The 72,089-nt window shown below is 35.4% G+C and overlaps 3 protein-coding genes across 5 annotated transcripts; all 3 read right to left on the reverse strand.

The window, feature by feature from the left end:
- Positions 1-24,582: 24,582 nt before the first annotated feature.
- On the reverse strand, positions 24,583-29,198 carry LOC108985046 (haloacid dehalogenase-like hydrolase domain-containing protein 3). 2 transcript variants are annotated; one of them, XM_035689796.1, is made up of 5 exons: positions 29,074-29,189; positions 28,530-28,647; positions 26,051-26,454; positions 25,520-25,726; positions 24,583-25,172 (listed from the first exon to the last, which is right to left on the reverse strand). In XM_035689796.1, the coding sequence occupies exons 3-5, from the start codon at positions 26,306-26,308 to the stop codon at positions 24,876-24,878; spliced, it is 762 nt and encodes a 253-aa protein (XP_035545689.1). In that variant the 5' UTR covers positions 26,309-26,454; positions 28,530-28,647; positions 29,074-29,189; the 3' UTR covers positions 24,583-24,875. The 2 variants fall into 2 exon arrangements, with proteins under 2 accessions (XP_035545689.1, XP_018812734.2); XM_018957189.2 differs by lacking the exon at positions 28,530-28,647 and having other exon boundaries at positions 29,074-29,198.
- A 1,782-nt stretch (positions 29,199-30,980) lies between these two features.
- On the reverse strand, positions 30,981-38,726 carry LOC108985045 (DNA polymerase eta). 2 transcript variants are annotated; one of them, XM_018957188.2, is made up of 16 exons: positions 38,554-38,726; positions 37,362-37,482; positions 37,165-37,276; positions 36,891-37,061; positions 36,041-36,205; positions 35,852-35,955; positions 35,507-35,626; positions 35,059-35,182; positions 34,317-34,430; positions 34,017-34,232; positions 33,453-33,561; positions 33,232-33,371; positions 32,648-32,720; positions 32,450-32,580; positions 31,730-31,838; positions 30,981-31,615 (listed from the first exon to the last, which is right to left on the reverse strand). In XM_018957188.2, exons 1-16 carry the CDS (start codon positions 38,627-38,629, stop codon positions 31,323-31,325), a joined length of 2,178 nt encoding a protein of 725 aa, XP_018812733.2. In that variant the 5' UTR covers positions 38,630-38,726; the 3' UTR covers positions 30,981-31,322. The 2 variants fall into 2 exon arrangements, with proteins under 2 accessions (XP_018812733.2, XP_035545620.1); XM_035689727.1 differs by having other exon boundaries at positions 37,362-37,429; positions 38,554-38,656.
- Positions 38,727-43,306: 4,580 nt separating this feature from the next.
- On the reverse strand, positions 43,307-45,150 carry LOC108985048 (UDP-glycosyltransferase 43-like). Its single transcript, XM_018957194.2, has one exon. It carries the CDS (start codon positions 45,090-45,092, stop codon positions 43,596-43,598), a length of 1,497 nt encoding a protein of 498 aa, XP_018812739.2. The 5' UTR covers positions 45,093-45,150; the 3' UTR covers positions 43,307-43,595.
- Positions 45,151-72,089: the final 26,939 nt, after the last annotated feature.

The following is a 72,089-nucleotide window of genomic DNA, read 5'->3' on the forward strand; positions in this document are numbered from 1 at the left end:
TCTCAAGGTGACCAACCCATACCCGATCTCTATAGTAAAGTTCGCATGCTTGTAGACACTCTAGCCTCAACTAGAAACCCAATCTCTGACAAAGAATTCGTCACTTACCTTCTCAATGGACTTGGCCCCTCATATGAATCATTCATCACGTCTATAACAACCAGAGCTGACCCCATCACTTCACAAGAATTATACCATCTCCTTCTCCTTCTCATTCACAAGAATTATACCATCTCCAGCCCTTCTAATAACCCATTCGAACCTGCTACCAATATTACCTCTGGCACTCCTCGAGACCAAAAAGGAAGGCCTCCATATCATGGAAGTCGTTTCAACAGAAGAAGAGATCGTTTTCCATCAAACAGAGGTCGATTCTCCACCCATCCAAACCCACAAAATTACAACTCGAATCGACCTACATGCCAGGTATGCAACAAACCTGGTCATGTTGCCCTTCAATGTCACTACCGTTTTGATCATGCCTACCAATTTGAGCCTCCACGTTCCTTCTCTGTGAACTACACCACTCCCTCAACCTTCTCTGACTCCTCATGGTACCCCGACTCCGCAACCACTCATCATATTACACATGACCTGTCTAACCTCAACATCTCATCGAAACCTTATGGTGGATCTAAACAAATTCGAGTGGGGAATGGAAATGGGTTACCCATCAGTAATATTGGTGATTCTTCCTTTCAAACCTCTGTCTCTCATTTTCATCTTCATAACTTACTGCATGTCCCTTCAATTACAAAAAAATTGATTTCTGTTTCTCAATTTTGCATTGATAACTCCTGTTTCTTTGAATTTCACTCTGATTTTTTTCTGGTGAAGGACAAAGTGACCAAAATGCTCCTCATCAGCGGTCCTCTTCGTGATGGACTTTATCAATTTCCTTCAGCATCATCATCTTCCGCTCCTTCCACTCACATAGGCGAAAAAGTCTCTCTTAGTCAATGGCACAAACGCATGGGACATCCTTCACTCGACCTCGTCTCAAGCATTGTGTGCAACAACCGTTTACCTTTTTTCCCAAGTGACTCCACCTTCTCTTGCCCAGATTGTCCCTTAGCCAAAGGTCGACAACTCCCCTTCCCCACAAGCACAACTCGAACAACTGGACCTTTACAATTACTATGGGCTGATGTATGGGGTCCAGCCCCTTTACTTTCAAGAAATGGCTTTTCATATTACTTATCCATTGTAGATCATTTCTCCCGATTTACTTGGTGCTTTCCTATTAAACTCAAATATGATGTGTTGCATACTTTCTCTAATTTCATTAAATTTTCCAAGAGATTTTTTAACTCTAAAATTATTTCTGTTCAAACCGAGCTGGGGGGGGGAGAATTTCGCCCCCTCACTAAACTATGCAAAACAATTGGCATTTCTCATCGCTTCTCATGTCCTCACACTTATCAACAAAATGGACTCGTAGAACGCAAACACAGGCATATCGTTGAAACTGGTCTCACACTCCTTGCTCAAGCATCACTCCCATTATCTTTTTGGAGTGACACTTTTGAAATTGAAACCTATCTCATTAACCTTCTCCCTTCACCCATCCTCAAAATAAATCTCCATATTTTATGGTCTATCACAAACCACCTGACTATAAATTTATGAAAATCTTTGGATGTCTGTGTTGGCCAAACCTTCGACCCTACAACCATCATAAATTGAGTTTTCGTTCCACTCCTTGTTTATTCCTTGGTTATAGCCCATCCTACAAATGATACAAATGTCTTGACATCAAAAACCATCGGCTATACATCTCACGAGATGTCACTTTTTCAGAAAAAAAATTTTCCTTTTTCACCTTCACCCTCAGTCACTCTGCCCACTCCATCTACTACATCTCTTCCACTGTTTTCCCAGTCAATCCTTGGCCCAGGCCCAACTCTCAATCCACCTATGATTCCAATCCCTCCATTTTGGGTCAAAGCCCACAAACTTCCTTTAGCCCCGCTCCTATCACACTACCCTTTCCAACTCATTCCCTTAGCCCAACTCACACTCTCAGCCCAACTCATTCCTAACGCCCAATCCATACTCTCAGCCCTACTCAAGTAATTTCCCCTGAACCAGAGGCATTGTCTTCCCCAAACCATACCCTCACTCAAATCCCAAATCCTCCCCTCATCCCCCCTCATTCTCAAATCATAACAAGAACCCACACAAATTCCTCTAAACCTCATCATTTCACTGATGGAACAGTTGCTTATCCTACTCAGTAATGCCTCATCTCCACCACCACCACTCCCGATGAACCTTCCACCTTCTCTTCAGCTCAAAATTTACTGAATGGTGTGAAGCCATGTCCCGTGAATTCCAGGCTCTCGTTCAGACCCATACATGGACTCTGGTTCCATCATCTAGTGCTACTAATGTTGTTGGATGCAGGTGGGTCTACAGAATAAAGTTACGCGCTAATGGCTCAATCAAACGGAGAAACGCACATCTCGTAACCAAGGGGTTCCACCAACAACCCGGAATCGACTACACCGAAACATTCAGTCTCGTTGTCAAGCTGTCAACAATCCGACTTGTGCTTTCCATCGCAATCTCACAGGCATGGCCCCTTCGGTAAATCGATATCCAAAAAGCCTTCCTTCATGGCGATCTGACTGAAACGGTGTTCATGCAACAGCCTCCCGGATTCATTGATTCTCAAAGATCTGATTACATTTGCAAGCTCAACAAAGCAATCTATGGGCTAAAGCAGTCACCCCGTGCCTGGTTCGCTAGATTGAATTCATGGCTCTTCCATTATGGCTTCTCTTCTTCACCTGGTGATCCTTTTTTGTTCATCCTCAACAAAAATTATCTGTGCATTTTCATCCTCGTCTATGTAGACGACATGGTAATCACCTCTTTCTCCCTCTCTGCCATTGATAGTCTTATAATTGCACTTCAAACTGCCTTTCCAGTTTCTGACTTAGGTCGATTAGTATATTTTTTGGGTCTGGAACTCAACTACTTGTCAAGTGGAATTTATCTCTCTCAAAAGAAATACATCATTGATATTTAAAAAAAAAACTCACATGCTTGAGGCAAATCCCATTTCGTCTCCTATGTTAGCATCTTCAAAATTGTCCAAATTTGATTCCCCCTCCTTTGATGATGTTACCTTATTCCGAAGTGTAGTAGGAAGTCTGCAATACCTTTCCTTAACCAGACCAAACATATCTTACTTTGTAAATAGAGTCTGTCAATTCATGCATGATCCTAAACTCAGCCACTGGACATCAGTAAAATGCATCCTTAGGTACCTCAAACCATGGTCTGTTCTTCCCTTACAAATCAAATTTCTCCCTTCATGCCTACTCTGATGCAGACTGGGATGGATGCCTAGATGACAAAAGATCTACGGGAGGGTTCTGCATCTTCCTAGGAACTCACCTCATCTCATGGAGCTTAAGGAAACAACAGATAGTGGCTTGATCGAGCACTGAGGCAGAGTATAAAGCCTTGGCTAATACTGCTGCTAAATTGATCTGGTTACAAACTCTTATAAAAAAACCTGGCTTTTCTCTTTCTCAAGCTCCTTTTTTATGGTACGATAACTTAGGAGCCACATACTTAACTACGAATCAGGTTTATCATTCTCGGACCAAACATATGGATATTGATTTCCATTTTGTAAGGGACAGAGTTGCTGCCAATCACTTCAGGTTTCTTTTTGTGGCAGTAAGGACCAATTGACAGACATATTTACCAAGCCTTTAGTAGCAAACATGTTCAATACATTGCGAATGAGTCTCACTGTGGTTGCACCCCCAGTAGACTCGAGGGGGCATATCAACCTGACCCACACATATTCTCTTCGCAAGCACAATGGCTCAATTGGTGAACTAGAACACTCCACCATTGGAATAGAAGATTCAAGAATACCACATTCTGTTAGTGATTGCTAGTGCTTTTTGTTATTAACAGATTGTGTAATAATGTTTTTTATTCTCTGCATTTTCTTCTCGAGTGTATATACACATCTGCCTGTGTCTATAAAAGCAAGGCCAATACAATGTAATTGACGCACTGAAGAAATTCAATGGAATTCATAATGTCTCCTTCTTCCTATTCATTTATTCTAGCAATTCGAAAGTTGGCCTTGTTTATTTAATTTTGTTTGCAAACTTCCTTTACTCCAATGGCACCTTTCTTAAGTGAGATTAAAGGTGCCTAAGTGAGATTATGCAACGTGCTTCTGCCAATGTGAATCAGGTGGCTTTATTTTTTTTTTTACTTGTGTAGGATAGGCAACTTCACTAAAAATAAAACATAATCAGTAACAATGAGTTTTTTGTTGTAACAATTAATGAGCTGCTATGTTTTGTCCAACTTTCTCTTTATACGTAAATAGTATAAAACTTAACAATTAATAAAAGAGGGACTTTCTCATTTTTCTCATAACTTCAAAACTCAAAATAAGATGTTTGTCAAAATATAAGATTGTCCCACTAGTTACACATTAAAAACCATAACTATTTACATAGTACGAATACCTATCATCTTTACAAAATGCTTGTTTTTTCAAAATACATAAGCCGAAGTTCATCATTTTCAACAAACAGTTTCACAAAACCAACCAAGACCTAAAACTCCATTAACAAGACCCAACCCAAGGTTACTAAGCATATGTCTCTCCTTTATGAGTAATGTCTTGCTCTGCAACTTCATTTTCATCATTATCTGGACATTTAAAACATTAAATACAAAAGTAAGTCCAATACTTAGTAAGCAGTTACACCATACAATTAAAATATCATACATCAATTATTCATTTTTTTTTCTTAAAGTCATACAACTCTAAAACATTTCATGAATTAGACATTCTGATTCAATTTTTACTTTTCATTGATCGATATTCACTATTACGTCCCATGTGTTAGCGTTAGCAATCTTATGGACCCGATTTCACCTGTGGCCGCGGGTTGGAAATCCCTCAGCCAGGATGGCGCCACTGGATGCACTACCAATGGAACCGATCGAGCATTTCAATCTGCCTGTCTTTGATACCATCATCATTCAGTCTTTGGCTATTACATATTTTCATACATTAAACTTTTATTTCATTTTTCCTTCCTTTTTCATTTCATAACATTTTTATTATATTTCTTAGTCCAATGAAGTATGCATTTTCTTTCATTAAAAGAATGCATTTCATGCTATAACTTTACATTAAGAAAGTTACTAATTTTTAAGAAAACATGTATGTGATAAATTGCATGATCTCAACATTGAATGTGAATGCTTTACATCATACTTTTAAACATATTTATAACTAATAGGATGTTTAATGGGCTACCAAGAAAAGGCTTATACATTATATACATTTATTTTTTTATTACAAAGAAGTATTTTAAGAAAAAGAGAGCATTTTAGTAGAAAAACATGGTGTAAGAAACATGGTCATAGCTGCTTAACTCCAAGCTTAACCTTTAGTTCCTCTTGCATTTCAACAAATCCTATTCAATGAAATGGAGTAAATATATCAAGGATAATGATAGACTTACTACCCTCCTACCACTTATTTACTACTCCTTTTATATTTTTTACTTAATAGTTAACGAAGTAATTATTATTGAAGTCTTTTTTTTTAAGAAGAGGACAGTACCCAAATTTTATTGATAGCCCTCACTTATGGCGGAGGAAAAAGCGTGGTTACAACCATAGATACCTGGGGTACAAATAATCAAAGAAAACCAAACTCAGACAAAAAAAAAACCTAAAACTCCTAACCAGAATACAATATACCCAAAAGGAAAGTACTTTACCAATTATATATATATATATTTCAAAAAAAAAAAAAACCAATCTAAAACCCTGTAAGAAAACAAAACAAAGAAACCGCAAGCATATAAAGTTAATAAACAAATAAACCAAATGCAACTTATTAGGAAAACACTACAAGAAACGCAAATAAGGAAGACCAAGTTTATCCATGCGAATAATGCCTCTTAAATTTCTAGGCAATCTATCTCTTTCACATGTCCAATCTAAATCTAAACCCTCGGCTCCACTCTGGGCAAGAGAATCAGCCAACGCATTTCCTTCCCGAAAAATATGTTTCATGCAGTACTCCATAGACTCAAAATTAACATGTAGTTCATCCTAGAAATCCTCTAAATATCATATATTACAATCACCCCTGGTGATCCAATTCACAAGAAGTTGAGAGTCAGTCTCAATTTCTACCCTATGAAATCCAAGTTGATAGCACCGCCGAACACCTTCCAACAAACTCTGCATTTTAGCAAAATTATTAGAGCTCTGACCCAAGAAAACAGAATAAGCCACACACTATATTCTTACATTATTTATTAGTGAAGTTGCATATTTTTTTAATTTTTTCTTAATGATTAAGGATGTTAAAAAAAACTTAAAACAAAATAATAAAAAACAAAAATTTCAAATACACTATAGAGTACTATGTTTTCCTAACTATACTTTTAGCTAGTTCTTTATTTTGATTCCAAAAAAGGAAGTTAACAATTTCCCTCCTCTTCACTTAGACAAAGTCAACTACACCACAGTAGGAGAGGCGCCTCTCTCCTGTGGTTCACGCATATATACATGGCCAATTCATAGAATCAAAGCTAGACTCATTTCCTTGTGATGGACCATAATCAATACTGGACTGATACATACAAAATTAGATGTTGAAGCAAAGTATGCAAAGCAAGCATGATTACCTGCCTCCCACAAGTGGCACCATTTTCTTCTTCTCTATTGTGTAATTTGAGATTTCACAGTGTTGATAGCCCGATTAGGCAGATTGTCAGATAGACTAATGGTAGATTTGTTTTTGCCAACGTAACTTATCTTTATCACCTTTTGGCATCAACTAAAGAACCCTTTTTAGCCATTCTAATCTTTTTTTATATTCTCATACAAAGAATAGAAAATCTTTGTATCACAAATTTTCTAACAATGAAACAATGGTATGAGATTCTAACTTAAATCATATCATATGAAATATAGAAAGTACCATAAACATTTTATTTTAAATGTTTTATTTCAAGTACTATTAGGTAGCCGATTCTAAAAATCAAGCAATATTGGTTGCCTTTTGAAATATTAGATTTACAAGCAATTCTGCCATAACCATGGATTCTCTTATCTTTGCCATTGGAGTTTTTTATAATCCAGTAATTTTATCTTCTTTCTCGTCATAACTAAATCCAATTACAAGGATTGTACATAAAAAAATTTCATTTTTCATAGGAATTAATTACTTGTTATTGGTTGTTCTTTCACTCTCATAAGAAACCCATCTTCATCTTCATACATTAATGACATAATTTTCACAGTAAGAGCTTTTTAGAGAAAAATAATAAGATAAGAATAATTGTGTATATATGTATATATGAAGGGGAAATTTAAGTTTATATAACCTTTTTTTTTTTAATTTTATGTACAAGGTTATTTAAATGTTTTGAATCAATATTCATCCTCCTTCATAATCACATAACAATCCAACAACTCTTAGGAACAAAGTTCGAAAAGGTCTTTATGTTGATTTTTAGCTTTAAGATTGCAATAGCTTTTGAAGCTACAGTTACACAACGCATGTATAAATCAAAAAATGTATACTTAATTTTTTTTACAATAATAAAATTAAAATGTTGAATTTTATTGTTTATAAAAGTTGGTTTTACTTGCTAAGTTAAATGATATTGTTATATTCAGATAAGTATAACAATTTTATTCCCAATGAGTACTATGTATAACAAGCAATGGTCTAATCGAAAAGATTATTAGTGAGGGGACAACTGTACAAACAACAAAGTAACAAGAAGAATGTGAATTGATTGCAATGCCTAAAGTGCACCAATAAGCCTAAAACAACAATACGATGCATGCCAATGCTACCAAGATATACCAATACATTCAAACACTAGATAGTGCGTGATCTATTCAGAGAGTATTTTTTTTTTTCTCTTTCCCCGTTAATTAAGCTCAAACAAGCAACTATGGTAAATATATGCAAGAGCATGGAGCAACTCGCATTTCCACATCAATAAATTCACTACAAGAAAACTATTTATTTGCGACCAACTAATTCCAGTGAAATGACTGTTTACAACTAAAATTGGTTGTAAATAATCTTTTCGTTGCAATAAATTGGTCACAAAAGCCTGTTTTTCTTGTAATGAAAAAAAATATATAAAAGTAAACCAATGACCAATTTTAATATTGCGAATACATTACATAGCAATCTGTAGCAAAAACCATACATTTAAATATGCCAAAGTCATGAGGATATGATACAAAATGGATATAGTGGTAAATGCTCTAAGATAAAAAAATAAAAAAAACTATGCACCAACTAAAATCAATCAACAATTTTTTTTAGCTACTTGATGCTTTTCATTTCCACTTTGAATTGCCACACATCAAGAGTGTCGTACCATTTAGATGTTTTGTACATACCTTCCAAAACTTTTATTTTATTTTAACCAATCAAATTTCTTTAGCATCAATTCCAAACATGAAACTATGGTAAATATATACAGGAGCATAAAGCACCAAACATGAAACTATGGTAAATATATGCAGTAAAGCAGCCCCTTGCATCCACATCAACAAAAACATACTAGAAGTAATTCAGTGACCAACATTAATATTGCAAAATAAAATTTCATACACTACAAATCAATCAATAGGAAGAAAACTTGCATTTAAAGATGCCAAGGTCCTAAGGACTTGATACAAAATGAATATAGCGGTAATTGTTATATGATCAAAAAAATTTGCATCACTTACTACATTTATCTTGATTTTAAACTAGATTCAAAGCTTTCAATTTAATGATTTTATACCAACAAATTCTCTCTAGCTAGCTTCTGTCTTTTATTTACACATGAAGATGAAGAGTAAGCATAAAGAGAAAGATGAAGCATAAAGCGACTAGAGATTGACTATAAGAGAGGAAAAATAAGCACAAGAAATAGATGAAAAAAGCAAGAGAAATTGTTTCTTTTCTCTACGGTGGGTGTGCGCATATATACATGCTTGATTCATAGAATCAAAGCTGGCCTCATTTTTTTAAGATGGATCATAACCAATATCGAACTGAAACATACATAATTAGTTGCTGGAGCGACTTATGCAAAGATGTGCAATTTCCTACTTCCCATTAGAGGCACCATTTTCTTATTCTCTACTGTGTAATTTGAGATTTCATAATGTTGATAGTCCTCCTAGGCAAATTGTCAAAAAGATTAAAGGTAGATTTTACTTTCGGTAACCATAACTTATTTTTATTACATTCATACATCAAGTATAGAACTTTTTTTAGCTATTCTAATCTTTACGATATTCTCATACCAAGAACATTAAGTCTTTGTATCTTAAATTTGTCAACATTGAAACAATAGTATGAAATTCTAATTTAAATTATCTCATATGCAAAATACATAGAAAGTAGCATAAACATATTATTTTAAATACTTCATTTCAAGTACTATTGGGTAGTATTACAAGCAATTCTATCATATCTATGGATTTTCCAATAATTTTCATGGAAGTTTTTTATAATCCAATAATTTTTTTCTACTTTCTCGTCCTAACCAATTTCAATTTTAATGTTTGCATATAGAAAATTTTCATTTATCATAGGATTCATCTGAAAGGATATTCATTATTTTTCCTAATCTCATAGTTCTTATCTATTTGAAAAATTTTATGATAGAAGATGTCAAGGTCTTGAGGACATGATACAAAATGGAAATATTCTTTAATGCTCTATTAAATTAAAAAAAAAAATCCACTACATCCATTACAACATTTCTCCTCATTTTTAACAAGATTCAAAGCTTCTAAATTCATGATTTTACATTAACAAAAATAGTCAACAAATTCTCTCTAGCTAGTAGTTTGATGCCAGACAAAATTTAGATTAATTCTGACAGCTAGTTCCAACAGATGATCAACACAAAGAAGACAAGAGATTGACCCAAAACACAGAGAAAATAACTTTTGAATAATATTACTTAATAGTAAAATTCAAAATTATTTTATGAAGCCCACAAGCTAGACTTAAATAGCTGCAAAATTCAAAATTGTGAAGATTTTTTTAAAAATGGAAAAATCTAAATTATTTTATAAGAAATAAATACATAATAAATAAGAATCCTATCAAAACTTTAGTCAAAATCAAAATCAGAATCACTTCCAAACTTGAAACGAAATATTTAAAGCAAGACAAGCATAAATATATGATTTAAGGGAAAGTAACTAATATCGCAAGTATATATGATTTGGGGGAAAATAACTGATATTATTCTGAAGTGATTTGGGAGAAAATAACTTATACACAATATCAATTTGGGTTTGCACCATTCTCACCAAGTTGGAGTTCGCCCTTGAATTCTAAACTTTCTTGCCTCGATCTTTTGGATGTCTAACTAGAGCAATCTTTCTTTTCTTTTGTTGTATTGTCCCGATGATCTTGAAAAAAGTAAAATTGATTTGATCAGCTTGAAATAAAATAATATTGAACATCTTATACTCTAAAATTAAGTTTCTTTTCCACATCTCAAATCCAAAAAAAAATATTTTGCATAGGAAAATTTGAAAAAAAAAATCATCAACTCCAAGAAAATCAACATATTTAATTGTCTCAAAAGTTGTTTCATGATTTTCAAACTTCAAAACTTCACCACCATTTTCTTCTTCCAAATTTTCTACGTTTTCAATCAAAGTAGTTACATCATCCACTAGGTTATCTTCATCATGATAGGTATCGTAGATTAGTTTAGAGTTCCACTCTATAGAAGAACTTCCATCCAGAAACTCTTCTTCCTCAAAATAGTAAATCCACTCAACCTCATGCTATAAATCAATGAAACCTTCAGCTTGAAAAGTACCAGGAAATTCTGGTAAACGAACTTTGAAACTGAGGTCTCCATGACGCTCCTCCCTACCACGGTACTTCTAAAATAGAGCAAGTTTGCAATACGGGTTCTCAAAACTAGAATCGGAGTCGTGATAATCCATCTCACAATCACCGATATCCTGCGTCGTTAAACACCGAGTTAACTCTACAATATGTCTTAGCAAATCCTCAATCATCACATCTTGAACACTACGATCACAATGCGGGACTTCCTCGTTCGAAACCTGACCACTAGCCATGAAAACTAATGAGATATAACTCTAGGAAAGATGCTTAAGCTCTGATGCCAACTGACGCCGAACCAGAATTTAGATTACTTCCAATGGCTAGTTTAAACAACGAAAGCTAGAGATTGATATTGAGAAAAATTGCAAATAGAGATAAACTCTTAGATTAGGGTTTTAGTATAAAAAATCAAAATCCCTTCTGGAGCCCACAAGTCGGGTTTAAAAAGCTAAAGAAAAATAACAAAACTGTAATTAAGGCCAAACAATAGAATACAGAATAAGAAAACTATAACTAAAATGCAGCCTAAGAATCCGGAGTAAAATCGTTACTAAAGATAAAATACTGATGTCGCCACTTCTCCTCACCAAACCGAGAAATAAGTCGTCCATTGCCCAAATTTGAGGAATACCACTTGTTGCCCAAATTCGAAGAATACTGCTTCTCGCCCATATTAGTTGAGTCTCATCATTGGGTCTCGATCCTCCTGCATCAGTCTCTCCGGGTTGAAAAGAACTCACCCTCGAGTTCATGTAAGCATCTATGAAGCATGCATGGACTGAGGTGGTCATCTGGAAGGCGCAACCAACGTAGACTCTACCCGAGTTTTTCTTTTTTCTTTTTTCTTTTTTAAGTATGAATTTTTATTTTTATTTTTCATATAAATTTGGACTCACATACTTACATCATTCTCACCGGGTTGAAGAGAATTCATCCTCAAATTCTAAATCTTCTTGCCTTGGTCTATTGGATGTCCAGTTAAACCCATATTTCTCTTGTTTTGGAGCCTCGTCTCGACGATCATGGCAAAATTGACATAGATTGATCAACTCAGAATAAAATAGTATTGAGTATCTCATAGTCTAAAATCAAGTCTTCATCCCACATTTTGAATCCAAAAACAATATTTTTCCTCGGAGAACTTGAAAAAAAACTCCTCATTTCCCAGAAAATCAACATATATAACTAGCTCAAAAGTTGTTTTTTCTTCAATCTTGAAACTTTCACCACCATGTTCCTTTTCAGAATTTTCTATATTTTTAGAAAAACATTTATCTCCTCCATGGCTTCATCTTCGTCGAGATAGGTATCATAAATTGGTGTAGGGCTCCATACTTTGGAAGAATGTTCCTCAACGAAGGCATTATTAAGGAAGGTGACACAAAGCAAGAATCAAATTCAAATTCACAAGAAATCTGGAAGTGATCTGTAGTAACAATCAAGCCAAGAATCATGCCTTGTAAATTGATGCATTTAAGTAAATAGATTATGTAACCGATATGCATATCAGTTTTGATAGCTATATATTTCCTTAGATAGAATTGTAAGGTCTATATAAAAAACATCTGAATGATCAATACAATGTGTGTTGAAATTTTCATTGATGAGCTCTTGAAATATTTACTTTCCTATATGGTATCAGGAAACCATCTCTCCAACGAGAATTTGATCCTCAATTCACAAATTTCTTCCTCAAATCGGCCTATATCTTCCTCAGAAATCCCTCTTGTCGTTTTTAACATCACAGTTCAGATCAATGAGAAACTCACACCCTCATCTTTTCCCCAATGGCGAGCTCAATTTGAGACACTCCTAATTGGCTATGATCTAATGGATTATGTCAATGGAGAATCGCATTATCCCTCTTCCAATGGGACCCCACCATCTATAGCCAAGAAAAACCACTGGGTTAGGCAAGATAAGCTAATTCTTAGCGCTATTCTGGCATTTACCTCACCCACAATCATGCCCCTCATTGCCACAGCCAAAACCTCGTATGAGGCATGGAAAAAATTATCAACTTTGTATGCAAGCAAATCGCGTATAAGGGCAATGCAACTCAAGGAACAACTGACCTTGATTCAACGTGGAACTCGACCAATCTCAGCGTACCTTCATGCAGTTAAATGATTGGTTGATGAGATAGCTCTCATTGATCACCCAATCTCCGACAACGACTTAACCCTATATGTCCTCAATGGGTTAAGTCCCAATTTTCGTGAGATTGATGCACCTATTCGGGCAAGAGAAAAATCACTTGCTTTTGAAGAGCTCCATGATCTACCTGTTGGGCATGAGAGCTACTTAAGGAGGATAGAGGCTACAACACAGCAACTCGTGGCTACTGTGAACTTCACAAGTCATCGTTTTGGTTCTCCTTCAACCCAGCAACAGAAAGGAAGTAACAAGAGCAATGGGCGTTCGCGTTAACAAGGCCAGCACCGTTTTTCTAATGGCCCACCTTGAGACCAACGGCGCAACAATAATTCGGGCCGTCCCAACTCGAACTAAAGAAGCTTCCAGCCTAAGTGTCAATATTGTGACCAAGTGGGCCACACAGCTAAGGCTTGCCCGCAATTACAACCCTTTGAAATGACTGTTAACTGTGTAGGAACAGCTGATGGTCAAGAAAATAAATGGTTAATTGACTCTGCAGCTTCTCACAATATCACGAGTGATATACAAAATTTATTCATTCACTCCGAGTATGATGGCACTGACGAAGTCATTCTTGGTGATGGTACAGGTTTGGCGGTTACACATATTGGTTCTTTTGCCTTACCCACGCCTAAAAAAAAACTTTCATTTACATGATACTTTATGTGTTCCACATATTCACAAGAATCTCATTTTTGTCCATCACTTCACCAAACAAAATGGTGTTTTTCTTGAATTTCACCCACTTTATTTTCTTGTGAAAGAACAATCCACGAGGGCGATACTTCTAAGAGGTGCGTGTGAGAATGGCATTTACATGTTTCCAAATTCAATGGTGGCCTCTTCCACTCTCAAAATGGTTGCTTATGCGCATGAATGGACTTGAATCGACGGGTGGCACAAGCGTCTTGGACACCCATCGATTAAAGTTGTTCAAAATCTTGTCAATCTTTTTTCTCTTCCTCTTACCACAAATAAGTTACCATCTACATGTACTTCTTCTTCAATAAATAAAACACATCAACAATCATTTGGCTCTACAAGTTCAAAGTCATTTTGAAATTATATACACTGATGTTTGGGGCCGCTCACATCATCGGGTTAAATGGTGCACGCTATTATCTCATTTTCGTGGATCATTATATCAAATACATGTGGTTTTATCCAATGCCTACAAAATCCCTTATTTCTAGCATTTTTACACAATTTAAAATACTTGTTGAAACAAGGTTTCAGTCCACCATCAAAAGTTTGTACTCGGACAATGGTGGAGAATTCCTAAGTTTACAAAAATATTTGTCCGATCATGGTATAAGCCACTACACCATTGCCCCTACACCCCACAACAAAATGATGTTTCTGAAAGGCGTTGTCGTCATCTTGTAGAAACGGGTCTTACTTTGTTTCATGATGCTTCCTTACCACTCTCTTATTGGCCTCATGCATTCCAAACTGCCACTTATCTCATAAATCAACAACCAACACCTCTCCTCCAAAATAAGTCACCGTTTGAGGTCCTTTTTGGGCAACAACCAAATTATCTTAAATTGCAAAAATTTGCATATTTATGTTATTCCCTCATAAGGCCATACAATACCCACAAATTACAACTAAAATCAATTCCATGTGTTTTCATTGGATATTCACAAACACAGAATGCATATAAATGCATGGATCCATCAATGGATCGAATCTATCTATCCAGACATGTGACCTTTGATGAAACGCAAAGCCCAATTTCCACAAACATCACGCACAGCCCAATATCCAGAGCAAGTCCACCTGCTAACACCCTTTTCTTCCTTCCGCAGAACTCTTGCCCTAACATTTCCCCTTCTTCTCCTCCAGTTCCTGCGCAATCCCCTCTCTTCGATCGACCATTGCTGCCACCAATGAGCTTGGAAAATTTTGTTGTCATCTCTACGCCACCTCCAGGTATTCCCTCATCTCTCTCTACTCCTATTTGTGAATCACATGAAACCCTAAGTGCTGAGAACTTAAATTCGGATTTGAATTCTGGTTTACATGTTATTGTATCGCATGATTCATTCTCACATCATCTTGCATCTACTTCTATCTCAGATTCACAATGTCTTGCTCAAAATGAAACTTCCTCAACCCGAACCCATTCCATGACTACTCGATCCATGAACAATATTTTCAAACCCAAGCAATTGCAGACTGTCTCTAAGCATTCTCTCTCATTACCTCTAGATTCAACATGTGTGGATCAAGCCGTATCTCAACTTGAGTGGCGTGAAGCCATGTCCAGTGAATTAATAACCCTCATGCGACATGGTGATGTCGACTAGGCTGGAAACATTGATGATAGAACCTCTACATCAACTTACATCACATTCGTAGGCTGCAATCCAATCTCATGGAGTTCAAAAAACCAAAGAGCTGTTACTTGGTCCACTACAAAAGCAGAATACCAAGCCCTTGCAAATGGAGAATCATAAACAATGTGGCTACTTGCACTTCTTCAAGAACTTGGATTTCCATTAAAGGTCCCACCTTCTCTTCTATGTGATAACCTTGGAGCAACCCATCTCAACTTTAATCCAGTTCAACATTCAAGAATGAAGCATATCCAAATTGATCTTCACTTTGTGCGTGATCAAGTTCAGAAAGGTACACTTAAAGTGAGTCATGTACACACTCAAGATCAACTAGCTAATTTACTAACCAAGCCACTCTCCAAGGAATGCACAGAATTTTTAAGAGCCAAAATTGGTCTTACCGATGGAAGCTCAATTTTGCTTGGGCGTATTAAAGAAGGTGACTCAAAGGAAGAATCAAATTCAAATTAGAAATCTGGAAGTGATCTGCAGCAACAATCAAGCTGAGAATCATGCCTTGTAAATTGATGCATTTAAGTAAATAAATTATGTAACCGGTATACATATCAGTTTTTATAGTTGTATATTTCCTTAGATAGAATTGTAAGGTTTATATAAAAAACATCCGAATGATCAATACAATATGTTGAAATTTCCATTGTTGAGCTCTTGAAACATTTACTTTTCTATAGCCATCTTCTTATGTTGACATTTAGCTAGCTCTAAAACCTGTTGTAACACTCTCTGCAACTACAATTGCCAAACACATGTCTAGAAAGAACATTGTATACTTAGTTTTTTGACAATAATGAAATTAAAATGCTAAATCTTATTGTTAACAAAATTTTAAATATTATTATTTTTAAATTTCTTTACGTAATAAGTTAAATAATATACTTATATTTAGATAAGTAAAACTATCTTATTCCCTAACTGTCACTATATAAAAGAATCAATGATCTAATCAATAACACTATTAATAAGGGGACAACCAATCCTGTACAAAGAACAAGGCAACATGAAGAAGGTGAATTGATTACAATACCTAAAGAACGCTAATAAGCTTGAGACAACAATACAAGGCTGATCCAATGCTACTCAAAGTACACCAATACATTCAAACAATAGGCAAGAAATAACACATTTATTGAGAGGTTTTGTTTCTTCCTCATCAACCTCAAATAAGCAACTATGGTAAATACATGCAGCAGCATAGAGTAATCCCACATCTACATCAATAAAAAAATATTAGCACTAAATTAATGACAACTTTAATATTGCAAATACAATTTCATACATTACATGTCCATCCGTAACAAAAAGAAAAAACATGCATTTAAATATGACAAAGTTCTAAGGACATCTTACAAATTGGATATGGTGGTAAATTCTATATGACCAAAGAACTTTAAATCATTTACAACATTTTTCTTGATTTTAAACTAGTTTCAAGGGCTTCCAATCTAATAATTTTATATCAACAAAAATCAATCAACAAATTTCTTCTAGCTAAATGCTAACTTTTATTTACACTTTGAATAGCCATACATAAAGAGTGTTGTACCATTTAGACAACTTTTACCTAGCTTCCGAAATTTCTATCTTGTTTTAACCAATCTTATTTCTGTTTCTTTAGGAATAATCATCTTCAAATACTCATATATTTTTAATATATATCATAATTATATATACATGAGATATATGCATACTAATAATAGAAGCAAAAAATCTCTTGAAAACATGCACTCACAAAGCTTAGACATATCTATAACAAAGTTCTTGGTCCCAAAATAATAAAACCATAGAGCTATAGCAATACATTTGGAAACTCGTAAATAACAACTGAACATAAACAAACTTGATAAAAAAGTAATGTATTTAAACATGAAAAGTGCCAAGAGCCTAATGACATATAGCTCGGTTCTCCAAATAGAAAACTTGGGTTCGAACCCCCCACCCCTATCAACAAAAAAAAAAAAAAAACATGAAGGGTAAGTATAGAGGGAAAGATGAAGCATAGAGTTGAAACTGGCTATAAGAGAGGAAAAATAAGAACAATAAATGGATGGAAAAAAAATATGAGAAATTGCTTCTTTTCTCTGCTGTGGTCGTGTACTTAAATACATGGCCAATATATAGAACTAAAGTTGGTCTTCTTTTAGTAAGATGGAACACAACCAGTATCGGACTAACACATAGAATTAGATGGTGGAGCGACTCATGCATAGCAAGCACAATTGCCGACCTCCCACTAGTGGCAACATTTTTTCTTCTCTATTATGTAATTTGAGATATCACAATGTTGATGCCCCACTTAGGCAAATTGTCAAATAGACTAATAGTAGATTTTGTTTTCGGAAACCATAACTTACTTTTATCACCTTCAAGCATTTGGTAAAAAAACTTCTTTAGCGTGTATGATATTTTTTATATTTTCGTATTATTTACTGTCAAAATAGGTCTTTTTGTCTCAAATAGTTGTTATCATCGCAAATAATCTGTCACAAATGCTCGTTTTTTCTTATAGTGTATAATTTGTCAACAATGAAACAATGGTATGAAATTCTGACTTAAATTATCTCATATACAAAATATATACATACAAAGTAATATAAATATTATATTTTAGATACCATATTTCAGGTACTTTTGGGTAGTAGGATCTGGAAATCAAGCTATGGCTGTCTTTTGGAAGATGAGATTTACAAGCAATTCTGTCATATCCATGGATTTTTCAATTTTTGTCCTATGAGTTTTTTTTATAATCCAGTAGTTTTTGTTTTCTTTTTGGTCATACCCAATTCTAATTAGAAGGGTTGATTGTGGGGAAAATCTCATTTCTCATAGGAATTCATCAGCCTGTACTTCACTACATGCTATTGGTTGTTCTTTCACTCTGGTAAGAAACGCTTCTTCATCCTCATTACGTTTATGACATCAATAATATTCATTACAAGAGCTTTCTAGAGGAAGAGACAAAATAAGAATAAGTTGTATATATATACACGTATATATAATAAGGAGAATTTTGAGTTTATATAATATTTTTTCAGTCTTGCATCAACAAGGATATTTAGATGCATTTATCTCCCAATTAGCATTATATACTAGAATTAATTATAGGCTAATCAATAACACAAATAGTATGGGGAAAACCAACCATATGCATTTACAGACAACAAAGCAGTACCAAGAAGATGAACCGATTGCATATAGACATACCAATACCACCCAAGATGCACCAATACATTCAACAAACAACGATGGTAAATACATGCAAGAGCATGAATAACCCTCACATGCACATCAACAAAAAAAAGTACTAGTAGTAATTAATCAGTTACCAAATATTAATATTGCAAATACAAATACAATTTCGTCCATTACATTTCAAATTGTAGCAAAAAGCATGCGTTTAAAGATGCCAAAATCCTAAGTACATGATACAAAATGTATATAGTGTTAAATGTTATATATATTATCAAAGACCATTGCATCACTTACTACAATTCTCTTGAATTTTAACTAGATTTAAGGTTTCACCATCGCAAATAAGCTCTATTTTTCTTGGAAGTTTGGAATCAATGGAAGGAGTTCGTTTGAATTTTAAGTCTTTGCCAAAATAAGCTCTACTTTATTTCACTCCAAAATGAAGAAACAAACAAAGTAGTGATTTAAATTTGCATTCCCTCATCAGTCATCATCCATTGAAGGATTGACTTCCAATCTCTTACAATGCATTATTACAATTGATTTTATATCAACAAAAATCAATCAACAAATTCTCTCTAACTGTGCATTTCATTTACACTTCGAATGACCTCTAATAAAGAGTGTTGCCCCATTTAAACAATCGTCACCATGTCTAGAAATGATTTGAAGTATGTATGAATTATAACACTACTTTCCTTCCAAAATTTATGCCTTGTTTTACAAATCATATTTCTCTTTCTTTAGAAATTATCGTTTTGAAATACACATATCTTTCTAATGTATATCATAATAATTTATATAAGAAATATATACATACTCATAATATAAGCAAAACAATGCTTGAAAATATGATGTACTCACTAAGCAGGGCTAGAGTTATAATAAAAGTCTTGGTCCTAGCTTAGAAATACGTAATAATAAAACAACAAAACTATAACAATACTCTCGAAAACACGTAAATAAGAACTAAACATAAAAGAACTTGGATAACAAAGTAATGTGTTTAAACATGAGAATGAAGAGCATGCGTAGAAAGGAAGATGAAGCATAAATAAAATAAAGACTGATCATAAGAGAGGAAGGATAAGCACGAGAAGTGGATGAAAAAAAACATTTGAAATGGATTATTTTCTCTATTGTGGTCACACACATATATACATGACCAGTTCATAGAATTGGAGCTGGCCTTCTTTCATAAGATGGACCACAACTAGTACCAGACTGACACATAATCAGATGATGGAGCAAATCAAGCAGAGCAAGGACTATTGCTTGCCTTAGACTAGAGGTATCATTTTCTTCTTCTCTATTTTGGGTTACTACATATCAGCATTGTTGTTTCTCACCCATGTTTGTTCAGATTTGTATAGTCTTATTATTTTGACTTTATTTTGAGTAAGTACGTGCTATAAAGGCTGAAAATGCATAAAAACTGAGAATTATTTTGCATTTTTTTGGTAATATTGGTTCGGATTGGTTGTAGTGAATTTGACAATATTAGTATGGACTGCAGTGAAAATGGGAAAGCTCAAGGCACACACGTGGTGAGCATAATAAGTATGACAAGAACTGCATCCAAGGTGCTTGTCCACAATACTTAACTTTCCTAAAAGTTCCTTTCGACAAAATTCTGGAGGAAGTCTGGAGGCTCTTCTAGGGACTCTATGGAGTCAAGTTATGTGCCTGATGTGGGGGTTGTGAAATCCTCCTTTATTTCTATAGTAGGGAATATTGTGGAAGATGTTGTTGTTGACAGTGAGGGAGAAATAAGGCCTGAGCAAACAGTTTCACTAGTTCCTTGTTCTAAGAATTTTAATTATAATATGCAATTGGTGATAAGTGGAGGGGAAGGTTCTGTATCAGGTGAATCTGGTGAATTTTCTGAATCTGATGAAGACCTTGACCCTGTTCCTTTATGCTCTTTTAACCCAGGTATTGACTGGCCTAATAATTCTTCTGATTGGGTTTTGAGGAAGGTGGAAGAACTTAGTAGTTGTCTTGGTATCTCTTGTGAGGGTTATGAAGAGTAATTTAGAGCTCTACTTACTGCTATTAAGGTTGGGCATCCAGCTATGGCTAGATCTACTACTAAAAAGGAGAGGGAGCTCAAAAGATCGGAATGCATGATTAATTATAATTCCAAGGGTGGGAGTGTCTTTAGAGAAAAAGGCAAAGAGAGGGCTGTCAATGGTATCTCATGAAACCTAAAATTATTTCTTGGAATGTTCGAGAGCTAAATGACTATAAAAAAACGTCTTCGTGTGAAATTTACTGTTTCCAAGAAACTAAATTGAAGGTTGTTAGCCATTCGGTGCTTCATAATTTATGGAATTGTAAATATGCGGGCTAGGTCGAGTTAGTCTCTAATGGAGTTTCAAGAGGCATCATTGTTATGTAGGATAGGAGGGTTGTGGAAGTAGTAGAGCACTATGTGGGAGAATACTTGGTGGCTTTTCATTTCAAGAATGTTGTTGATGGTGTTGAATAGGCTTTTGCTAGTGTTTACAGGCCAAATTCATATTCTAGTAGGAGTTTATTGTGCGAAGAAATCACGAGACTTTGTAGTTGGTGGGATCTTTCATAGTGTTTTTTAGGGGATTTTAACATTACTCGTTTTCCTTTTGAGCAAGTTGGAGACTCGGTTATTTCTAAAGCTATGTTTGAATTTTCAGAACTTATTTCTGAGTTGTAGATGATTGATTTACCTATGGCAAAAGGTGATTGCACATGGTCAAATTGGAGAGGTTGGTCCCATATTGACAGATCTCTGGTCTCAGCATCTTGGGAAGCTCTTTTCCAGAATTAAATTAGAAAATGTTACATCGAGTAGTTTCTCACCACTATCCTATTCTGTTGGACTGTGGGGGCATTGTTAGGGAAAAAATACACTTTAAATTTGAAAATGTATGGTTGAAGGAGGAAAGTTTCGTTGAAAGAGTAAGAAGGTGGTGGGGCTCTTATCACTTTAATGACACTCCCAGCTTTATCTTGGCAAGAAAATTTGAGTTCAAAAAAGATTTGAAGAAATGAAATGTAGAGACTTTTGACAATGTTAAAAACAATAGACTATCCCTTATGGAACAGTGGAACAGTTTGGAGGATAAGGAGTTGAGGGGTACAATTTCTAGTGAGGAAAATGAGTTGAAGAAAAGGGTGCTGGCATATATTGACAAATTTATGCTTATGGAAGAAATTTCATGGAGATAAAAATTCAGAATTTTATGGCTTAAGGAATGAGACAAATGTACAAAATTCTTCCATAAAATGGCTAACTCTCATCGTAAAAATAACGACATTGATGTCCTTCATATTGGTGACAATGTGATTTGTGACAAGGCGGGAGATTGAAGATCATATTGTGAATTTCTATGAGAAACCTTTTCAGGAAGAATTTTCATGGAGGCCTAAGTTAGATGGGCTGGTTTTTTACTCCATTGATCATCTTACTGAAATTAGGTTAGATAGGCCTTTTAAGGAAGATGAAGTACTTGATGTAGTTAGGGGCATGTCCAAGGATAAGGCTCTGAGTCCCGACGGTTTTTCCATGGCTTTTTTCCAAGCTTGCTGGGATATTGTGAAGAATGACACTTTGAAAGCTTTTGAAGAATTTCATTCATTCAGGAAATTTGAAAAAAGTTTTAATACAACTTTTATACTTATTCCTAAAAAGGCGGGTGCTGTTGAAATGAGGGATTTTCGCCCTATTAGCTTGGTTAATGGAGTTTATAAGATCATCTCTAAGGTGTTAACTAACCGCATTTGCCTGTTTTTGTATAAGGTTATAACAAAGCCTCAAAATGTATTTGTGAATGGAAGACAAATCCTTGACTCGATATTAATTGCTCATGAGTGTTTGGAAAGTAGAAAAAGGATGGGATAATCTGGAATTTTAGTCAAATTGGACATGGAAAATACTTTTGATCATGTCAATTGGGATTTCCTTCTTTACTTGCTTGGGAGATTTGGATTTGGGGAGAAATGGTGCTCATGGATAAGACATTGCATTTCGACGACCAAGTTCTCTATTTTGGTGAATGGTTCTCCTGGTGGCTTTTTCAGCAGCAGATGCCTTGAGTCGTATGATTGATGTGGTAGTTGAAAGAGATTTTGTGTCGAGCTTCAAGGTGGGAGATGTTTTTAGGGGCTGCATCACAGTTTCTCACCTTCTCCTCGCGGATGATACTTTAATTTTCAGTGATGCTAACAAGGATCATCTTCATGCTTTAAGAGCTTTTTTGTTATGTTTTGAAGCTATCTCCGGGCTTAGAATCAATTTAACTAAGTCTGAAATTGTTCCAGTGGATTCAGTCAACAATATTTATGATTTGGCTAATATTCTGGACTGTAAAGCATCTTCTCTTCCCATGAAATATCTTGGGTTACCTTTGGGGGCTCCTCATATATCTGTGTCTATTTAGGATGAAGTGATTGATAAGATCAAAAGGAGACTAGCTAGTTGGAAAAAGCTATATTTGTCCAAAGGGGAAGAGTTACATTAAATAGAAATACCTTGTCTAATTTACCCACTTATTACCTCTCTCTTTTCCCTATTCCAGCAGGGGTGGTTAAAAAATTTGAGAGGCTTTTTAGAAAATTCTTATGGGATGGTATTGGGGAGGAACGTAAGTCTCACTTGGTGAGTTGGAATAAAGTTTGTACTCCAGTGTCTTGTGGAGGTTTAGGTGTGCAGAATTTAAAAATTTTTAATAAAGCTCTCCTTGGGAAATGGTTTTGTAGGCACAACAATGAGAGAAATGCATTGTGGAGACATAATGTAGATGCTAAATATGGAAGGATGTGGGAGAATTGGTGTTATAATGAAATAAAAGGGGTATTTGGGGTGGGATTATGGAAGTCCATTCGGTTGGGATGGGGGGATTTTGTCAAAAACATTAATTTCAAAATGGGGATCGGGACTAATATTTTCTTTTGGGACGATGTTTGGTGTGGTGATTTTACCTATTAAATTAGCATTTCCTAGTCTTTTCAGAATTGCTAAAATCAAAGAGGCTGTTGTGGCTGATTCATGTTTGTTTTCTAACAACATGCTGAATTGGAACGTGGAATTTACTAGAGATTTACAGGACTGAGAAGTGAGTGAAGCTGCTTCTTTGTAAAACTTTATGATTCGAAAATTGATCTAATCAGGGAGGACAGGATGCAGTGGGTTCATGATAATAAGTCCAAATTCTTTATGAATTCCTATTATAAAGTGTTAAAAAGACATGATAATAAAATATAACCCTGGAAATTCATTTGGAAAGCTAAAGTGCCCAGTATAGTTGCATTTTTTTGTTGGTTGGTGTCGCTGGAAAAAATTTTAACTTATGATAATTTGAGGAAAATGGGTTTATATGTGATGGATTGGTACTTCTTGTGTAAAAAAAGATGGAGAATGAGTTAACCACCTGTTTCTTCATTGTGAAATGGTGACTGCTTTATGGAATGAGTTATTTGCAAGGGTAGGCATTGCTTGGGTGATGCCTTTTCATGTGGTGGATTTCTTGGCTAGTTGGCAAGGCGCTACGAGATGTGGAGGATGATTCCTTCTTGTTTGTTCTGGTGTCTATGGCTTGAGATAAATGGGAGTTTTTCTTTAGCACTTTAAATTTTTGAGTGAATAATATAGTGAAGGATATGAATATTTGTAATGCTTTATTTTAATTCTATTTTGCTTTAGTTTGTAATTTAGATGTATTCTCATGTATATTTCCTGTATACTTGAACTATGCCTATTTACTTGGAATAAAATCTCTTATTACCTAAAAAAAAAAAAATATTGTCTATTTCAAATGGAATAAAAAACGATCATATTCGGATCTAAATAGAACCTTCACGATTGCTTTTTCTTTTTTATTAGATACCACAAAACAAAACAAATACAATGCAGGGAGAATGATTTTCATAATAAAAAAGTAAACTTACAAATAAAAATAAATTTGAAAAAAAAAAAAAGAGTTGATAAACTTAGTTGCTGGATATATCATATTTCGCTAAGAGGCTACAAAACGTAGAGAACATAAAAAAATCTAGTTCTTTTATCATTGAGCTCGATGACATTAAGGGCAGGTTTGGGAGGTGAGATTTTCCCGGAGAGAAAAAACATCAAATCCCAGGTGTGAAACATGCCACAGAAACCAAGATTTTGGGGACTACAAGGTGGTTGATATTTTTCATCGATGTCTACACGACATGATGGGGAAGAATTCTTGCATAGAAACATCAGCATGAATGAGAGAGAAGAAAGCCAGTCAACAGGATGACTTCTCTGAAGTAAGCCAATCTTTCGCTGCCATCAAGTCAGGAAGCACAATGGCACCAGATTTCCTCCATTCCTCAGCATCAGGAGTCTTAAATCTATCCAAGAGTAATGCATGCATCCCCACACTCTTTGCTGGCACATAGTCTTTGCGCATGCTGTCCCCAATATGCAGAACTTCTTCTGGTGCAATATTTCCAGCTCTCTCCAGTGCAATCTCGTAAATCTTTGGGTCAGGTTTCTCTACACCTTCGAGACCAGAGAACACACCAAAGTCCCATTCAGATCCCTGAACAGCACATCAGACTTGACAGTATCAGCATTTCTAGTTGAGCTTACACACCAATGCATGCGTTCGTCAATATTAAAAGAATAGACATTCATATACATCTCACACGTCTGCATACAGATACATGTGTGGAAAATGGCAACGATACAACAGCAAAAAATAGCATTCTGATAATGATATATATCATGAGAACCTAGTTTGGTGTTTTAAAGTCAGAACAAGTCAGCAATTCCATCATACTAAATGTGGCTATGTACAAATGTGTGTTTCAATGATGACAGCTGCGTGTGAAATATTACCAGCCGATAGATTCTGGAGCCAGAATCTCAAAAGAATAATTTATCTACCTGGTTCAGATTCAAGGCTGGAAGAATTACATCCCGATACCGGTACTCCGCATTACTTATAATCCCCACTTTAAGCCCCTGCTCGTGCACCCAACTTAGAAATGGTTGGGAGTCTGGAAAGACAGTATAAGGAGCAGATGAACCAAATGATGAATAAATGCGTCGGAACACCTTCTCAAATGTCTCCTCGTCATAGTCATATCCAGCCTGCAGCCAAAAGAATATTCCCATTATAACTTTCTCATGGAGAAATCATACAGAAGTACATCGTGTAAAATTCTGAGCCAAAAATACTTTTTTTTTTTCACTTTCAGTATCATCATTCTTGCTCCACCTTACATCAGTTCAAGGAGATTGGTTTTTATCACTAGTATAAGTCACAAAAGTTCTTGATTATCAAATTCCACTTGCCTTTTTGAAGCATAATGTATGTAGCGCCATAACATTATGTAATATACAATGATTAGCAACAAAGTAGTTATCATTACAAGCCATGCCTAAGTATATACCGGCCATGTCAAATTTGCTTACCCTGGTAAATGAATCTCTCACACAAATCTTCCACCACTCTCTGTTGGGCATTTTCGTGGTATACCCAAAACAAGGATTCTTTCTGGCCATATCTTTATATGCAAATTTGAAGCCCTCATGCACACGTTTGTAATCGGGGCATGGCAGCCCAACAGATTTGGCTGCCATGCAGTAGTAGTCACCGAGCTCCCCTTTGTAAGCTATCAAAGTACCAGTAACATCCACAGTAATACAACGTAATTTTGACAATATCGACATTGTAGCAGCAACCGCAAAGCAGATTCTTGGAATAGAATGACCTTGAAAATTGCTTTCAATGCATTCAGTGTAGCACTATTTCAAACAGTGTAAAGGATGACTGACACCTAGGGATCACCCACCTCCTTCAGCAGTTTATGCAATCCCTGCATCAACAAGATTTACATTTAGGTATCATTGAAATAAAATCCAACTAGGTCAGTGTAATGCAAAGGAATTTGCTATGATTTATTCAATTTGGCATCAGTGACAAATTTTTTTTTATAAGTAGCATCAGTGACAAATTGGATATGAGGCTAAGGCTTCAGCACCAAATCATAGGATCTTGGTAAGCAATCATTTCTTTTCAAGATTTTAATTTCCCTTCCTCTATTATTTTAGTATGGATGACATATGATGAAAGTTTTCTTTGACTAAGTAGCTTTTTTTTTTTTTTTTTGACCAAGTAGCTCAATGACTTCGAATCGAAAGATATGGCGGGAGAAAAGATAGGCTGCACTAATATCCTCCTATTTCTGCACTAATCATAAGCTCTGAAATCGTCTTTTTAAATCTTTTGGTTTAAACCTTAATTTACAGTATGTTACATTATTTAGATATAGCCTTTATCTAGTATTTAGAAGCATGGACCCCAGGCAGTAGCCTAAATTTGCAGCTCCTCAAAGTTGGTCCTAACAGGATCCATCATCTGTGGTGGGTTGGTTAATCTCTTTCTTTTCATCAACCAGTTCACCAAGTTGTCATTTTAGTCCCCAGTTGATTCGCGAACAGTCTCATTTAGCTAAAGACCAAGTCATATAAAACAGCTATGGATAGAAATATAACTCATCTGTGTAAAATGCTGTTGTTTATCCCCATATACGGGATCAGTCTAATTCACCTAAGACACCTAAGACTGAAACACATACACATTTCAACAATGTCCCCTCGTCTAAGTCATCTGTGAACCTTCAGTTTCTAAACTACCAATAAAGAGAAATCAAATGAAAAATGAGAGAAGGTTTAAGACTATGTTGTTCTGACTAATTATGAATACGTAGTCCACATAACAAGAAGAATTATGCAAAAAGAAAGAAAGGACATCAACTAGGAAAGATACGGACAGTATCATCAACAGAGAGAGATACGAATGTAAAACCATTTACCCCAATCTATATTTTGGGGAGTTCCCACATCCGATTAAAACCAGAACCCTTTTCTACATATTTACAGATACCTAGATCTACAATCACCAACTCAGAGAGGAAACATCTAAAATTGCGATAGTAGGAGCATCCTACAGGAATATAAAAAATATAATAAAAGGGGAGACATTCATAAATACTTCTTTTATAAATGAGAGAAACTCATAAATATTATATCAAACTAGCCTTGCCAATTTTTTATACAGTATCAGGTATGAAACTCACTGTAATATTATACCTATCCATTAATTATAACATAAATAATGAAACACCATCAAAATGTTGTAAGCACTCAAATTAAGTATGCGCTTGAAGATGAAAGACACTAGACTCAAATGTTTCTCGGGCAGTGTCATACAATCCATGCAAAGCTATAGATATTTCATATAGGCTAAACAAAGAAGATACTCCATCCAGGCACATTGTCAAACAGACTGTTGGAGAACTCTGCTTCGATGGCCTTAGCTTTCATTTATTACCTTTTCCACGCATCTTGAAAGAGCCTTTTATTTTCAACCCAGCTTTTTCTAACCCTTCTGATCTTTCTCATATTCTCTACCTAGGAATGCTACTTAACTGAGATGAATTTAACACATATACATGTTTGTCCTTATTGCTATTATGCAACTAATCAGTAATCAATTAAAAACTAAACCTCACTATCTCCAGAACTACATCAAATATCTCGCCAAGGCATCTTTGTTCAAAGCATAAGCACTTTATCGAAGTTCCTTCAAGTACACATGGCTTTAACCAAGACCATTTGATTTCGCTCAAGCAGTTAAAGTATTCAGTAAAGGGGTTGGGAATTTCAACCTCAAGTAGCTCTGACACTTTATGCCTTCTCATTCATTCATCACAAACCAGAGATGACATCGATATGCAGAAAGAGAAGCACACAAAGATGACAGTAGAAGCATGATAAGACTAAAATAGTAGAAATTGAATACCTCTCTGAACAACTACTGAAAAAAAATAAATAAATAAATAAATGCCACCTAGGTAACAAAATTATTTCCTACGAACGAACTCCTAACCTTTGAATACCAAACTGTCACGACTTTATAGATAGATTTAAAGAATTGTTGAGTATAATCCAGGATCAATTTGACTCACATCAATAACAAGACCTAGCAAATTCGACCATCGCCCAATCTGTTGAACACAAATAGCACCCATCCAACACAGAAGATCCTTAGAAAACATCGGATCTTAGTCAAATAAATTTAAAATGACCATCAACTTCCGTCAATAACCATATCAGCAAATATCATCAGAAGTTCAATTTAATATTAAAAAAATCGAAACTTGATAAATAATGCAGATACCACGGTTCATTTCTTTCCGGGTCTACCAACAGTACGAGTAAAAACGAAAAGGCAGCCATTAAGGCATTAAGCAGACCACAAGATTCAGACACTAAACTCGTAAAAGAAATGTACCATCATCAACCGAAATGGGAAGGGGAGAGAGAGAGAGTGTGTGTGTGTGTATTTTGATTGTGAGATCTGATAGTGGCTGTTTTGACTCAAAAGTGACAAAAACGAAAAAATTGAAAATTTTGAGGATTTCAGAACGTACCCAGAAAATGCAATGGACGAGACTTTGAGTTGCATCATAGAAATCGAACGTGTTGGGTGTTAGCTTCAGCTGAAAACTCATGGGACCAAAAGGGAAAAAGCTTACTATATATAGAGGTACGAGGGGGGGGGTGGGGGTGGTGGAGGGGAAAGAACAAATCTTTAGCCAGAACGACCGAGCATAAACATGATTTCCTTGATTACCACGCATGGGAAACGCAGTTTTTGGCTTAAATTATATGGGCGTCCCTGGATTTTGGTGTAAGCTTTTGGCGTTCTATTATCCTCTTTTTGCTTTTTCTGTAATTCCCCTTCCTCACTTTTAAAATTGCATTTTAACTCTTGAGATTGTTTTTTATTTTTTATTTTAATAAAGGGGTAAGGATTTGTAACGAAGATGAAAAACCGAGTGATATGTCATCAGGTCTTGACAAACCCTATAAGATCTTAAAATAGAATCTCCGATTCACTTTCCATTTAATCCTTACAGTAAATCCATACATTAATGATTTATGAAGCTCTAAAATTAATGACTTGCAATCTTTTCTACTACTCTTTTTATAAATTTACTTAAAGAGTAAAGAAACTCAATATTTTTATAATATGAGTAAAAACTCATGTTCATATAATACCTCAGCTGACGCTTAGATAAGGAATTTCAACTAGTTTTATTTTATTTAATTACTTCAAGACAAGTACTTTTTTTTTTTCTATTTTCTTTCTTGGAAGAACAAAAAGAAGACGTGTTATATGTAAAATTTGAAGGAAACGTGTTATTTTTAATTTGTGTGTCTTTTTAAGAAGACGTGTTATAAATGACTCAAAATCATCATTATTGTATTTGATATGTAAAATTAAATTCATTTCTAAAACATTAATATTCTCTATGACACTCAACTCTTTTATTTTTGAATGAACATATTGATTTGAACGCTCCTTAATTCTTTTACGGTTTTACCCTCGTAGTGGTTGGGAACAGGCTAAATAAATACACAAAAAATGAAGGGTGCCAATGCAAAGCAATGACAGCATGTGGAATTTGAAAACCTTGGAAGCACCAAAATCTGTGGACTCTTGCCTCTGGTTTTATTGACTGGAAACGGCCTCGGGCTTTTATAAAAGATTATTAAAATTCAAAGCTGCCAAATTTCCATACGAGATCAGCTTCACACATCAGCACGGCCTGCAGAGTAATATTATATATAATATTATATAGAATACGTAAATATTATATAATTAATTTTAAAAAAAAATAATCTATAATTTTTTATATAAACTCTATATTTATTCATTTTTTTTAAAAATATTACACGTTACTTGTGCATTCTACGACTACAAATATAATTTTTCGTATAAGTAACACATTATAAATATGGAAGGATAAAATTTAAGATAAAAAACAACATTTCTCTTTTACTTACATCCTATGGATTGGATTTTGTATCCCCAAATGGAGAACAGTTTAGTAGTTCTCGTGCATCTGCAAAATAACAGTATATATCCTTGTTGAGTAATACTAGATATAATTATAGGTTATACAAACGTCACACGATTCTTTTAAAAAATAGTGTAATCCACTATTAAAAAAATTAATAGTAGTTCTCGACGCTTGCATATTCTATGTTTGCAAATATAATTTATCATCTCTGTTAACGTGAGGATAGTAGCCTATACTAGATTAAAGCATCACCAAAACAAGTCCCAGACCATTCTAAAAAATAAATACCTCGTTTGGTTACACATGCGAGGTAAGATTTAATATATGAGATCAAATGAGATGAGTATCATCTCCCAAACCAAACGATGACTAAATCAATGGAGTCAAATTTTCAATTCTCTAAGAATTTATGATCTAATTGAATAAACGGGCTATGACAGAAGAACAGGTTCAATGGAAATTAGCCCATAAACATAAACATAACCATTGATCATCACATTAATAACTTAACTAAAGAAATTTAAAATAAACCTTTCCAGTGTGTCAGCTCTCACTTTCCCGCAATCACTTTCTAGACTGGATACTGTGTACTGTCCAAACTTAACTCGAATTAGCTTCTTTCCATAAAAGCCATAGGAAGAATAATAAAATTGCATATGTACACACAAAGCACTTCCAGGACTAGCTTTGAATAGGTTTCCTAACTCCTAAGCCTTAACCATTGGAAATTCCAACTATGCTGTATATCAACAAATTCCAGCATCGCCATCTTTCTGAAAGAGATAACACACCCATCTACATCATTTGGTACTTCATCTATTTTTGGCTGGAAAGAAATAATGAGCAATACTAGAACCCCTTTTAACTACATTAGGTCGCTTATGAGGCCTGAGCCAGGCCCGGACTTCTTCCTGGATTTCTGGTGGTAACTCGTCAACCACGGAGGGGTCAATCTCATCAGTTTTGTAGCCCCATGCTTCCCTTTCTTGTTCAATATGAGCCAAACTAGACCTACCAGTGTTGGTCCCGGTCTCTTCAATAAGTCTTTCTTTTGGCAATTCATCGTGATTTGGTTCCAAACAGACACTACCAGTAGACTGAAAGCCTGAAGTATTCCTCAAATGTGAGAGAGAGAGAGGGAATGCAGAAAGAAATACATCTAAATGAGGGTTTACAATTTTATATATATATATAAGGAAAAGAGGGATAAGAAAATAACCGTCAGATGATGCTGCTTTAACATCTCGGACGGCTTCAATATGCTCCTGTTTCTTTGAAGACCAACTGGGGTCACAATTCTTAAAGAACTTCAAGATTGAAACTGTTCCCTGTCACAACATATTTAAGAAACAAGTCAACACCCATTTTCTAAAAGCCAAACATTAATCAGCATTGGGTGGATTGAATAGAATGAAAACACAACTGCAGTTATGGCTCTGGGATCAACTTATGATTACAGGAAAAAGTTGGAAGCTTATATTTTTCTGTCTTTTTTGGACTTTAAATTTCAGGTTGTAGCTAGCAAGTCCACAAGTGGCCTCTTTTCAATAATCCCTGCATACTTGAAAGGTGTGCTTCTTTTATTTTGAAGAATAGAAACAAGTAACAATGAGAAAGAAATTGCATCAATTTGAAAAAAAAAAAAAAAGATGCAAATATACAAAAGAACTTAAGCAGCTTTGTGCTCCCCAGTGAACGAGAAAGGGCAGCTTCCACTGAGGCACAAAGTCTGGGCCAATAGTTTGGTCCAACAGATTACTAGCCAACCAAGGACACTAGACATAGTTTTAGTCCTGGTTATTAAATACCTTTTGTTAAATTTTTCACACCAAAGTGTTTTTTTTTTCTCAAGGTGCAACAACATGATCCCCGTGAGAGGATTCTGAGAAAGATGTACAGTTAGCAGTGCAAAAGAGATAATGGAAGTATGCCCGCGGACCTTATCTTTTGATGTTTTTCTTTTCTGCACAGCTCGATCCAAACTAATCGTGGAATATTTAATCTGAGATTCTTCCCCAGAGAATTCTCTTTGTTGCTCATTTCCATCCATCTCCAGATGGCTTTCACCTCCTGGAAAAATACCTGCCTTTATCATGGATGGATAAGGAAAATTAAAGAAGTAAATGAGGAAATCTACCTGAAGGCAGCAATGGTGAAATTTCATGGGCAACACCATTTTGTGTATGTTGTGGTGACAAACAGGATGGATCCTGCCCATGAAAAAATATCAATTGCCAAAATTGTCATTCAAGAATCAAGACTCGCATCAAGCTTCATTAATATCACAAAGCATGATTTAAAAAGAAGGTTAAATTTCTGCCCAAACTCCATTAGCTGTTAAAGCCTATTAAAATCTGAGCACCCAAGCTAAATATGCAAGAGCTGGTGTATAAATGTCTCAGGTTCCAAGATTCTCTTATAACATTTTTTTTTTTTTTTATGTCGGGGAATCTCTCCAAGGCAGGGCCCGAAGGGCTATACTCCTACAGAGTAAACCTCGGTCCCGTGCACCGTACTCTCGGAAGTTTCCCTACACGGAACTGGTTAAATCGCTGGCTTTTCACCAGGGGGTGTGGCCCCTAGAGATTGTTTGCACCCAAGGGGATTTGAACCTTGGACCTGGGGGGAGCATACCCCCAAACCCAATGCCTTTACCATCTTATAACATATTAATAATCTTGGAATCAGTTCAACAGAGAATTATTCAGCCTATTGTAAAACCTGGTCTTTCCATGTATTCTCTTTGTCTCGCTCTTGACCCTGGCTAGTGACAGCATAATTGAACTTATTTTTTTCTCCAGAAAACTCAGGGAACTCAATCTGTGGCTCAGTTAAATTCAAGCCCGAATAGCTTTCACTTCCTGACAAATAACAGCCTTATTAGATGGATGGGAATCCGAGGAAAATAAGAGTATACAAGAAGCACATTTGAAACCATATACCTGAGGGTGAAGATGGTGCAGCATCTTGGATGAAGTTATCCTGTGACTGCTTTGATGAAGAGCAGTAAAGGTTTTGGCCAGGAAAGTATTTTGTGATCGAACTTGTCCCCTAGCAAAAATATATTTCCATCAAAATGATACATAGTTCAGGACCAGAAAATACATAGTAATCAGATGAGCATAACATTTATTTCAGCAGCTGATTGATTAATTTAGTTGGAAACTGCTTTATTTCAAATACTTCTTAATGGTTCAATCTTAAGAAGCATGTACCATAGAGACAACTAATTCACGACATGCTAAACATATGTTAGTTAGGCATATTGAGAGAAAAAGAATAGCATCATATTATCCCTATCTGATAAATCCTAGGAAGGTCTGATCACCAAGCAAACTGAGGATGACACCCCTCTCAAAGTGTTAGAGCTAACCTCCCAAGGGACAAAATTAGACCAGAAAGACCCAGAAATTATAGTACAAGTTCAGAGAAGGTATAAAAGAGCTTTGAAAGCTAAAATCCAAGGAGAAGTTAGTTTTGAAAAATAAAATCCAAGTAAAACTTACAGAAGGAATTGCAACAATTTTACTCGCTGAAACAGAAAGTGCTGTTATACCCCAACCATTGTATTGACTTCCTTGAGTCTTAGATTTGTATGAATCCACATATTCACGTAATCCAGCTTGAAATAAGTTCCGTGCATCTTCTTGAATCTTGGCAGTCCCATACCTTAGGGGACAAGACTTGGAAGGAAACTTCGTATATGAATCAGAGTCACCAGACTGAAGGATAACTCATAATCAGAAAAGAGAAGAGTGAGTATATACCAAATCTACTATCCAGATTGATTAGAGGAAAATAAGTACTTTGTATGCTCTAGCATGAAGAGTCAGAGTGTGAGCAATCCGTTTATTTAGGTCCAAGTCCGAGCAAAGACGTTCACTCAGTTCTTCACAAAGTTCGTTGAGCCAGTGTTGAACCTAGAGGATAAGCGACAGGACTGTAAGAGAAACATTTGTTGAGTTGAATTTCTGCATTAAAGATCGATCTCTCTCTCAACTGATGGTCCTTTCTAATAGCCCAAAATAGCAATGATTCTTTCTAGTATGCAAAACCAGTGAGCATATTAGTATGAAGAGTAAGTACATTGCAGAATTGAAATTAAATAGTGAAGCATTTGCAACTTTTGATAAATTTTAAGGGAAATAGCCAATTCCAAAGTATAAGATCAATTTCGATATTCCCACTAAATTTTGAATGTGAAGCATTTCATACCATTTTTTTATTATTTATATATATATGAACCTTAATTTCTGCTAACTTAAGCACGTGATCATTTGATAATGTGGCAAGCATGCGAACTCCAAATTTAAGGATAACACAATTTGGCAAAATTTGACAGTGCAATTATATAGTAATTGATTTGGTAGCTTACAGGTTTAAATTTCCAAAGTCAGAATTTAGGGGACCTACATGTAGGGATTTGGTGGTTATTTGAGTAAGATGACTGCTCTAATCAATAACATTTAATGACTGGACTATGGGATGACAAGATCATATAGCATAAGGAACAGAATGAGTTGATCTGGTTAGAAAAACAATTCTTACAGCTGCAATCGTCTTCAGAGCCCGAGGACCAGGAAATGTCTTTCCAGAACCATGGCTCTTGGGAAGAAGTCGCCCCTGAACTTCTTCCCCGCTGACTCCTCTTGCAATATTCCACAACCAAGTACTGGAATGCATGTATAAAGTAGAATATCGAGGAGCACATTTGGGAAATTGTTAGATAAATAAGCCAATGGATAACCAACAGCAACTAACAAAGAGAAAGGACCTTTCTACGGTATTTAGAAAGATAATTTAGAAAAGTCTGAGATAATTTAAAACATAATCATTATTCCCTGGGAAATCACAATATTTCCTTCATATTTAAAGAAACGTTTAAGACAGTAGTTATTTCTGGAGTAAAAAAAAAAAAAAAACATTGAATAGAAAAGCCAACTATAATCACAAGGTTCAAAACATTAAGAGCTATTTTTCAAGAATAGGTAATGACCCAGTATTGATGCCGTAATTCTCTTGTAGCTTCTCCTCTGAAAACTGCAACAGCTCTCCAACAGTGTTCACACCCAAATCACTTTGTAAAGAACTCCCAAGCTTTCCTCCAAGCTGTTTCCTGAAAACCATGTTTTCTTTGGCAGTAAGCACAGCAGTTCACTAGAACTTACCAGCAGCACAATTTTAAACAGAGAGAAGAATACAAAAAAATATAAAAAATATATTTCCACTTATCTTTCCTTTTTGCAGCTAAGTAGCAAAATGACAGTCAGCTAATGTATACAGCAATATGATTTGCATCTCTAACTCAAGATAGAAGTATAAAATTGAAACAAAAACTCACATTTTCTTAATTGGCAAGGATTCGAGTAATCCTTTGACAGATGATAGGGGCACAACAGTTTGTTGTGCAGGTTTATTCATAGCACTTGCAAGTTTGGCCAGCATCTGCTAACAAAGTCATAGCTAAACTAATGACAAAAAAATTCATCTGTTCAGTTAAGGAAGATTTTAAAAATTAACTGCTACCTACCTTATTATGAGCAATCCCAGCAGAACAAGTAAATTCAGTCTCCCTCAACACCTGCATCCTAAGTTCTGCAACAATCATGGCCCCACAAGCTAATAGTTTATCGCGGTGATCAGCATCACTCCTACAAAGCCACTCCCTGACAAATTCCTTGGCATCACTTCCTTCCTGAGTTTTAAAATCCATTTCAGACTAACGATTGAAGCTGATACAAATGCAGCAAGTTCAGAACCAAGCGACTCACCCTATGATTTAGAGGAAATCTGAATATATTTCTTTTGGAGGAAAAATAACCTCAATATGATACTTTCCAGGTATTAAATAAAAAGCTAGAATTCTGATGAAAATCACCAAATTGAGAGAATAGGCAAGTTTTGGCCTTTGGGGAGAACCCACGGTTATAGCTTTAACCCATTACCCATGTCTCATATCCTTTTGAACTTGAGAAATACATTTATAATCAAGTATCACCCTGTGAAAGAAATCCAGATTCTGCAAATTGTTAAACACAACCTCCACCCCCTCCCCCTTTCTCTCCCCATCTCCCAAACTCAAATGTCTAGGAATAGTAATCTAGACCACATCATGATCAAATTTACTTTGAAATTTCTAAAATGTCAAGTAGAGGTTAATTCTCGACACTCTCTTCAATATAGACAAAAGATATTGAATGGAGGAAGATAAGGAGGGACATGCTGGATAAAAGCTTCTAGAAAATTATATTTAACTGAGATCTGAATTGACATCCTCACATCATCAATGTTGACCAATACTCAGAATGAATTCTCATGATCATTGAAATAATGAGTATAAGGCGATCAGGATCAGGAGATCTCAATGCAATGTCTCTGACCTCAGTATTAAGCCCCAAAATGTGTGATTTAACAGCTTCTTCATTAATTACTTCCAAGCTCTCCGGAGGAGTTTCTGCTAACATTGTTTCTGCCGCCTCAGTAAGGTCAAGATACACTTCATCGATAGAAGCCCTCTCACATCGACCTGTCCTTGCAAGAACAGAAACCACCTGAAAATTTGATTTAAAAACACCACAAGTTCAATTTTTCAATTGTCAATGAGTATAAATGAACAAAAAAAAGCTATTGGTAATGCCTTTTGAATATACAGACCTCTGAACCTGCATTGCGGTAAGTGTTAAGATCAGCTTTACCCCGCGCAATAGGGACTTGGACCAGCTGAATTGGTGGACAGACTTTCTTTGCCTCATCGCCACGCATTGAACTGATAATCATGCATTACATTTTTAGAGTCTATTGGCTCCTAAAGAAAATCTTTTTAGAAAAGAATCCAAAAAGATTATTCTTACCGTTTCACACCATATTTACGGGCCTCGTAGCTAACTGCAATCAAGCCCCCACCTTTCCAAGAGTTGTACTGTACAACAGCAGTAGGTAAACCCCTTAAGTCTGGCTGTTTCCGCTGCTCGACTACAAAGATTAACATAAAACAGTAGGATGGGGTAAAATTATGATCCCTGCCATGACTAACAGGAGATAACCAGCAGAGGACATCCATGTTCAATTTTGTACACAGGAAAGAGGATACTCAAAGCACTGATGACAGGGTATCATACCAACAGGCCTCCCAGCATAACATGAAAGAAGTATAAGTGGAATAATAAAGAGAAATTAATGTCCAGATCATTTAAATGAAATCATCGACCATCTTTGACTTGGTAAATGTTTGCTATCCAGTGTGTCACATCAACCTAACAAGGAAAATCTAAGGTTCAAAAGTACGGAATTAGCATTGCTTATCTCAAAATTTACAAGTCAAAGTTTCAGAAATCAACAGCAAGCATCACCAAATAGACCCTTTATGCCTTCCATCTGTATATGCACAAATGGCAGCAAGGTAGGTCCCATAGTCTTCAAACACCAAGCCATTCCGATGAAATCGAACTTGCACACCTTCTTATGGTGTAGAAGATGTAACAATACCACATGAGCACAACCCATATAGAATTTTAGGCCAAAACTTTTCAGAGGTTTTCATATACTTCTCTAAGTCTGTTACCTTCCACATCTTATCATCTCTTTTCAACTTCCAAAGCATCTTAAAACAACACTCAATCACAATTTCATATCTACCCAAATTCAAAACTTAAAACCAGACTTCTCCTGAGTATTCAAGTATGAATTCCCCACTTTCATATACTCTTTCAAATGCAAAAGAAAAACCCAAACAGTCTTGGGCACTCATCAAACACATCAAACATGTGTATAAATATTTAGGTTCATTTATTAGGGAAAACTGTACAAGTCAAGAAGTTTTCCTTTTCTAATTCCTGCTTTATATATATATCTTAAAAAAATTACACCTGGAGTTGGTCAGAAATTCGATGTCAACCACCTTACATTGAAATACAACATAAAATCTCAAATGGGTATCAATATACCTTGACCGTCACATTTCATTTTCAAACTCCAGTATTAGCCCCAAATCATACACATAAACATACATATTTATACGAGAGGGACAGAGACAGAGTCACAAACCCTGAACATAGAAGCAGTCCATGTCGACGTGAGCGATGATTCTGGCGTCGGATGATTCCGGTTTGGCCACTGGCATTTCTTTTTCTACATTATTTTCTCCTTTCTTTTCTTTTCCCTCCAAATTCTCGACGCAGGATCCAGAACACCCTGTGAGAAGTGGCAAGGGGATTGAGCGTAATTTAGCATAGATAAAGGTTACTTATCTAAAGTAAACCAAGGGTGTTGGTTACGCGTTTCTTCCGGTGGAAGTAAACCCTTTTTTTTTTTTTTTTTCCTTTTTCCCGTCAATTTAAATCTCATAATATCAAAAATCAAAATGATTAATTTCTAACTAAGATTATCGTTGTTGACAATTTATTCCCTCTATCTATATTTATCTCTCAAGATTATCTTATCATATGTTTTATGTTTTATTTTATGGATCTAAAGTTTTAAATCATTATATTAGAAAAATCATTATATTAAAAAATGGTTGTGTTCTTATCATTTTTAAAAAAGATAAATTTAGAAAGAGTGTAAGAGAAGTTTTAGATTTCGTTTAGTTATACAGAGAAAATGAGAAATATATGAATAGTAATGAGATAATTTATTAATAGTAATAAAATAATTTAAGTTAAAATATTTTATGGAGTTTTAGAAAAAAAAAATGATTTGTACAAACTCTAAATAGACAAGCCACATACAAGCCCTTGTAAAAAAGTGAACTTCACTTTAAAAAGTATAAAAAATTTATTTTTATTAGTGAGACCCATTTTTTACAAAAAACTTGTATAGAACTTGTATCTACTAGCATTACTCATTATTTTTGTTTTAGAATTTGAAAAAGTTGAATTATTTTTTGTATTTTGTTTGAAAGTTTGAAAAAATTATAATGATTAAATTAAAAAAATTGACAAGTTGAGAATTTAAAATTTAAAAGTATTTGTGTTTAAATGATATTTCGATCTGTAAAACCAAACATGACTTGGTTAATGGGCATCTATTATTATCTATTTAGCTTTTTAAATCATTTTTGAGTAATTCTACATACAACCGTAAAGTATATAAATGTCGCGTAATTATTTTAAAAAATAATGGAGTTCACTATTAAAAAATTAATTTTTTTCATGTGAATCTCATATTTTATTCATTTTTTTTAAAACGATTACACGACGATTGGACAATTTAAAGTTATAAATATCTTTTGTCTTACTTTTTTGTTATGCCTCATCAACCTTTTATCTTAATGAAATTTAACATATATTCATTTAAATAACATGAAGTCTTCCGGTTCCAACCGTTTTATGATTGTTAACTTTTTTTAGAGGTGAAAACCAATGTTGTTGGCGTGGTTTTTGGACAAAATCGACACCGACTGACGTCTGAAAAACTGGAGGAGCAATCGATCGTAACCAGTCGATGGGGAGGAAGAAACCGATCAAGGCAGTTCTCGGTCGGCGTCGGTTCCCGTATCGGTGAGATTCTACTGAGAGAGAGAGCGTTAGAGAGTTGTAGAGGAGAGAGAGAGAGAGAGAGAGAGAGAGAGAGAGAGAGAGAGATGGAAGAAGGTTGGGGAAGAAGAAGACCTCATACCGAAACGACGTCGTTCCATATAAGTTTAAGTGGAACGGCGTCGTTTCAGACATATATATATATTTTTTAACATCCTAAATAAAACGACGTCGTTTGGTTTAATACCAAAATGTATCGTTTCTATTATCTAATCGTATACATATAGGTATAGAACGATGTCATTCCATTTAAACGTAAGTGGAACGGCGTCGTTTTGATTAGTGTATATTAAAAAAAATAAGTTTTATGATATCGGTCGGTTCAACGGTCCGGCCAAGCCTCAAACCGGGACTGAACCGCTGAATGTCAGTTTTTGTAATATTCCACCACACGCCAGCCAGTTCTCCATCGGTTCCGGCCAGTTCCTGACGCGGCTGGTCGGTTTGCATCGACGGCGGCCGGTTGCGTCGGTTTCTATACAACCCTAACTTTTTTAACGACTAATTAATCTTTTTAAATAGCTACTTAGGACAGGTTTGGAATGTGAGATGAGAATTTTGTGTTTTATTTTAGTATTTAAAATATTATGTTTTAGTATTATTATTGTATTAAGATTTGAAAAAGTTATATTGGGATTTGAAAAAGTAAAATTGTTTATTATATTTTGTATGAAGATTTGAAAAATGTGTAATGATGAGATGATATAATATGAGAATTTTGTATCTCATCGCACCCCCCAAACCTGACCTTACTCTTTTCTAATGGCAAGTTGCAACCAAAAGAACTATTCGGTTTCTACTTTAATTGTAGTTGCCATGCCAACTCTCCACCTCTTGCTCTTCTCATAATTCTCATGCATCTCATCCATATCAAAACTTAGGTGATGTTGGAGAATTGAGATTAGTTGAGAATATCTTATCCTATTTCGAAATTTTTTATAATTTCATTCTCAAAATATCATTTAAATAAAAATACTTTTTAATTTTAAATGTTTAATTTTTAATTCTAATTATTATCTAATTATTATAATTTTTTCAAACTTCTAATCAAAAGACAAAAACAATACAATTTTTTTAAATTTTAAAATAAAAATTATATTTAAACAATTTTTTAATTTTACAATATTTTTATTTAATTTTTTTCTCATTTCTTTCTCGAAACCTAATTGACAATGCTAGAAGAATTGAAAATGGTGCCCCCCATTATACCGATAAGTGCAATTGCACTTTTTTCTCTCTCAAATATATTTTAATCATCTTTAAGCATTTAAAAAAAAAATACAAACATTCACTAATAGTCACTTCCTCGTTATAAAAAAATATAAAATCAATCAAGTTGTGGGCACCACTTTCAGTCCCCCTATCATTTTTCAAACTCAATAAAACATCTTAATTCAAATCATTTTACTAATATTCACAGAATTCTTATCTCATTTCATTACCCAAATATGGACATGTTTGGACCCTTAGATGAGATGAGAAGATCTAAGCTCATCATAAAACTTTTCATAATTCGCTTCTCAAATATTACTAAAACATAAAATACTTTTTAATTTCAAATTTTTAACTTTTTCATTACCTAATCATTACAAAATTTTCAAACTTCCAAACAAATCATAAAAGATAATACAACTTTTTCAAATTTCAAAATAAAAATAATTTTCAAATAATTTTTGAATTTTATAATATTTTTATTCAATTTTTTTCTCTCATTTTCCAAAATCCAATAAAACATTTTAACTCAAACTATTTTATTACTGTTCACATAATTTTTATCTCATCTCATTATCCAAGCATGCTTAAATAACTTAAAATTTAAAAATTTGAGAAAACTTTGTTTTGTTTTCTCTCTATAATGCTTTGTCTTCTTTCTATATACCTCATTTATTACAATTAGTGATTAAGTAATGCCACATTTTAAAGAAATCATAATTATATCATAAATAGTGTTAAAAATTAATAATCAAATTTTAAATTTTAAAAAATCAAAACACTTCGTATTCTTTTTCCTATAATATTTTGTCTTCCTTTTTTATTTAGTAGATTATAAACAAAATTACTAATGAATGATTTATATGTGTGCAGCTAATTAATTATGTCTCGTTTGTATTCGTACCTCATCTCAACTCATCTCATTTCATCATTATAATTTTTTAAAATTTCCACACAAAATATAATAAACAATTCAACTCTTTCAAATTTCAAAACAACTTTTTTAAATTTCTACACAAAATATAATAAATAATTCAATTTTTTCTATTATTTACAAACCATCTCAATCTATCTTAACTCATCTCTGAATTCAAACCACTCCAAATCACACGGAGAAGGAAGTGGAGAGATGATGGGAAGAGTGTGGAAGTACATTTGAGTTTTGAGGGCCTTCAAACCTCTGATATGGATGATGGATCTGCTATTACGATGAGGTCTCTGATAATATACCCTTCAAGGCTGCTTCGAGGGGTAATGCTTGCAGATGAAAATCAATTAAATAGATAATTTTTTAATAATATTATTCAATTTACATAGGTTATTTTATTTTATTTTTTAGAAAAATCATTTTAGAATAGACTCGGCTTGACAAGTTAGAAATTGTTTCTTATAAAAAATTAAATTTATTTTTCTCATCAACTAGATGATAATATTATTTTGAGTTTTTATTGTGAAAGAAACCTCAAAGTTATATTATTCTTTGTATAAAATTATCTCGTTCAATTACGTGGTATCCTATGATTGAAAAATTATTAAAGAATGATAAATAATTTTTTAATTATCTGATATCACATTAGACAATGATAATTAAAAATATCATGAATAGCACTTATCTTCGTGAGGAGTGCCATCTTATTATCATAAAAATATTATTAAACAACATGCGAATAATTTTTCATTTTGAGATTACGAATAATACTATATATAGTCGTAAATTGTTTAATCATCATGTAATTATTTTGAAAAAAATAAAACTTACTATTAAAAAGTTAATTTTTTTTCATGTGAATCATGTATTTACTTAATTTTTTTAAAGAGATTGTGCGACGCTTGCACATTCTACAATTACAAATATCATTTATTGTATAATTTTGAAAGACTGTGTTCGATTGTTGGAGTGAACCCAATTCATTCAAATTAATTATTGATGAGATTTATTATTTTTCAATTACTTATAAAAAGAAGTTAAACTCATATCAATCTACTTTATACATTCAAACACATATATCAATATATTTATATTCAAACATATCTATACGAGACTCACAAAATATTATAATTCACAGATTAATTCAAATTATCTGATATCATCTTAACATCCAAACGTAACCTTAAATTTAACTGCTCGTAACACTATCCATAACAGTCTATCATTACTCTTTTAACATGATAACTGCTCAACATTATTCTCTTTTTTTTTTTTTTTGATAACAACATTATTCTCTTAAAAATTACAAATAAAAATTGTAAATTGCAATTATTTAATCAAGACATAAGAAAGTGGTCGGTAGAACGTTTAAAATTTTCAAATATATTGATTGAGGAGATGAATTTTTCTAATTAATTACCTGCTAACTCCTCAATCAATGCTCCAAGTGACGTATACGATGAGCCATTTTCCATCATTGCCTTCCTACTCTTCTGCCCCATTTCCTTCACTTTTGTCCTAACCTCATCATCACCGTCCATCAAACGTTTTATTCCTCTTTCCACCTCATCCGCCACCACCAGATCACTACCAGCCCTGTAATCTAACGTGATTTCCATCGCTAATCCCAGTTCCCTCACCATCTGGAAGGCGTTCATCTGTTGCTCTGCATATACAGGCCACGTGGCAATTGGCACGCCATGCCATAAACTCTCCAAGATGGAGTTCCAGCCACAGTGCGACACGAACCCTCCGATTGCCTTGTGGGCCAGGATCGACACTTGTGAGACCCATCCGCACACAAGGCCAACCCCGGCCGTCCGTTCCAAGAACCCATTCGGTAAGACCTTGTCTGGATCTTTGTACTCACTCGGGAGATGTAAGTGGGTCTCCGGCGGCCCACGTAGTGCCCACAAAAAATGGAGCCCAGTTCGTTCAAGCCCAATTGCTATCTCTTTCACTTGAGGCCCACTAAGACTTCCCATGCTACCAAAGCAGAGAAACACCACTGACGATGGAGGTTGATCGTCAAGCCACGTCATGACCTTTCTGTGGTGGACCTGGTCTGGATGCCATTGGGCCGGTCCTGCAAGGTCGAGAACGGGCCCTATTGGATAAACCGCTGGCACTTGACGGCTACGGACTCCGTTGACCGAATGAGGCTCCAGCTCCACAAACGTATTTACGATAATACCCTTCGTTTCCGCGTACCTGCGTGCATGGTGCAAAAACCAGGCGTACCCTTCTTTCTGCAACACCGATGGAGGCAACACGCTTGGAGGAACCGGGTTCACGAATTCCGGGAGGACCAAATCGAAGTCCAAGCCAGACAACTCGGTGGGGTTGAGTTTGGAATCTAGAATCGGAAGATGAAGCATGAAGCCGAGAAACGTCGCCGGAGACGCGAAGTAGAGGTAGCAAGGGACGCCGAGCTCGTTCGCCACGTCTATCATGGAAGTCGTGAACATGTCGATGAATAACCCTGCGATCCTGGACGGAAATTGGTTGGAGTCTGACTCGGTTGGCGCCGCCATGAGGTCGGTGATCGCATGCTTTACTTGGGGCCTGTGTTTCTCGATGAGCATGGATATGTAGGCTATGGAATTTTGGAACTGATCGGGTGAGGGAGGTTCCACGGCAGGGAGGTGGACTAATCGGATGTTACTGGCGGCGGCGGCGCGTGATTGTACGTAGGTGTTGACGAGGGGTCTTTGAGGCATGGTGACGATGAGTATGGTGGCAGAAAATCGAGGGTCATGATCGACAAGAAGGTGCGCGAACTCAACGAGAGGGACGAGGTTTCCGATCCCAGGAGTGGAAATGAACACTAACTCCAACTTTCCGGTGGCCATGGGGTTCACTACCCTTTTCTGCGAATTTAATCTGCATTTCGGCCTTGTTTTTCCCATTATATTTTACCAAAAATGTGACCTTTGATTGTCGGTAAGGGCATGTGACCAGCTTTGACTGTCGGATATGAGATGCGATTTATATTCATAGAAAATATACCTAACCATTTTGACCACCTAGAATTTAACGATATTGGGAGTGGGTTCAATAAAAATGTGTGCTCATTATTAAATTGAATTGCATAAATATATATATATATATATATATATATATGTATACACACACACTCACCAGTCATTATCCATGCGACCGGGCCCATGCCTACATGATACGAAAACAGAAAAAGCCATTATATATATTACTAGTCAGGGCAAACGTGCAGTTGATCAATTTTGTCATTTTTAAAATTTTTAATATAAATGAAAATAATTTTATTTATATTTTTAAAATTTTTTTCTATTTATAACACATTATATATATAATTTATATAATATTTATAATTATAATACAACAACTTATCAGAATCAAGGGAAAAAAATATTCAAATTTTCAAACTAATAAATTAGAAAAAAAATATATCTACCACACTTTTAATTCATATAATTATTTATTACAATAATCAAAATTATTCTAATTACTTTAGTGATAATTAGAATAATATCTTTTAACAAAGAAATTTTAATTTTGTAAATATAAACGACAAAAAATATAATTTGAGATTTAAATTTGTTTATAGATTTTTTAATTAATAATAAATAGTATTGTTTATTAATATATTCATAACTATTATACAATAATTATTAAATAATTTTCAATCATTGGTGGAACCCATCCTTATCAAATTTCAGAGCGTAATTTAAAAAACATTTGAAAATATATAAAAAATGTGGATATATATGTATATATGGTGACATATATGCATAACAAATATTATAAGTATTTATAGTAAAAGCAAAAGAATAAAATAATTTTCACACAAATCATATTAAGTGAATCAAATAAAATAATAGATCTTAGAATAGAACAAGAAAAATGCTAGGGAGCCCAAAAAGGGATCCTCTTTTTTTCGCGATTTCTTTTTATTTATTTATTTATTTTTACTTAATGATTAAGAAAGTATTGTTTAATAATATTGTAAATTTTTTCTTTTAAAAAAAAATTCACATCATTTTTTTAACACTTTTAAATATTTTTTTAAAAAAATTCATAATATTATTAAACAATATTTTCTTAATTATTAAGTAAAAAAAAACTAAAAATAAAAAAAAATAAAAAAGAGCAATCAGGAAATCAACCGGAAAAAACGGGCTCCCTAATATTTTTCATAGAACAAATCTATTAAAAAAAATTAATATCATGAGAAAATGAATATTCATACAACAAACATATATTGTCAACAATTTATCGGCTCTTTAATCATGTTCAATTAGGACAAGGCAAGATGGTCCCGCATTTGGTGATCGGAGAATCTTATCAGGTTTGTATTATAACGCAAACACTAAGGCCATTGTGACATCCGCATGGGGGGACTCGTCGCCCGTTAGGACCATATATGGAGGTTTTACACGTACCAGCTAGCTCAAACATGATCTGATTAATTTGCCATCTTTTATAAAAAAAATCACTACCAATATATATATATATATATATATGTGTGTATATTTGTGAAGAGTTATTTATAGTGAAAATGATTTATGATAAGAATAGATTCATTTTGACCGGAAATATTTATTTTGATATGAAATAATTAACAGAAAATAAATAGTTTTTTTTTTTTTTTTTTTTGCAGTGAATTAGCAAATAATTTGAGGATATATATATATATTATGGTAGTGATTTATTTGATAAAAATAAAAAGTACAATCGGAAAAATCAACAAGGAGTCCAAAACGAATTCCTTAGCATTTCTCATAAAACAAATCTATTAAAAGAAATCAATATCACGAGGAAATGAAATATTTATACAACAAACATATATTGTCAATAGATTAAATAAATAAATTTAGCATTTATAGGAAAAAAATTTGGAAGGAAAAAAGAAATGCATTAAATGAAATTTATTATCAATACTATTTTTAATAAAACATATATGAAAAAGAAAATAAAAACAAATAAAAGACTGAAAAAGAACCACAAAAATAAAAAATTTGTAATGATTAGATAAAATATAAATTTTAAATTAAAAAATATTTTATAATTAAATAATATATCTATAAAAACTTAAAAATGAGATGCATTCATCTCACTTTCCATACATGGCCTAAGTATTAGTTAATTATAAAATATTTTTTAATTCATCTCACTTTCCATACATGGCCTAAGTATTAGTTATGATTTCGTGCGAGGCTACTTCCTATCTAGGTAGTTCAATATTTGCAACTAAAATCTAGGATAAATATGCCAGAATATATTGTCAACAATTATGTAAATAACTAAAATAATTATTACAAAATATAAACACTAGACTTTTTTTTATATTAAAAGGGATAAGGACATACCGAAAAATAGGAGAACAATAAAAGGCAAGCAAAAATGCAGGATTCCAACAACCGCGATGGCATAATTGAAATAAAGACATAATCAACAGATATGTTTAAAAATATATATAAAAAACAGAATATAATAAAAATATAATTATATTTATTCAATTTAACTATATTAACATATTAAGAATGATAATAAATACAATAAATTGGAACATATTATTTACTTTTTAATAGATATATGAATTGATTTGAATTATCAATAAACTATATTTCCATGTGTTATTAGGTTTCAAGTACAATTCATATACTAAGTAAAAAATTTAATAAATCATGTGCTAATAGCTAAGTCCACAAATATGTAACAATGCGTTTTTTTCTCATTTCAATCCAAAAAAAAAATATGATTTATTTTAAAATAGGATTTATTAAATCTAGCCGAGGATTTTTAAATCGAGTTAAATATTTTTAAATATTTTAAATATTTTACCAAAATCATTTCAAATGAGATATTTGTAACGTTATTAAACAAAGATTAATTTTAAAATAAACTTTTTTATATTTTAGAGTTCAGAAAATAATATAATTTTAAAAAATTAATTTATTTAAATAATTTTATTATTTTAAGAATATTATTTAATATTCATTAATTTATTTTATGTTAAGAACTCATTATTTAAATGACTCTATTTTTCTAAAAAATATTTATTAAAACTCATCATTTTATTTTATAACAAAAAATTTTAAATACATCACTATAAATACATTCGACAAAAATTTGAATGCACAACTCTATTTTATTTTAAAAATTTTAAAACTCATCATTTCATTTGTGCCTCGGTTTTACAATAAACAAAAATTTTATTTTATTTTATTTTTTTATCATTCAACGGACCAAAAACCCTAAGTAAAAAATGCCCCTATAAATACATCTCTACAGAATCGGGGCCTCATTTCGCCTCCTCTCCTTCCAGATTTTTCTTCCCTCTGTTTCTCTCCCTCTCCGTCTTTCTTTCTTCGACTCTTCTCATTTCTTCCTTCCCGTCTGCACTGTCTCTCTTCTCTCATGTTGTTCTCAACAACAAAGCACAAATCTCCGTGTATTTTATTTCTTCGCACATTTCTTTCAAACTTCGGGAATCCGAGATTCTATTTTTCAAATATGTAGAAAAAATTTCTACTTTGTTGCGTCTGATATGTAATGGTTTGGTATTTCTTGTTTGTTTAATCTATTTCTGTTGCAGTTTATTTAGGTTTTTACTTTTTCGGTTGATGTACATTTCTCTTTCTATTGTTCTTATTTCCGTAAAGACCCGAGCAAACATTCATACTCTTGAAGAGAGCATGTTCAGATATATAGGTTTTTTTTTTTTGGCTTCTCAGTTGATACTTATTTCTTGTTTCTGAAATCGTCTGAAAATATTTCTCCTATGAACCTTTGTATTTATTTTTTAGACCTATTGTTCAAATTTATTTTTTATTTATCTTTATAAACTTTGACAGATCTGGACATCCTAGTCTAGACCTGCGACGTTTTGCTTTAGATTTGTTAGTCTACACACTTAAATTATTTTTCACATTTCTTGTTGCTATTGTTTTTATTTCCCTGAAGATCGAAGCACACCTTCGCACACTTGAAGAGACCATGTTCAGATCTATGTTTTATTTTTTGGTTTATCGATTGATGTTTATTTGTTGCTTGTGGAGTCGTATGAAAAGATCTCTTATGGACTTTTCTGCTTAATTATTATTTAATTGTTGCTTGAGGTTTTTTCTCTTTGGTTCGATATGCATTTTCCTCTACGATATTTACATAATTTTTTTGCACCTCACAGATCTGAGAGTTTGTTTGTAACATCTAGATTTTTCTTTTTTTGTAGATTTGAAACTTATTTTTTTTATTATTTGTGTTTGTATATGAATTTTTGAAAATGTCACCTGTTAGCAACCTCTCATCTAACACAGTAATAGAGGCAATAACAGAGAGAGAAATCGAAGATTGAAGAACAAATAACACCGATGAGCTTAGTTTGGCAATATTATTTTTTGATTGTTCCTGTTGTTTCGCTTTGTTCTTTTCTTCAGATTTGAAAATATTCTTATATTCTTATTTATGTTTTTATATATATTTTTCTCTTGTTTTAGGATATTTTATCATATTTGTTTATATGTGATGTGTACATGTGTAATTCGTGGGTTTTGAAAAGCTTAATTTTTTCCGATCTATATTGATCTTTTTTCTTTCAATATGAGTTTTCTTCCGAGTTTAACAAATCTCTTTAGATCTACACATGTACTACATTTTATTATTTTATTTTTTTTCCACAAGTCATTGTAATATTGTTTCAAATCTGAGGATCTAACTTCTATTTTGTATTTGCGGGGATATTGTATAGCTTAACAGTAAGCATCCTCTGATATAACACAGAAATGTACATACAAATGCAAAGTTGAACAACAAATAAGAGTGGTGAACAACAAACAATTTCAATTGTTCCTGTTGTTCGGCTTTGTTCTTGCTTGGCCTTGAAACGTTCCTCCTACGTAATGTTTTTTTTCACATCTAAGTGCTCTATGAGCAAATTATGTAATAAGCTATCAAAAAAATTAACTCGGAAGGAAAATAAGAAATCATACTAGACGATGCAAACCGTGAGAAGTAGATAACAAAGGATTTTGGTAAATATAGATCGAACTGTAGGTTTAAGAAAACCCAAAAATTGTATATAAAGACGGTGGATAAATAGACAAAATAGCAGGATAAGCATGGTAAAGAAAAAGACTAAAAAGTAAGTCGGTTATGTGAAGAACGTGATAAAAGTAAGTGCAAATCCGTAAATATGCCAATAAAATTGAGGGATATAAACGTAAAAGCTGGAATAAAAGAAAAAAAATGAGGGACGAAGATCAATAGTCGGCAAAAGAAGGATAAAATTGTAAAAGTACGGATAGTAGATAACGGAAATGAAGGACAATAAGGGTAAGTAAATATAAAAGCAGGGGTGAAATTGGAAAAAAAAAATATTAGATGAAAATACTATTCATCTAATCTTCGCGTTTATATATATGGCAATGTGCGCTGTATGTATGTAAACTGAGATGCATAATACGCAGCAAAACATGACTAACTTCAAATAGGATTATTGTGTAAAGTAAATCATTATATTATTACAAGTAGCATGTGAGTAAGAATTTTTGACTAAATTATTTTATTTTTTATCTCATATTATAAACCTTAATATTAATGATTATATATAATAGTAATTTTACGAGTTCTGGATAAAATAACATATAATAGATATACCACCAAAAGCATGAATAAATAGATGAGAGATCTCGTGATCAGTGAGTGAGCGATCTACAGTATATCTGCTCTACTATTTTTAGAGCTTTGCTATACAACTTTCATCACACTCTACATTTTTTTAAATTTTTTAAATTTTTAATATTTTTTTTAAAATTTTTTTGAGTTTATTCTTTTTAAATTATTTATTCATTATTTATATAATAAATATTTAATAAAAAAATAATAAAAATTAAAAATAATGCGGAGCGTGGAGGTTGTATGAATAGTAGGAAGTTGAGTAAATTTTTTGCTATTTTTATCATTCTAATTCTAATTCCCCAGAAAAGGGTAATTATCAAGAAAAAAAAATGAACGATCAAACATGCATACAAGCTTGAAATTAAAGAATATTGGCACGTTGGCCACGTGAGGAGACACTCAAGCTCAACTTTGACGTACGTAGGGTTAATTTTGAAGAAGCAAATTAAAGCAATTCCACTTGCGGCAAAAGAAGCTCACACATGGCTAGGAATTGATCATATCATGATGCTGAAAGGTGTAACATGACAGCTCTATTGCTTTAAAAATAACAATTCTTCTATATACAACTGCGGCACAAAACCGACGCAAAATCGGCTGACACGTCAGCTTGAAAAAAAAAACAAAAAAAAAGGTCTGGATCGAATACTTTATCTGGGCATAGGGCGCCGCAAATCCAATTGGAGCTGTGTATTCATGGTGCTGTGTATTCATGGTGAACTCTATGAATCTTCTTGTAACCCCACTTGTTATGGAGAAATATGTGGATCCAGTAGTTCGAATAATCCTCCACCACGAAATACACCGACAACTGTGCAAATATTTCCCATCCTGAAGGTAATGGAAACCCCGTGCAAATCCCAATCATTTGTGAATGAACAAAAATTGTTTTAACTTCAATATCGCAGAGAGATATTCCAGAAAGATAAGAAAGGCCAATACGGAAAAAAAATTCCCAAAATACAAAACCTCACAACAACAAGCCTGGAATGAGTTTCGACATTGAAGCAGAGCCACGAAGGGGAAGACGATGAGAATGGGGAGAAGAGTGCAGGGTCTGGATTGAAGTGAAATCTGAGACTTGAATGAGTTTCGACATTGAACCAGAGCCATGAAGGGGAAGATGATGGGAATGGGGAGAAGGGTCTGAATTGAGCAGGAGATAGTGAAGTCTGTCTGTGAAATGGATGTTGCGTGGAGAAGATGAAGCTAGCCATTCGATGGGTTTGTGGAGAAGATGAAGGGGCTGTGGCTTCGTGGAGAAGACGAAGACAGTGACTGTGGGTGCTCATGGGTTGGCGGTGGCGATGGGGTTTCGTGGGGATGTAGAAGACGAAGGCAAAATAGAAAGAGAAAAGATGAGAGAAACGATATCGTTGCATTTGCCACGTCGGAGGCGATGCCGTAAGGGTTCCTCAGGACGGTTGCGAGGAGAATTTTTGTAAAAATCAAGTCACTTTTAAAATATTTTGGAAAAGTCAAAGTGCTAACTTTGACTTTTTCTTTTATTTTAAAGAAAGCACTAGATACAAATTAGATGCTATAAATAAAATCATTCTTTATTAAAATAAATATTGAAATCATAAAGACGAGTGCACAGAAGCATTTATTAAAATTTCTCAAAATTCGTGCCATAAAAAAATCATAACTTAAAATCTATGTACATGATTTAGGCCACTGTTAGGCCTCTCTGGATTAAGTCTCGTCCTACAGTTTTACGTTCTTAAATATTCTGACCTGGGGTGGTTTAAAAACATAAAAGCAAACTAAAATTAGTTGATGACTCAGTAAGAAACTCATCACAACGTAAACATACTTAACATAAGATTTTTCATAAAATATTTCATGCTGAGAACTTAAAATCATGATCATTCATATGTATGCTTATGCAACGCATGACTTGTCTTAAGTTATCTAACTTTTCATGCTTATCTTACTGACTCACACACTTAACCCTATATATAAGATTGTGCACCGGCCCCACATTTCATTGCCGCAAGGGAAGCCGCTAATAATATTGTAGCATACTATGGTGGACCACGCTTAGCTCTGTGGCTTGCACATCCACCCATAAATTGCATTGATACCATGTATCTGAACGACCATCTGATTAACTATTCTGAGCTTATTTTATACTTGATCTTATGAAAACTTATGTCTTATGAAATGTGAGATGCATAATACATACATAACTATAATACGCAGAATAAAACATGATGAATGACGTGCTTGCAAATATCATGACATGTGTGATAAGTGAATACTGGCTTCCAAGAACTGGTTTTAATAATAATATATAACTAGCTAACGTATGCTAATTCTAATTTATGATTAAGTTACTTACCTTGCAGTGTTAATCCAATATTTCTGGCATGAAATTGATCACGTGAACTAGAATGAGAGAAAAAAACATGAGGGATGTTGTGAGAGGAATGAGGTAGTGTACTATTGGCGTGGTGAACGTGGGACACGCACGGTGTTGGATTGGGTATCTTGTGTTCGACCGTTGCATTTATAGAGGTTTATGATTTTTTTTCAAATAACACAGAAGGCAGATATTTAAAGAGAGATTTGGGAGATGGTGCCGACAAGTTTGAATTTGAATTGGATTCGGTCGTGATCATTCAAGAAGAGAGTTTGAATTTAAAAACATAATCTAGTAGTTCATTCAATGTAGGATTGGTAATGACTGAGATTGCATAGGAGACTTCAATCAGTGATGGTTTTAAATTGAAATAAATTTCTAATGGCTAATCTTTAAACTCTAAAAGGAGTATAACTCATTCAACAAATAATAAATGAGATTTAACTTAGTTATTGAGCCTAATTAAAACTCTTAATCATCCTCAATAATTTATTACTCATGGACTTATCCAATATGGCCCACTAAATATAATTTTGGTCTAATAAAAATTATCAATATTCTGACCTTATAATTATTAGGCTGAGTCGTTATCGAAGGGAATTCCTGGGTGTTATCCACTCTAAATATCTCTTGTGAAAAATTCTATTTATAGGCCGATACTAATAATACATAATAAAATGCTTATATGACATAACTTGATTTGAAAGAGGAATTTTAAAATTTAAATCTGACAAATCAAATCTTACCATTTAATTAAGTAATATGGATAATATGTTCAACACACCGATTTGAGAATAAAATAATTCATATATATATATAAATATATATAATTTTTATCTTCATTTGAAATTAATACTTATCATCGAATTCATGTGTTTTATTTTTATTTTTTATTTATGATTGATTTATTTATTTGCTATACAAACTTTTTAACTTATTTATGAACTGCTTGACTCGTTTATTATTTTACAAATACTATTATAAGTTCTATTATTATAGTCATACAATCTTATAAATTTGTATTAATGATTAATTAGTTAATTATTTTGAGACTCAATCATCTAAATTGGTTGGGCTAACTACGTGTGTGTGTGTGTGTATAATTATAAAGTTAACAAATTTTGTATTTGTTAAAAAAAATTTATGACTGTTTGGGACGTGTTCCACGCCTTGTTCCACCAACACACTCTACCTGCAACAAAGAAAGCCCAAAGTGTCTAAAGCACCTTCGATGTCTAAGTTACCGATACATAGAAAAGAAAATCATCAAAGCTCTGAGTGTCAAATTCTCTGAATTGATACCTTCTTATCACATATATAGGCCTGAGGAATTGTTGATAAGTGCCAATTACAAGCTCGATCCTCTCATTGCTCTTATTGGCTTAAAATGATAATCATTTGAAAAGGGTGAGCTTATCCCAACATAATCATCTTATCTGGCCTGCACAACGATTACCTTAAGGATCCATATTGGTCTCTAAGACTTGGGTGACTAAGCCTTTCTTGCTTTGGGCTTATATCCAATGGGCTTCCTAATTGGGCCCATTCCTTTTAGAGCTATGATGGTCCTTCTAGTTTTCCCGCTAATTCCTCTCGTATGGGCATGAGGGGAATTTAATGATCTGTTACAGCTACCCCGCTTGTCGGTTTCCGTTCCCATATCTTTGGCAATGATGTCGTTGTTAGTTCACTCCGCTCCCCACTTAGGCATGTAACTTTCCACAATCTGTTACATGGATGTGGTGGTCATTAAATGGGAAAAAAGATTAGCACTTACCTTGGCAGGAATTCTATTAGTACCTACTTGACGATTCACTTCCCTAGGGCTTTGTGGACTCCAACGACCGCTTGCTTTCGCGACACGTCTCCCCATATTTTGGGAGTGATGTAACTTCTCTATCGCCCCCTTTTCCGTTAACAAATCATGTAATGATGTTGTTGTCAACCTCTTAATTTTTCCACTCATGCACGTAACCGTCGCTCCATTTTTTCTTTATAACCATTTCTTTACTTGTTTTTTCTTTTCTTTTCTCTTTCTTTTACACTCTCGTGCTTCTCTCTTCGTCTTTCCCCTTGACTCCCAGCTATCTCTTCGTCTTCTCTCTCAACTCCCAGATGTCTCTTCGTCTTCTCTCTTAAGTCCCAGATGTCTCTTCGTCTTCTCTGCAAGACTCCAGATTTCTTTGCTTTACAATGGTCCAATAGAGTTCTTCTCAATCTCCTGCTCATGGTACCCTCGTGTCAGCTCTAGAATCCTCTATTCAAAGTGATGTTCCTTATTTTAAGGGTGTTGACTGGCGCTTCGTTCTCGCCCCTAGGGACCTTACTAAGTTGAGGAGCTCTTATGGGCTTCCAGATTCCATAATTCTTGAACTTCCTCATCAGGGTGTTGTCGATGAGGAAGGTTTCATCGAGAAGGTGGCCCTTCCAGCTTGTTCTTTTGTTCATGGCTAAAACTTCCCTTTTGTCGCTCGGTGTGTGACGTTCTTGATTTCTTGAATTTGGCACTTGCCCAACTTCATTCTCACGCTTGGAGTGTCCTTTTGTGTAGTTGTATTTTGTGAGAGATGGTTTTGGAACCCGCTTGGGAGGAATACCAAGATTTGACTACTTGAGAACTCCTTATGATATACTCGATTAGGGGCTCAATGGGCAACATTTGTAGCTTCTGTACGCGTTCTAGCAGCCTAGTGCGATTTGAAACTCGCCATTCTAATGCTAAACAATGGCAGATGAAGTTCTTGTTTATTTCTAGTCAAGGTTGGCAGTTCCCTATTCGTGAAGCCCCAAAGGGTGAATTTCCCATTAATGCCAATTGGCGTAGAGTTCCTGATAACAAGGTGATGACAATCACTTTGTTAGAGTGAGAACAAGCTTGCATTGATATGGTCCTCGCTTAGGTTCAGGGAGAATGAGGACGCCATTTGGACTGAGGCCCTTTTAACACCATCCAATATTGACCCTTTTTTTGTTATGCCTAATCGCTCCCTTGTGAGTAGTTGTCTATTTTTGACAAGAGACGATAACTTCTCCCAAGAAGAGGCCTGCCCCTACTCCACCTAAGAAAGCAAGTAAACACTCTCCTCAGGAACCACTTTCGGTCAAGAGGAAGAAGATCTCGTTCACCACGAGAGCATTGGAATGCCTGAGCAGCCCATGGCTCAAAGTAGCGCCAAGATGGACATAGAGGCTTATGTCCGTTTCAACGACCATCCTTCATCAACCTTGCCTTCCTCTGTTGCGCAACCGTCAATTATTAAATTAAAGATTAGTTCCAACCCGTGGCATGCACTCTAGTTGATGCCTAAGTGTGTTTTCAACTATTGATCCCTATGAATGCATGCACATGAGATTTTCTTTAATCAAAACTAATCACTAAAATCTTTAATGACATAATGAAGGCTAATTCTTGGATAATCAAGTTCATCCCAACACTTAATCATAGCTAAGAAATCCTTAATCAACAATATGTTCAAAACTGATACATGCTTGATGATCAAAATAGGATAGATTCAAAACCTACCATGGCATGCTTCTAACCACAATTTAAACCTTCCATAATAATGTTAAGACAGTGATAAATCATATCAAATCATGCTTAAGACACACCATAGCTAAATATCCACTTAAAATCATTTAATCATTCAAACCATCTCTTAATTAACCCGATTTTGAACTAAGTATGATAACCTTTTCAAAACTCAACCAAATCTCGTACCAACACTTTCAAAGAAAGCTTGACATGCTAACGAAGATCAAAATCAAGAAAAATTACAAATTTCGTGGCCTTCCAGACACTCAAGACAGCCTTACACAAGAACACTCAAGAACTTACCAAGAACTCACTCGGTTTCACTCTTTTGATCTCTAGGAGGGAGAAGTGCTCTCAAGGATCAAGAGAAAGCTTGGAGTTGAGGCGTGGAGGGAATGAGGAGGTGAGGGAGGTATTTGTAAGGTTCAAGAGGGGAGGAGACATTGGCCTTGGTGCAAGGTTATTGGGTGAAGTGGGACGTACACAAGTCTGCAAATTTTCCAGATTGCTTCCATGGGCATATGTCACCTTGTGCAGGGGGAATAGTGTCCTAAAACTACCATGATTATCTCATCACGAAAGCTACATTGGTCCTGTAGAGGTGTCCAGGTCGTGGGGCATTATTTAGGTGGCAGAAAATCACTCAAACCAACCTTGCAAACCGGCGAATTCGAGTGGTTTTATTTGGCAGATTTTGGACTTTGGTTTTGGATGGTTTTGGGTGGGAAAAACTGAGTCAATTTCTTCATGATGGTCATAGGACCTCTTGGGGATTGGGTGGTGAAGGTGGTGGCCCAATTATGGCAGATGGTTGGTTAAATTCCAACCCAATCGGTTCCTATACAAACTAGATCAAGGTGTACTCAGTTTGATCATTTGAGTTGGTTTGTGTAACCAATTTCGTCCAAGGCTCAAACTGGATTTGGAGGTGTCTCATGAGGTGTTTAAGGACCATATTACCCTTGGGTACAAACCACAAAAATGTTGGGCTAAGGGCAAAACAGTCCAAGCATACAAAGGATAATACACAAAGTCGATTGATGAAATGTTTGGGTTTGATATGCCATTTTCCTTAATGAAATGTGGGGAGGTTTAGCTAGGGTATTAGAAAGGTTTAATTATGATGTAATGAAATAATAATTCAAGAAAATCCGAATTAAAAGGCTTAAGAAAAGATTAAACAAAATTAAGGTTCACAACATGGCTTAAAGTTCACTAACCTCAATTATGATGGTTAATGGTTTTAGCCAATTTTTAAAATTTAATTTGGGTACTTAGGATATGATTTGGGTTTAAGGAAACCAATGGTATGGTGTATTAGGCTTTTGGTCTTGAATAGTGAAATAAACCCAAACATGATTTTGGGCAATGAGAGCTTTAAAATGGCCAAGTATGTGGGTTCATGGCTTATGGGCTCTTGGGCTTGAATGAGAGGGACCTCATTTCCAGACTTTTAAGGTTGAAAAGAAACCTCAAGATTCACTAAGATGGGCTTGAAAAGGTTTGATTTGACCTAATTGGGTCATGGGTCCAATCTACACCAAGTTTTGCCCAAAGGCCTTATGCTTTCCTTAAGCTTTGGCCAAGGATAGCTACCAAATCTTAAATTTTCTTTGAGCTTGGTTTCAAGGCTTCTTGGGTTGGACCTATGAATGCTCTAAGGTCCTAAAAGCCTCACTACATTCACTAATGAGCGTGTTTCTCCAATTCTTAGCTTAATGGTACTAAGTGCTAAGATTAAGGCTAACCTCACTATCAACCTTAATGTAAGTAATAACCCAAAATTAAAAGCCTAATATAGAGTGCTTAGGTGTTAATCTAATTGTTAATTAAGCAGGGTGTTAATGATTTCTAATGAAGTTGAGATGTTTTTAGTTATTCTGGCGTATTTTATAGTTACACCTTTTATTTCCGCTGTGATTATTGCATACTTGATACTACTAGTTGCATACTAGAATTGCATTGCATATTATGTAACACCCCGATCCCGGATGGGTCGGAGAGTTACCTTTTAACACTTAAAATCATATCTCACTGTACAAATATAAAATTCAATTCCTCATTTACTCACATACATCATTGCTTTAAACCATCAACTCTAAAATAAATAACTAAGAATACGACGAAGTCTCAAAATAAATGTCAATTTCCCAAAGTACTAAGTCAACAGAACAAAACAAAACTATTTGATAAAATTCTCCAATAACAAGTACCCTCTTTATATTTAATAGACTAGGCTCACAAAGCCTTACCCATGCTTCCTATTCTTGAACCTCCGCTAAAGTATCCAAGATATCTGAAAAATGTTGTGGAGATAAGGGGTGAGTTATCAACAGCTCAGTAAGTAGAGAATATATACTAGTATGTAAACATGAGTCTTTTCAGAAAGTTCGGTATATAGAAAGAAAATATTTCATTTTCACATGCAGATCTCATAAACGTGTTATCAGAAAAGCAGAGCGACTCTTCAATATTTTCATACTTAAAAACTAACTGTTATATTCAAAGATTATTTTCATATTTAAAGACTTTTTTCATATTCAAAAACCATTTTCATATTAAAAAATGTTTTGGCATAGCATAACTGAATATCTTCATCATATCATATCATATCGTATCATATCATATACTATGTTTAACTCCCATGGTAGGTTGTGCTACCCCGGTGGCCAAACCAGACAGTATCATATTGTGAAAATTTTTATTTTTTCAATCTCGGAGCCCGTAGTGTGCACACATGAAAGAACACATAAAAGACCACTTTATTTCTAAAGTGGGTGCACTCATATCATATCATGTTGGTACCAACCATATCACGTGAACCAGTATCATCATATCAGAACCATATTCAGAATCAAAACCAAAACAGATAAGTATGCTAAAAGTTTTTCATATCCATATCATATTAAACCACATGCTGAACATATTCATTTAATTTCCATTTGATAAAAAATAGATCCAAATCATTTTCATATCATATGTATAAAAATTCACAGATATCATATTTGCTCATTTGAACATTTCAAAAACGTGTCAAATATTGTCATGTCTACATTATTCATGTCAAAAACATTTCTTTTCTATTTCATACATATCTCATGAGTGAATGCAAAACATATACTGAGGTTGTTTTTCACATTTTCTTTTTTAAACAACATGCACATTTTTACAAACAAATATCTGTTCATTTTTTTTTTATACAAATCTAGTAAAAAACCCCACTTACCTGGACTTTTTTTTAACTTTTTTGAATCTTTCCACAATCATGCCGAATGAATACAAATCGTCACTTATACGGAATAATAAATGTTACTAAACTTCTAAAATGACTGGTAAAACTCTTCATCTACTTAAATTCATATTATGGAAAATAGATTTGATAAGTATCTAGTTATCAGAAATCTAATAAATATTATTATCATTAAGAAATAATCTTAACTTATCATAATATAATTTTATCAAATATGGCGAAACAACTTAGATTCATTTCAAAAATTAACTTAATCATATTTAAAACTCATATCTCTATAAACTATTATTAAAACGATAATTTAATACTGCCAACATATAATGTAGTAGGAAATTCATAAATTTCTTAAGCAATAGTAATTCATAAAATATTCTGAATCATATCTAATTTAAAAACCATCAAGGACTTGTATCATATAATCGGCTTAGTGTTTAAAAATAGATTAAATACTTCTAATTTACAACTTAATAATATACTTATATAAAATTCAAATAATGTAACAAGCAGGAAACTCATTTAATAAAATTAAAAATCTTTTTATTTACTATTGAAAGTAATATAATTATACTTAAAAACAATTTCTTCAACATGCTTTCCAAATGCTATACGACAAGGGATTAAAATTAACATAATATAATTTAAATCCTCATTTATTTTCTTTATATGATCTTATATTAAAACACAACCTTCACAAAATAAGTATAATATATAGACAAAGACCCAAAATAGAACCCGCCTAACAACAAGGATACTTTAGGGAAACATCATAAAATGCATGGGCAAATTCTTGGGAATAAAATATAACACTATCGTGCGATGGAACCAAGCTCACCGTGAGGGAAACTCGCAAGAACGGATTGGAGCGGCACTGGGTGGATGTCGACAGCGGCTCAGCTGGGTGTGGCGGCAGGGCACTGAGAGAGATAGAAAGTGAATGAGAGAGGAGAGAAAAGATAGAGAGGTTACCAAGAGAGAGGGAGGTTACCAAGAGAGAACTTCATGGTTGCAGTCGCTTGAGGCACTGGGCTGAACTCTGAGCCTTGCAGGCTTTCTTCATGGTGGCTCTAAGGTGGAGCCATGGTGGTTTTCCATGACGACCACCGTGGCTTGAGTGGATAAACAATCTCGGTGCTGCTATATTTTTGGGTGCATGAAACAGGGCCTTTTTGGTTTTTAAAAAAAACACAGTGGGTGGTGCAAGTCCGTGGGGCAGTGCGCGACTTGGGGATCTGTCGTGGAGAAGGAACTATAGCAGTTGTCGATGCGACATGGAGGTTGGCTGGTGTGTTGTTGGTGGAGGCTGGCTTTTTGGCGTTGAGCAATGTTAAGGTAGCTTCCGTTGTGCAGGAGCAATGGCTAGTTCTCATGGCTAGTTACGGTTATGGAAGGGAGGTTATGGACCACACTACGTTGGGGGGGGGGGGGTACATCTCCTCGTGATTGCTGCCCCATCATGCCGGCTACGGTGCACGGACGACAAGTGGCTGGGCTGCTTGCATGGAGGAACTATTCTAAGGAAAACATGCTCTGTTTTTGGCAAGAAAAGCCAAGGCCTCTTAGCGTGCGATGGTGACTTGGGTTGTGTACTTGGGTGACTCGTGACCGAGTTGTGACGTTGGTTTTATGTGGAGATAAGGGGAAAATTCGGTGTGGAGGTGGTCGATGATGATGGATTACGGGCCCACGCAAAACGCAGTAGCAACGTTGGGGAAGAGAAAATCTAGAAGCTTGAGGTATTGTTTGGTTGAGAGGGTGTTTAAAATGAAAAGCTGAAGAAGATAAGGAAGCAACTCAACTGCAAAGGCGTGGAGGAGGTGGAGCAAAATAAGGAATGCAGAAACTGAAGGAAACCGTCGGGGAAAGACTTGTGGAGGGAAGAAGAAAACATACCAGAAGACGCCGTTCTCGGGGGTCTCTACGTACATGATTAGGGTATACAAGAATGTATAATAATAAATAAATACATCAATCATAGGTTGGATTCTTGAAATTAAAATGGACCGGTAATCAATATATAAAAAAAAGTACTCAAAAACTCAACTAGTCTTTTCATACCGATAAGTCCCTTAAAAAATATATATATATAGAAACCGGGCTAGGCTAGGTCCGGGTGTTACATATTAACTATCATGTACGGGGGTATGTAACCTTGTATTGCATGTCCCGACGTTTTAAGTCTCCGTTCCATCCCAAGCGGAGGCTGGGGGCGTTACATCTTTGGACTCTACTTTGGTGGTTGTAAGGTCACAGGGTCTTTGACGTGCATGCCCATTTCATCACCGTGAATCTTTGCACTCGAATTTGGTAGTTAGAGGGTCGCGAGGTCTTTGACCTGCGCGCATGTTTCATCACCGCAAGTCTTTGGACTCAACTTTAGTGGTTCGAGGGTCGTAGGGTCTTTGACCTGTGCGCCAGTTTCAGCACTGCGATTCTTTGGACTCAACTTTGGTGGTTCGAGGGTGGCGAGGTCTTTGACCTACATGCCCGTTTCCTCACCGCGAGTCTTTGGACTCTACTTTGGTGGTTGGAGGGTCACGAGGTCGTTGACTTATCACCACGAGTCTTTGGACTTGATTTTGGTGGTTTTGAGGTTCGCGGGGTTTTTTGCCTATGCACTCGTTTCCTATTTCAGACATGAGAGTGAGGAGGGAAATAACCGTGCTTATTCATTGTTTCTTATTGCTAAAGCATACAAGATCGAGGGTAATATTTCTTTAAGCACTCGACATTCCAGGGATATTGCAGCTTCTTCCCTTACTATCTTTTTGGCGATACAGGCCGAGTGATTACTGATGACTATAATGTATGGCCTCTCCCAATGGGGACCAAGCTTTCCACCTTCCTATGTGGTAATCCATGTTTCCCTTAGCACTGGATCGCCTACTTTGAAGGTCCTGTGCTTGACTCTCTTGTTGAAATAGCGTTCCACCCTTCTTTTGTTGAGGATTGTCTAGATTTCAGGTTCTTCCCTTTCATCATCAAGGAGATCTAGATGTTCTTCAAGTGCTCTGTCGTTCTCGGACTGGTGAAAGTGGCGTATGCGGTAAGTAGGCAATCCGACCTCTAAGGGGGCGATTGCTTCACTCTGTATGCTAAAGTGAACAAGGTTTCTTCTGTCGGGGTCTTCTACCATGTTTCTGTAGACCCACGAGACCCCTGGAAGCACTTCCGCCCACTCATTTTTTTTTTTTATAGCTTCTTCTTCAATATTCCCAGTAGGGACTTATTCGTTGCCCTTACCTGCTCGCTCGCTTGGGGGTGTCTCGGGGATGAGTATTTAACCTGAATCCTTAGCTCTGCGCACCATTCTCGATAATGTTTTGAATCGAACTGCTTCCTATTGTCTGAGATGATGCTATGAGGGATCCCAAACAGCAAACGACGTTCTTCCATAAGAATTTAGTAATGCTCTTCGTTGTGATGGTTGCTACGGGTTCTGCCTTCGCCCACTTTGTGAAATAATCTACGGTGACAACTATAAACTTACTCCTCCCTTTCACATCGGGAAGGGTCCTACCAAGTCCACTCCCCATTGCGCAAACGGCCATGGGGCCATAATGGAGGTTAGCTCCTTTAGAGGGCAATGTGGCACTGGGGTGAACACCTGACATTTGACGCACTTCCTCGTGAACTCTTTGGCATCTCCAAGAGCATTGGGACAATAGTATCCTCCCTCATAACCTTCCTGGATGTGTACTTTTGCTAAGACATATTGGGCTTCTTGGAGTGAGATGTGTTGTGAATTATTGTGCAAAATACACATACTAACAATGACAAATAAAGTAAAAGCAATCACAATCAAGTACATGAAGCACAATATATGTGGTTTGACAAATTGTCTACGTCCACAGAGCTGCAGAAATCTTATTCACCAGAGGAGATTATAATCACTCAATCTCAACTCACACTCTCTAGGGCTTTTTGTTCTCTCACAAAATATGGACTCACTAGACAATTGTTCTCTCTCAAAATAGGCTGAAAGTCGTCCAACACAAGTCAAATATGACAAATATATAGCAAACGACTGGAAACCCTAATTGGCAAAATCTGCGTTCTTCGCTTGAGCGGTGTGTTGAGTGCGTCTCGAGCGAACGACCAAATCAACATTGGCTCGAGCGAGGTGTCGAGCGGGAGTTGAATGAATACTAGGGTTTGTGTCTCGCTTGAGCACACTATCACGCGGGACTCGAGCGAACTCACGGGTTAAGCTTCGCTCGAGCCCACTGTGGAGTGCACTTCGAGCTAACTTCGCTCGAGCATACTGTCGAGTGCACATCAAGCAAACACTCTGTTTCTCAATTTTCAATTCCAACACCAGTCTCCACATACACCCCAACAATGCCCACTTGGAGACTGGGTCTCCACATGTCAGCCACTGTTTCCAGCCAAGCCTTATCATCTCTGCAGCTTATAGCTTCCTGTCTTCAAGCCAGAAGGTGCACTGAAGTCAAGCCCAACTTCAGCCTTCCACGTACATTGCCTTTAGTTAGCACATCCACAGGGTGACTCACAATTCCCACTGCACCAGGAGTATTCAGTCTTGAACCGATCTTGGCAACCTTAACCAACTTTCCTAGGCTTTCATGAGGAACGACAAAGCTGACTCTCTTTGACTTCCTCACATGTTTCGCGTGATCAAGCTTGCATTTTTGCACTCTTGTATTTTCGTGCACGTCACTGGACCCTGATGTTAAATACAAATAATTATATCTCTTACCATGCGCTAGGACCAATGCACCCTTAATGATCGTCCAAGCCCCGTCAGAGAATGCTAATGTAAAATCGCTATCATCAAGCTGTCCCACAGATATTAGGTTTTTTTTCAAATATGGAATATGTTTGACTTGCTGTAAAGTCCTCCCGCCCTTGTTTGGAAGTGTGATGTGCACATCACTCACTCCCACTACATCCAGTGCATCTCCATCAACTGCATACATGTTCCCAAAATCACCAGCAACATAATTCTGCATGATTTCTCGATGTAAGGTGCTATGGAATGAAGACACTGAATCCAACACCCAATCATCAATCGGACTGTGCACTGCAAGAAGTAAGGCATCATGAATTTTTTCTACCACTGCATTCACCTCATTATCCTTAGCACTTTCTTGATTCCTGCAATTTTTCTTGATATGGCCCGGCTTGCCACAATTCTAGCACGTGATCTGCTGTCCAGATCTCGTCTTGTTCTTCCTCTGCTCTTGGAGCTTGACCTGTCATGTCCTCTGCCTTGATTGTCAACATGTAGGGCAGATGCTAAACCCAACTCACTCGAGTCTCTCATAGACCTCTTCAGCAAGTATCATGTCACATACGTCATCGTAGTTCAGTTTTATTTTGCCGGCTGAAATACTCACAGCCATCCTCATGGCTTCCCAACTATTTTCCAACAGAATCAATGCTCTGATCTCATCATCAAACTCAATCTCTACAGGAGACAGTTGATTTGTGATCATATTAAATTCATTCAAGTGTTGGGTTACAAACATACCTTCCGATATATTCAGATTGAACAATTTCTTCATCAAGTGTATTTTATTGTTCGCCAACGGCTTTTCATACATACCTGAAAAAGTCGCCATGAGATCCACAATGCTTCTCTACATACTAATATTGTGTGCCACTATTCTGGACAAGGTCAGCCAAACAAGCCCTAGAACCTATCGATCTAATAGGGCCCATTCAGCATCATCCATGCTTTCCGGCTTCTTTCCCAACAGTGGAAGGTGGAGCCTCTTCCCATAAAAATAGTCCTCAATCTGCATCTTCCAGTACCCAAAATCAGTGTCATCGAACTACTCGATCCCAAGTGCGTTCACTTTATCTCCAGCCATCATTCTCCTTCAGATCTGACCTTGGCTCTTTGATACTAGTTGTTGTGAATGCAGAACACACATATCAACGATGACAAATAAAGTAAAAGCAATCACAATCAATCACACGATGCACATTATACGTGGTTCGACAAATTGCCTACGTCTACAGAGCTGTAAAAATCTTATTAACCAGAAGAGATTACAATAACTCAATCTCAACTCACACTCTCTAGGGCTTTTTGCTCTCTCACAAAATATGCACTCACTAGACAATTGTTCTCTTTTAAAATAGGCTGAAAGTCATCCAACACAAGTAAAATATGACAAATATATAGCAAACGGCGCTGGAAACCCTAATTGGCAAAATCTGCATTCTTCGCTCGAGTGGCATGTCGAGCATGCCTTGAGCGAACGACAAAATCAACATTGGCTTGAGCGGGGTGTCAAGTGGAGGTCGAACGAACACTAGGGTTTGTTTCTTGCTCAAGCTCACTGTCGCGCAGGACTCAAGCGAACTCACGGGTTGAGCGAACTCACGGGTTGAGCTAACTTCACTCGAGCTCACATCAAGCAAACACTCTGTTTCTCAATTTTCAACTCCAAAACTAGTCTCCATATACTCCCTAACAAGATGCACCTCAGCAAGGGAGCGGCAAAGCCCTGCTTGTAGAGAATGTCATCGACTTTAGTGAACCTTGCTACTCTTCTCTTGACTTTCTTCACCTCTTCCTTCCTAGTTGGAAGTTCGCATCTCGATGGCTTTCCTCTCCATCTTCCATGGCAGGGCATGCTCATCCATCCCCGATGTCGCTCTTTCCAGCTTGTGTGCTACAAAGTCGCTTTCCCTAGGTATTTGTGTGATACTAAAGTGAGAGAACCTGTCATGACTTTCCTAAACTTGATTCAGGTACTTTTTCAAACTTTCACCTTTAGCAACATACGTTCTCAACACCTGGTTGACCACTAATTGTGAGTCTACCTTTACCTGAACCTCGATCGTCCCCAGTGTCTCTGGTATGGAGAGCCTTGCTATTAGTGCTTCATACTTGGCTTCATTGTTGGTGGTCTCAAACGTGAGTTTTGCCATGTAATGATATTCTCGCCCCGAGTCATTGACTATGTGGACCCCTATTCCCCTGCCGGCATGACAAGAAGAATTGTCAACGAAGACTTGCCAAGATTTCCCGACTGGGGTGGTCGTCACTTCCTGTGGAAAGCTATTGAACTCAGTGACAAAGTCTGCCAAGGCTTGCCCTTTTATCGCATCTTGGTAGATAGTCGATATTGAACTCGCTGATCTCGACCAACCAACTGACTAGTCTTCCTAAACTGTCTTGATTTTGTATTATCTTTTTTAGGGGACTCTTTGTTAGAACCTTGATGGGGTGCACTTGGAAGTATGGTCACAGCCTTCTGGCAGCTACCACTAAAGCGAATGCCAACATCTCCATCCGTGGGTACCTAGCCTCTGAGCCCTATAATGCACAACTCGTGTAATACACTGGCATTTGGGTAGCTCATTTTTTTACAAGGACTGTAGATACTGCATGGGGAGACACTGCCAAGTATACATAGAGTGTGTCTCCCTGGTCACATTCATTGTTCCAAGGATGCATTTTTCGTAAGACTCTAAAAAAGGGTAGACATTTGTCCATGGACCTAGACACGAGTCTGTTTAAAGCTGCCACCCTGCCTGCTGGCCGCTGGGTCTCGCTTATGTTCCATGGCGGTTTCATGTTCAAAATCGAGTGGATCTTTTCTGTGTTGGATTCTATTCCCTTTTCAGACAAAATGAAGCCTAAGAATTTCCTAAACCCACGTCGATGGCGCACTTTGCTGGGTTCAACTTCATTTTGTATTGGCGGAGTACTGTAAAAGATCTTTTAGGTCGGCCAGATGTTGGGTGGGTTCTAGAATTTTTACCATCAAGTTTTCGACATATACCTCCATGGTTCGCCCGATTTATTTTTTGAACATCTGATTCACAAGCATTTGATAAGTCGCCCCAGCATCATTCTTTAAGCCAAAAGGCATGACTTGGTAGCAGTAAAGCCCCATGTCTGTGATGAACGACGTCTTCTCTTCATCCACTGGATTCATAAGGATTTGGTTGTACCCTGAGTAGGCATCCATAAAGCTTAGCATCATATGTCTGACCGTGGCATCAAAGATAACGTTGATCCGCGATAATGTGCGAAGCTATCCTTTGGGCATGCTTTGTTTAGGTCGGTGAAGTTTGCACATTCTCAATTTTCCATTTACTTTCTTGACGAGAAAGATATTGGACAACCACTCGGGATAATGGGCATCTCTGATAAACCCTATGGTGAGGAGGCAGTCCACTTCTTCGGCTATAGATGCATACTTCTTTGCGCTGAACAATCTCCTCTTCTGACAGACCTTTTTGCAGGTGGGATTGACACATAGCCTATGTTCAATGACTTTATTATCAATCCTGGGCATGTCTTCATGACTCCATGTGAACACATCCCTATGTTCTATTAGCAGTTACTTCATGCCTACCTGCGTTGTTGTATCGAGCTGCCTTGGAGGCAATGTCACCAGTTCCAGTGGTTCATTTGCCTCTGCCTATTGTGAATTATGTTTGTCCCGTGCCTCCATGCCATGATCGAGGAGAACTAGCAGCAGGGGCAGTGGTTCATCTTGGGCATAATCCTTAGTAATCCTCAGTAGTGTAGATGTTGGACCCCCTACTTTGAGCTCCTGCATGTAACATTCTCAGGCAGGGCCTTCTCGTCCCGCACTTCCCCTACTCTCGCTTCTGTGGGAACCTTCACTTTAACATGGTAGGTGGATGTAATTGCCCTGAGCTATTTAGGATTGGTCACCCTAATATAGCATTGTAAGACAATGGGGCCTTGACCACCAAAAAGTCGGTCATTGTGGTAGCCGCACATAGCCATTTTCCTGCCGTGATAGGTAGGGTTATGGTGCCCACTTGTTGAATTGCATCCCCAGAGAACTCTTTCAATGGGGTAGGGGATGGTCACAACTTGCTTGCATCTATACCTATCCTGACAAAAGCTTCTGTCTACTGAGCTTCCGTTATCAACTAGAATTCGCCTGGTGGTATAGTTGGCGATCAAGAGGGTTACTACCAATGCGTCGTCATGCGGGTACAAAACCTCTTCACAATCTTCTTTCCCAAAGGAAATGACCATTGTATTATTATGCCGTGGGTACTTGAGCGGCCTGTTCGCCATGTAAATTTCTTTGTATCTTGCCTTGCGGGCATGTGCACTTCTACTAGAAGTTGATGCGCCACCGCCAACAAATCCCTCGGCTATAGTACCAATCTCTCCTAGAGGCCTGTCATCACAAACAATATTTTGGTGAGGGGCATCGTAGTCGCCTTCTCTTCTCGATCGCTGCCTTTTTGGACTAGTGCTTTGCCGAGAATCGTGTTCTCGCTCTACTCCTCGCCTCTGCTTTATATGTTCAGCTAGCATCCATTTGAGCTCTCCACTACCTGCCAGTTATGATACCTTCTTCTTCATTGTAGTACAATCTTTCATCTAGTGGGTATCTGACTGATGGAACTTGCAAAAGTGTTGCCTAGGGGTGAAAAAAAAATTGATGAACCGGTAAACTGGACCGAACCAAACTGATATGGTGAAATCTAAATCAATTCGGTCTAGTACCGGTTTCATTTTTTAAAAAACTGGTTGAAATTGATCCGGTTTCGATTTTCCTTTTTCTAACACTGGACCGAATCAGTTTATATAAATATATATTTTTATATTATATAAAATATTTTTTATATGATTTTTTATATTATATATAATTTTGATATCTAATATATATAATTATATATAAAATAATATTGTATTATATACTAAATTACTAATTAAAATAACATTAAAATTTAAAATCCTATATAAATAACTATATATTATCACTATAGTCTATAATATTAGTAGTTATACTAATACAATATCACTATATTATATATTATAATATATCACTATAGTCTATAATACAGTTATAATATATATTATAATATACTATAATATATTATCACTATATTATTATATACTATATTATATATACTATATATATATAATATACTAAAAAAATCAGACCAAATTAGATCGAAACCGATAAAACCGGAAGTACCGATTTAGGGGTGTAATCGGTGCAGTATCGGTGCTTCAAATTTTCAAACCGATGTATATCAGTTCGATTTTAAAATATGTCAAAAACCGGACCGATTACACCCCTAGTGTTGCTCTTTCCTTGCCTCTCGTTGTTCCTTTCTCGATGACCCCTCTTTCTTTGTACGTTCAAGTTATTGTGAATGAGTCGGGTTCCTTGTTCACGTGGGGGCACCTGTCTCTCATGTCTTCTTTCTTGTTGGCCTGAGGTGATCTTCCTGTCTCCTGTTCTGCTGAAGTTCTTGCCTTTTGACTTCATCTTGTTTTTTCTTGGTTCAATAAGGGCTTGTAAGGTGTCTTTCGCGTTGAAAAAGTCGTCTGTTCTGTCCATAAGTTCCCTCAGGGTTGAAGGAGCTTTCCTCGCCAACTCGGCCACGAATGGGCTCCTAGGCCATGTACCTCCTAGAAGGGTTGCCAGGATTATCTTTTTGTCTTGGTAGTCGGTTGTTAGCCTCTTCTTATTGAATCGAGCTAGGTATGCCTTTAAACTTTATTCCTCTCACTGTTTAATGGTTAGGAGATATGCAGTGGACTGCTGGCGCCTCTTGCTCGCCATGAATTGCGTTAGGAACTGCTTGGCCAACTCTTCAAAGCTCTCTATTGACCCAGGTCGCTGTGTTCCAAATTAATCTCTCGGCACATCCTTCAATGTTAGCGAGAAGGCTCAATAGGCTATTTCGCTGGGAAAACCGTGTAGTGTCATGTGTGTTTTGAAATTCTCTAGGTGGTCGACTAGGTCCGGGACCTGTTGTACATTTCTATCTATAGTATTTTCAATTTTGGCGAGAGCGACGCAACCATCACCTTTGCACTGTAGGGCAGGTTTGTGCGATTCAGTAGCTACTCAACCGAGGATGATCCCCCCATCCTATTGGCCATATCTTCATATTTATCAACAAGACTACGCAAGTCGTCATGTAATCTTTTCTTTTCCAACTCTTCGACATTTGTCGCTCCGACGCTTTGAGCTTTTCCTTTTAGCTGCTCATTATGGCTCAGTAATGTGGTCTCGCTGAGTTCGGCATTACAACGCTTAAGCACTTCATTCCCCACTTCATTCTCCCTTTGCAGGTCCTCCATTGTCTTTTTCTTTACATAAGCTATGCTTGGAAAAGTCTATTACTGCTTTTCTTTTATTTTTTTTTCTTTACATAAGTTATGCCTGGAAAAATCTAGTACTGCGACTCTATCCATCTATACTTACTGTTTTCTTTTGTTTTTTTCTTTTTCTTTACATAAGTTATGCCACGTTCTCCGGTTAGGAATTGTTTGTGCAATGGCGGTTGTCATAGAAAAACTCATCACCCTTTCTTTTGTATTGAGTTTGACATTGGATGTCCGATTTATCTGGAATAGATGTTCGATTTATCTGGAATAGAGTTATACCGTTATTTTAAATAGAAATCCGATTTATCTAGAATTAATGACAATAAAGATGAGTTTGGATCATTTTAAATAGAAATCCGATTTATCTAGAATTAATGACAATAAAGATGAGTTTGGATCCAAACTCATCTTAACTTATTATTATAATTTTTTTAAATTTTAACATAAAATATAATAAATAATTTAACTTTTTAAAATTTTTAAATAATAATAATATTAAAAAATACTTACTTCAACATCCAAACATATCTTAAGATAGTTGAAACTCGATTTTTATATAATTAATTAGATTTGAGCTTAACAATCAATTTTTTTTTAATTATTATTTACTATCCCATATCTTATATTTTATAAAAAATATTTTCAAATTTTATAAAAAATACCTATAGATTTTGTGAAAACAATTATAAATTTAAAATATAAAAGTAAATATTAACTGATGCATAAAATTTCTTAATTTTAAATTATGGCACTTAATATAATTTTGAGATACAAATATAATTTTGTCTTATTAATTTTATAATAAACCCATAATTTTACTTTCCTTAAGTTTCGTTAAACATAAAATAAAAAAATTAAATAAAAAAATTTATATTTATATTTTTCCAAATTAAATGTGGTTTTTTTAATCATTTTATAAGACAAGAAAGGAGAGATTTTATTTTATTCTTTTTTTGTGTAAAGAGAGAAATTTGGCCATTCTTTCCGTTGTTCAATTTCTATT

Source organism: Juglans regia, chromosome 4, assembly GCF_001411555.2.
Source record: "Juglans regia cultivar Chandler chromosome 4, Walnut 2.0, whole genome shotgun sequence".
NCBI classification, from domain to species: Eukaryota; Viridiplantae; Streptophyta; class Magnoliopsida; order Fagales; family Juglandaceae; genus Juglans; species Juglans regia.

Bases quoted from the DNA above. Each gene is read 5' to 3' on its own strand.
- LOC108985046 (XM_018957189.2), bottom strand. From the start codon at position 26,308: ATGTCGATATTGTCAAAATTACGTTGTATTACTGTGGATGTTACTGGT. The intron at 25,727-26,050 runs GTAAGCAAATTT...TTTTGGCTGCAG, and splicing joins TGAGAGATTCATTTACCAGG to GCTGGATATGACTATGACGA. The intron at 25,173-25,519 runs GTAGATAAATTA...TGTGCTGTTCAG, and splicing joins CAGCCTTGAATCTGAACCAG to GGATCTGAATGGGACTTTGG.
- LOC108985045 (XM_018957188.2), bottom strand. From the start codon at position 38,629: ATGCCAGTGGCCAAACCGGAATCATCCGACGCCAGAATCATCGCTCAC. The intron at 34,233-34,316 runs GTACTTATTTTC...GTTATCCTTCAG, and splicing joins TTCATGCTAGAGCATACAAA to TCTGGTGACTCTGATTCATA. The intron at 33,562-34,016 runs GTAAGTTTTACT...TATTTTTGCTAG, and splicing joins AAATTGTTGCAATTCCTTCT to GGGACAAGTTCGATCACAAA.
- LOC108985048 (XM_018957194.2), bottom strand. From the start codon at position 45,092: ATGGGAAAAACAAGGCCGAAATGCAGATTAAATTCGCAGAAAAGGGTA.